The 72,089-nt window shown below is 43.8% G+C and overlaps 1 long non-coding RNA gene across 1 annotated transcript; it reads left to right on the plus strand.

Annotated features, from left to right (window-relative positions):
* Positions 1 to 1,162: 1,162 nt before the first annotated feature.
* LOC130366897 (uncharacterized) lies at positions 1,163 to 38,057 on the plus strand. Its single transcript, XR_008891985.1, has 3 exons — positions 1,163 to 1,289; positions 1,775 to 1,917; positions 37,896 to 38,057. It is a non-coding gene; the product is annotated as an uncharacterized LOC130366897 (long non-coding RNA).
* Positions 38,058 to 72,089: the final 34,032 nt, after the last annotated feature.

Below are 72,089 nucleotides of genomic sequence, written 5' to 3' on the forward strand. Positions count from 1 at the left end.
GGATGTTTAGAAGATGTCAGCATTTCAGTATATTAACTGTGAAATGAGAGTTTGCCATTAAAGGGGACTTTTGCATTTTTTGGTAGGTGGGCGGATGTATAAAATGTCTCACTATAAAATTGACAGACACACATTACATTTATATGGTTTGATATTTAAAATATTAATTACAATTTTTATATGTTATTGAAAAGTTGCAATTTATCTGTTTCATTGAACACTGTGGGCAGCCTGGTGGCTCAGTGGTTAGCACTGATATAATACAGCATTCAGGTACTTTTTGGGCTTGTGCCCATCAACATTTTTGTGGGCTTGTCCCTCACTACAAAAACATACAGATAGGTGAATTGTCATATTATGAAATTGGCCTTAAAGGGGTTCTCCAGTGGCCAATGTGTTTTTTCAGTTTCTACTTACCCTTGCAGGTGAGTTTTCTTGTTATCTCTGGTCTCGTGCTTGCTCTTTGTTTGTTTTTTCCTTTCTTTGCACAAGTGTGTCCATGTAGTGTAGCATCTATTTCCGTTTTGTCTTTGTTTTAGAAACTACAGCTCCCAGCGTGCCTTGTAGCCCACCCAACTTGTTTTGCGTTGTCACCCAGCCCTGCTGGTGGGCATTTTTTTTTCTTTCCCCTTTAGCACTCTCTTTCCCAGCCCTGCTCATTAGTATTCTCATCCCACCCACTGTCAACCCACAGTCCCCACATCAGGGAATGAATCAATCATCAGAGGGGGGAACTGATCTTATGTGACCCCCCCCCCAATGAATTGTCAGCATATGTGACCCACGGGTGCTGCTCTTCTTCCTGCCCCTCCATCCCCCTCTCACCCCCCCCAAAGTGATGTCCCCACAAGGGTTAAACAACATCTGTACTGCTAAATTTTTCATATTCCTGTGCCCGGCGGCAAAAATAAACAAAATTAACTTTGACTCACCTTCCAGCATTCCACTGTTGCTACGGTAACAGCCTCGCGGTCACGGGAAAGTCACAGAGCTGTCAGCCTATCACCAGCCACAGCGATGTCCCACCTCTGCCAGTGATAGGCTGAGCGCACTGTCATGTAAGGAGCCATCCGGCTCTTTAGATGACAGTGCGGTCAGCCTATCACCGACGGAGGCAGGACATCGCTGTGGCTGGTGATAGGCTGAGCGCATTGTCATGTAAGGAGCCGTCTGGCTCCTTACATGACAGTGCGCTTAGCCTATCACCGACAGAGGCGGGACATCGCTGTGGCCGGCTGTGTTCCTGTGACAGCTAGGCCGTTACCATAGCAACGGGGGAATGCTGGAAGGTGAGTCAAAGTTAATTTTGTTTATTTTTTCAGCCAGGCACAGGAATATTGAAAATTTAGCAGTACAGATGTCCTTTAACCCTTGCGGGGACATCCCTTTGGGGGGTTGAGAGGGGGGTGGAAGGGCAGGAAGCAGAGCAGCGCTCGGGGGACAGCGCTGCAGCTGACAATTCATTGGGGGGGGGGAGAGAAGGAGAGTGGCGCCCACAGGTCACATATCATTAGTTCCCTAATGTCCCCACAATGCGCTGCGGCTGACAATTCATTCCCTGATGTGGGGACTGCAGGTGAGAAACTGACAGTGCGCAAGCGGGGGGGGGGGGGGACGACAGAATCATAGTAGCCAATACCCCTGATTCCCCCCGCGAGCGCACGTTCCTCATGGCGGGGAAGGGGCTACGTACATTGTGAGCCAGGTGCAGGGCAGGCTGACAGCGGAAGGAGACATCCATCCTCCCCAACAATTGAATGAATATTCATTACAGGGGTGTAAAAAAGGGGCGAAAGCATGGCAGGAGAAGAAAAAACTGCAACGCCTGCACCACAACAGTGAACAAACATGGCCGCAGGTGTGGACAACAGTCAAAAGCAACCAGAAAAACTACTGAACTTTTGTCACAGAAAAGAGGTCAGTAAAAAACATATATGCTGTGGACAGATGTAGAACATGTGAATTACAAAAGTGCTAAACTTGCTACAAATACGCTAGATAACCATAAAACTGTGGTACCGGAGTACCCTTTAAAGACTGTAAGCCTAGTTGGGGACAGCGACTGATCTCTGTACTGCACATTTTAATTTGTGGGTGCTGTAGATACAACAAGAAATACATTGCATTATATATAACATACTGTAGTTTGTAAGACTGAAAAAAAGAAAACTTCATCGAGTTTAATCCCTTAAGGACGCAGGATTTTTCAGTTTTTGCACTTTTGTTTTTTCCTCCTTACCTTTAAAAAATCATAACCATTTCAATTTTTCACCTAAAAATCCATATTATGGCTTATTTTTTGCATCACCAATTCTACTTTGCAGTGACATTAGTCATTTTACCCAAAAATTCACGGCAAAACGGGAAAAAAAATCATTGTGCGACAAAATCGAAGAAAAAACGCCATTTTGTAAATTTTGGAGGCTTCCGTTTCTACGCAGTGCATATTTCTGTAAAAATGACACCTTATCATTATTCTGTAGGTCCATACGGTTAAAATGGTACCCTACTTATATTGGTTGGACATTGTCGTACTTCGGAAAAAAATCATAACTACATGCAGGAAAATTTATACGTTTAAAAATTTCCTCTTTTGACCCCTATAACTTTTTTATTTTTCCACGTACGCACCGGTATGAGGGCTAATTTTTTGCACCGTGATCTGAAGTTTTTATCGGTATCATTTTTGTTTTGATTGGACTTTTTAATCACTTTTTATTCATTTTTTTTCACCCCCTAAAACCCTACTGTGTTGATTCAGAGAAAGGCAAAACCTATGATGAAAAATTCCTTCCCGACTCCAATAAGGTGATTACAATAAATCCCTGGATCAATGTTCTATCCACATAGATTTAGTATCCATAATCTGTAATATTATATTTATCTACTTTTTGGGGGATATACTTCCTACTGTGGGGACCTACCTACCAATTCTTCTATTTTTAGTCTTCAGTTATAGTAAAGATTTTTTTGACCAGAACCAGAAACAAGCACCAACAAGCACCAAAGAATCAGTATAACAAAGTAATGGAAAATAATGGTAGGCTGCCACAGTAAGACATTGCACTCCTACATCAATAACTATTGACACGTTAAGGTGCTGTAACCGATATCTGAGTTAATAGAACTTACTGAATACGTCCCCTGGTGGCCACAGCCTTTATGTTTTGTAATGAGCTTCTGGGAAGCTATTGATCACAAATTATTATTATTATTATTTTTTTTTTTATTTAAACATTTTTTTATAATTATTTTTAAAATAATTCCTTTTCTTTTTCAATATTTGTAATACTTACTTTATATGTACATTTATGTTCTTCGGTTATACATTCTGTCTCAGAATTATATTTTGTTGACATTTTTTAAATACCAATTTTCATTTTTTCATTCGTTTGAAAATGATTTTTTTTCCATTTCTATATTTATCTTTATTTTTATTTTCATTCCTATTTTTATTTTTATATTTTTTAGTATTATTATGAATGTGGTTATATACATTCTACATCATTCACCTTATTCACCTTTTATCAGTAGTATACCTTATATTCCAATTTTCTAGTTGGTTTAGTGTATTTTACTGCATAACACTTATTTCAACCCAGCTTTTTATTTACCGCTCATTCCATGTGTGTTCCATTTCATTTATTTTCTGTGCTATTGTGCTCCAGGTGAAAACCCTAATGACTTCAGTCCCCAGGTATAAAGAGAACCCCATAAAATGTGTCAGGCTATACCGCTTACTGATTTTATTGAGGAAGGTCCCTATGGAGGGACCGAAACACATCAAAGTATCAGCATACCAAGCTTATGCTATATACCATTTAAATCCCTGGTCCTGCACTACTCTGCCGCAAGGACAAAAAAAAATTCAACATTTTTTTTCCACTGCTACCACAAACCATCGTGATCTCCAACAACGTAATTGTCATCTCCACTATCACTACGGGCATCTCTGCATACATACAGGTCTGCACACTACTAGTGAGTGCAAGAACCAGGAGGCGCGCACGATTACAGGAGAGGAGCGACATCGCCAGAATATTATCATCATTATCGCTCTGTGTGCAGCCCCACGCTTCGGACACTAGGTCGGCACTGGCGACTGTAACATCGCTTGTCCAGCTGCAAGAACCAGGAGATCCACACTGATACAACTAGGTCTGCACTGATAATCTGCACATCGCATACCCGGCTGCAAGAACCAGAAGAACAACAATTGGGTGAGCGGTACGCTGTACCACCTACGTTCTTCATAGACTTATAATACAGACTTGCTATTGTTATACTACTACCTCAGTCATGGAACGTTGCAGGCAATATTGGGATGGACATTTAAACCGGTTCACTATTTTTATTATTCAGCATATTTATTATTCAGCATTTTTATTATTCAGCATTCTATACTATTTATCTAATCATATCCATTTGTACATATTGATTGCCTACTACCAGCAAGGGCCCTGCTGGGGGAAGCATTGTGTAATGTTGACAAATATATCCTTATCTATCTATAATTATCTCAATAAAATATTTGCTCTGTATATTTGCTATGATCTTGAGCACTTGTTACATTTGTTATTTGTGTTTGGTAATGAATTGCTATGCCACAATGGAAGGGTCACATTAGTGGGGACATGATGGACATATATTCAGCCTATATACTGTAGTCACAGTAATGGTAACATAATATGATGTGTGATCATAGTTACTTTAATGAAGATACTCTTGCTTTTGAAGTCCTTTGATGTAAAGGACCTCCAGCCATTAAGTTCTTTCTCTTCTCTGAGACCATAAGTTCCCATTTTATTATTACATAACCGTTCTACAAGGAGCTGAGGACATCCATAAGAAATAGACCGCAGGCGCAAGACAAGGTCATTCTTTTTTTAATTACAAAAGGTCTGCAGAACGTACAATGGCTCTTTTATGTATCAACTTAGCTACTTAAAAGAGATATTCTAGAAGCAGAGTCTGTATAGCAAATGTTTTACAAGTGCTGCAGATTCCCTTAGGACAAGAAGCCCTCTAACTTTTAGTTCTGCATCTTTTATTAAATTATACAGAATCACATGTACAACCAGTCAGGCATGTGTACAATGATATATAATGTGCATGGGTACAATGGCATGCATACAACCAGGCATTCAGTTTACAATATCCTAAAGGAATCTAATGTTATAGACTATAATATTAAATATATTTTATGGGCTATGTCACATTACACACTTGACACATTAAGAAACTGTTACGGAGCTGGATGTGGATCCTCTAACCTGTGTGGTTGATGACTCGGTCCGTATCAGGGAGCGGAGTCTAAGGTGCCGTTGGACTTCACCAGAGCTTGCCACAAGGCAGGATGAATAAAGGAAAGGGAGAGGAGGACAGCGCATCGTTTAATCCTGTGAGTGAATATGGTATAGGTGAGCTTCAAGGTTATAAACTCTCACCTGGTGGGATCAGGTATCAGGCATATCACCCCTAATGCTGGGGTATAGATCAGGGATTGCAGGCCGCAGGAGCTTGACCGAAATGCAAGGGGAAAAAAGAAAAAACTCCAAAGGTGGCGCTATATGGGATAGCGCCACCTTTGGAGTTTTTTCTTTTTTTTCCTTACAAGGCAGGATGGGCTTTCTGCAGCAGGCGACACCCAGGTCACTACCCCCGACACGGCTCGACCACACAGGTAGCTGGGCAAGGCGAGACAACGAAGGATAAGGCTCCCAAGACCCTTCCCAATCTACAAGGAAGAAACATTTTCCTCTGATAAGTTTGAAGTCCAGAACTTCCTTTTTAGAGAAGCAGTTATGGATGACTGGTTTCAAGAGGGAGACGTGAAAAGAATTCAGGATCTGGAGGGAGGGAGGCAGATGAAGAGAGTAAGCCACTGGATTTAGACTTTTTGAAAGGACCCAAATAGCGAGGACCCAGTTTACAGCAAGGTACTTTGAAGTGGATATATTTAGATGACAACAACACTCTGTCTCCAGGAGAGAATTCGAGAGGAGTTCGCCTTTTCTTGTCCGCTTGAGATTTCATACGGGTCGTGGCATATAAGAGGGAGAGACGAGTCTTCTTCCAGATGGAGGTGAAATTATTTACTAGTTCATCTGCCATAGGGACACCGGAGAGAGAAGACAAGGGAAGGGTTGGACGTGGATGAAATCCATAGGCTACATGAAAAGACGAAGTCCCAGTGGATTCAGAATCCCTATGGTTGTAAGAAAACTCGGCCCAGGGAAGTAAATCGGTCGAATTGTCCTAACGAGCCGAAACAAAATGGCGGAGGAAGTCTCCCAAGACTTGGTTCACCATTTCGACTTGTCCATTAGATTGAGGGTGATAAGCAAAAGAAAAATTTTATTTGACTTGGAGACTTGAGCAGAGGACCCTCCAGAATTTTCAGACAAGTTAAACTCCCCGGTCAGACACAATATGGGTAGGCAATCCATGTAAGCGGAAGATGTGGTGGAGAAAAGTTTAGCAAGCTGCGGTGCCGATGGTAATCCCAGCAGAGGTACAAAATTAGCCATTTTAGAGAATCGGTCTTTTACAACCCAAATTACTGTATTGCCGCCAGAGGAAGGAAGGTTGGTAATAAAGTCCATGGCAATATGGGTCCAAAGTCAGGTTGGGAACGAGGGGTCTTGTCCTGTGCACAGACCGAACAGGAAAGGATGAAATCAACGACGTCCTGTTTTAAAGTTGGCCACCAATACTGTTGGGATATGAGTAAGGATTTACAGATATCGGCATGACCGGCCAACAATGAGGAATGACCCCATTTCAAGACTCGAAGTCTGAGACGGGGAGTTATGAAAGTCTTTCCAGGAGGCAGGAGCTGAACAGTTGCTGGTGCTGCAGAAATGAGACGATTAGGAGGTATAATATGTTGAGGATGGAATTCTTGATCTTGTACATCGGAGGATCTAGACAGTGCATCTGCCCAAAGATTCTTCTCTACTGGACAGAAGTGAATAAAAGTCAAATCTGGAGAAGAACAGAGACCAGCGAGCCTGATGAGGGTTGAGACGATGAGCAGTCTGTAAATAGAGCAAGTTCTTGTGATCTGTATAAATAGTAATTGGGTGTACAGAGCCCTCCAAGAGATGATGCCATTCTTCCAAGGCCAACTTTATAGCCAAGAGCTTGCGATCTAGTATGGTATGATTTCTCTCTGCAGAAGAGAAAAAGCGCAAGTTACAGTTCTACCTTTGGAGGACTTTTGCGTCAAATCTGCACCAGCACAAACTGAAGATGCATCCACTTCCATAATAAATGGCTTGCCTGGCTGGGGTCTTGATAACACTGGAGTAGAAGCGAAGGTGGACTTTAATTGTTTGAAAGCTTCTTCAGCTTCAGGAGTCCAGACTTTTGGATTAGCAGACTTCTAGGTAAGCGATACAATGGGAGCTACCAGAGTGGAGTATTGAGGAATGAATTGCCAATAGTAATTGGCAAAGCCGAGGAAGCGCTGAATCGATTTCAGACCAGTAGGTTGTGGCCAGTCCAGAACTGCGGATAACTTGTTGGTATCCATTTGAAGACCTTGACTGGTAACAATATAGCCCAGAAAAGAGAGGCTAGTCTTTTCAAAAGTACATTTCTCCAGTTTAGCATAGAGATGATTTTCACGGAGACGCTGTAACACTTGGTGGAGGTGAGAGCGAGGAGACTGGACATTGGGTGAGTAGATGAGTATGTCATCCAAATAGACAATGACACAGGAGTACAGGAGGTCACGAAAAATATAATTGACGAACCCCTGGAAAACTACTGGAGCATTACAGAGTCCGATTTGCATCACAAGATATTTGAAATGTCCATCACAAGTATTAAATGCAGTCTTCCATTCGTCCCATTCACGTTTATAAATCACGTAGGTCTAGTTTAGAGAAAATCCTGGCACCTCGCAAACGATCAAATAACTCAGAGATTAAAGGAAAGGGGTAGCGGTTCTTTACTGTAATTTTATTCAAGCCTCGGTAGTCAATGCATGGTCGCAATGACCCGTCTTTTTTTTCCACGAAGAAGAACCTGGCTCCGGCAGGGGAAGAGGAATTCCTGATAAATCCCTTCTGAAGGTTCTCCTGGATATAATTAGACATGGCCAGAGTTTCAGGGACTGACAAAGGGTAAATTCTGCCCCTGGGAGGAGTAGTGCTGGGCAGTAAGTCAATAGGACAATCGTAGGGAAGATGTGGAGGCAAAACTTCAGCTTGCTTTTCACTGAAGGCATCAGCAAAGTCCAGGAGGAACGAAGGCAAACTGGACAGAGGGCAACAAGATGATGGTTCCAACTTAGACAAACGAATATATGAATACAGTGGCTGTTGCAATAGGGATCCCAGCAAAGAACTTCTCCAGTTTTCCAATCTATCTGTGGAGCAAAGAGTTGCAACCACGGTAGGCCAAGCAGGAGAGGAGAAGTACAATGAGGTAGTGCATAGAAGGACAAGTTCTCCTTATGCAAGAATCCGACCTGCATTGACAACGGTTCTGTGTGATATAGCATGATACAGTGTAGTTTTTCTCCGTTGACTGTAGAGATGTACAGAGGCTTCAACAGGCAGGACACATGCAGATGATACCTATGTACTAGGGAGGCATCAATAAAGTTTCCCCCTGAGCCAGAGTTCAGAAAGGCAAGAATGGAGATTATCTCTTTGGAGGGTAGAAAAAGCTGGACCATCAAATTTAAGCGTGGACAGGTGATATTCACACCTAGGGAGGCCTCTCCCACAAACCCTAGGTGCGAGCATTTCCCTGTGACTGCGGACGCAGAGGACAATCCTTGAGGAAATGATCTGCACTGGCGCAGTATAGGCATAGATTCTCATTTCGTCAGCGAGTTTTTTCCTGAAGGGTTAGGCGAGACCAATCCACTTGCATAGCCTCCACTTTGGGAGGCAACGTAGAAGTTTGCAGTGGTTGCTGGAAGACAGGTGCCAGAAAAGGAAGGCGCCGAGGTCATGCATGCTCCTTTTCTTGGCATAGTTCCTCATGTTGCTCAGAGAAACGGATATCAATCCAGGAGGCCAAGTGTATAAGTTCATTCAGGTTAGATGGCAATTCCCAGGCAGCGAGGACATCCTTGATGTGAATACATCATCCTCTCTTGAAGGTAGCGCAAAGAGCTTCATTATTCCATGACAACTCCGATGCCAGAGTACGAAATCGTATGGCATACTCGCCCACAGAGGAGTTGCCCTGAGATAGTCTCAGCAATGCCAACTCAGCAGAGGAAGCTTGGACTGGTTCTTCGAAGACACCTCTAAATTCCGACAGGAATGCCTGGAGATAAGTAGTGAGAGCAGTAGTGAGTTGCCCAGGCCAAAGCCCATCCAGTTAAGAGAGTGATGACGAAGGCCACCTTTGCTCGTTCCGTAGGGAACTGTTCCGCCATGAGTCACAAAACCACGACAGGACTTGGGATCCCCCTCATATTTCTCTGGAAGAGACAAGCAGAGTTTTGATCCAGAGACGACTTCAGGAGTGGGAGGCAAAACAGGAGCAGGAGGAGGCTGTGGTGGTTGTTATTGAGCAGTAAGTAACTGCTGCATCATGGCGGACAACTGGCTCAACTGCTGTGCCTGCTCGGCCAACTTCTGTGACTGGAGCACCACGATGGAAGCGAGATCCGGATTATCTGGCAGAGGAACCCCAGCGGGATCCATGGCCGGATTTTGCTGTTATGAAGCTGGATGTGGATCCTCTAACCTCTGTGGCTGATGACTCGGACCATATCGGGGAGCGGAGTCTAAGGTGCCGCTGGTCTTCACCACAGCCCACCGCAAGGCAGGATGGGCTTGCTGCAGCTGACGACACCAAGGTCGCTACCCCCGACACGGCTCTAGCGTAGTAAGACGTGGCAGAAGGTCAAGGCAGGTGGCAGAGGTGCGAAGTCAAATAACATAGCGGGAAGGTCTGGATACACGGATAAGGCCAACAGGCAATATGGAATGCTTAATCTCAGGTTAGGGGCACTGAAGATCATGCAGTGAAGTGGGGGAAGTGCAGCAACTTATAATGTAGTGACAGATGTGACAGTAATTATGGGCATACTGTCCCATTAAATTTCAGAGCTTCGGCGCGCACCCTAGGAGACGGGCATGCGCACGCCGGAGCTGAGACACATAGGAGGAGGCGGCAGCGGAGCATGGTGAGTGACGGGCTGTTATTCGCGTGCGGGTGCGGTTTGTAGAAAAGGCAGTCCATTGGACTAAAGCCACCTACTATAAATTTGCCATTAAAGGGTTACTCCACTGGAAAACATTTTTATCAACTGGTGCCAGAAAGTTACAGATTTGTCAATTACTTCTATTTAAAAATCCTAATCCTTCCAGTACTTATACTGCTGTATACTCCACAGGAAGTTCTTTTCTTTTTGATTTTCCTTTCTGTTGGACTACAGTGTTCTCTGCTGACACCTCTGTCCATTTTAGGAGCTGTCCAGAGTAGGAGCAAATCCCCATAGCAAACCTCTTCTGCTCTGGACAGTTCCTGGGACAGAGGTGTCAGCAGAGAGCACTGTAGTCAAACAGAAAGGAAATTTAAAAAGAAAAGAACTTCCTGTGGAGTATAAAGCAGCTGATAAGTACTGGAAGGATTATGATTTCTAAAAAGAAGTAATTTACAAATCTGTTTAACTTTCTAGGACCAATTGATAAAAAAAAAAGTTTTCCAGGGGAGTATCCCATTAAGCCTTATCATCTATTGGCTACCATGCTTAAAAGGGGATCCCCGCGATCAGGCATTTTATCCCCTATCCTTTGGATAGGGGATAAGATGTCTTAGCGCCGGAGTACCCCTTTAATAAAGCTTCACCCGTTAACTGCGTATATTTATTTTTCAGTTGCTTCCTGGCCTCTGCACCTCTGAGGCATTTACTCGGCTTTTCATTCTTTCTACTCTAAACCTAATTCTGAATTTACTCATCCTGCAGATTTTCTCTTACACCTTCCCTGGCTTTGGAAATGATAAAGGCCTTCAACTGAGTTTCATAGTCATACTTATTTGCTGTTATGACTAAGTTTGGTTTTGTTAGACCTTTTTTTACATGTGTTGCAGTTATTCTACTCTACCCTGGCAGCTTATTTGAAACTCCCCTCTAGTATTCCTACTTCAATTTCTATCTCTAGTGGAACTCACTTTCCCCTGCATTGTTTTTATTGGTAATGGAGCTGCTGGCGACCCTCATAAGAGAACACACGGATATCATCAGAATCATTATTGGCTCCTCCACGAATAAGATCAATCTCTCCGCAGATTACATCCCTACCAAATTTAATCTGCCTGTTGATGGAGTTTTCTGAGCTGTTGGGTTATGGGAAAATGTGGCCAAATCTAAAGCATTATTCTGTAATGCCACAGATTCAGTTTACCAGCTTATAACCAAAAATTTTGGTATTCAAGACGTGTCCTCGGGCCTCCCTTACCTGGACATTAAGTTGACTAAACAACTGTCGGGATCACTTTAGTAAGTGACCCCCATAGACTTTTAATGAGAATGTCTAGTGAAGCGTTATGGAAATTGCTGTGAGCCAGGGCGGGAAGGGAGGTACCATGTATGCTTCTCTCTGCTCAATCTAATAATCAGGTTTTAGCACTGAGATTCAGAGTGATCAAAACTTTTCATATGTCTCTGTGACAGGTACATGTGGTGACCCACGGTGTATGGCGGGACCACAGGGTGTAGCAGTGTAGGTGGTGAGGATGTGGTTGTATGGTGTAGGGTACCGCCAACAACCAACCCAGAAACGGCATATAGTAAATCAGAGTCCAAAACAGGTTTTGATGCAACTTTACTGAAGAAGGCAGTATAACGTTTCTTACACAGGGAACCTCTCAGGCTTGCTTGGACTTGTAGTGATAATAATGATGATGCAGGGCACTGTGCTACTGTTATGACTTTGGTAGGGACAGTAGAGACTTGACTTGTTGACATAGATGAGACTTACAGATTAGATGTGGCTGCAGACTTGTAGACTTTGGCCTAGATATACTGGACTGAACTTGTACAGGACTTGTGCTTGCTTACTGTCCAGGAAGTGAAGGGAGAAGAGAAGAGAGCTAGTGTGGAGACTACAGCCCTTTATATATCAGGGGACTGGACTAAAGCCCATTGGTAGCTGGCTGCCTGTGGTGCCTCTGGAACTCTGGGTATCAGGTGATCACATATCACATGACCATATCACATGACCTTAGGAAGGTCCTATACAGTTTAAATATCCTAATAACCTTTGCAAATAGTTTATATTCACTGTACAATACCTGAAATAAACATACAGAATTAATGTACAATAGAAATTATAATAATAATCTAGGGGGATCCTGCAGGAGAGCCCTGTGGACTTGAGGGACTCTACCTGAGGGGACTTTAAGAACTGTATAGAACCATGTTCTGTACCGGGACACGACATACAATTTAAGCATAATTTTGCAAAAAAATGTATTTACATTCCCTATTCCTAGGATAGGCAGAAATCAAAAATAAGATTTTTTTTTTTTTTTAAAGATAACCCCAACAATGAAACAGTTAGCTATTTGTAATGTATAATCTCTGATATACGATCCACGCTTTGGATACATCGCTCATTTTTTCATTTATTCGTCCAATGATCCATTATGACCCTATGAATCTTGACAATGCACTTCACAGTGTGTCACCCGCTCACCGTTAATCTGCAGCCGGTATAAAGTGTGATTAATGCTTCGTCAGGCTCAGTGCTATCCATTCTGCACGTTGTGCCAATGTTTAAGCTCTGCTTCTGGCCATACAATATCTGGATTGAAACATGAAGCAAATCCTTAATTGTGTGATACTTTATAACTTGAAAATGCGTTTGCCTGTGTTAGAACAATTAAACATTTCACATAGCAGATGTCATCGTATGTTAATCCATGCAGTAGTATCATATTTTTTCTGAAACATTGCATACCCTATAAAGACAAACAGGCTTGTAAAAAGTGTAGAATAAAATAAACTAAACTCACCAGTATAATCCTCGCTGCCTCCAGAACCACCACTCCTATTCTCCCTGCTAAGCTTTGCTTACATGGTTGCAGTAATAATGTAGGCAAATAACCGAAGCCCAGTAGGGAGCCTGTACTGGTGTCAGAGAGGATTAAGCTGGTGAATATACCGTAGCTAGCTTCTTTTTCATTGTAACACAATCCCAAGTGATGGGCACATTTTAAAATAACCAAGTGTTTTTTTATTTTTCAAACTTGGCCTTTTTTTTATTACTATAACCTATTATACCTTTTAAAATAATGTACTATAATTTTTTTATTTTCACATAGACAAAGCTGTATGATGGCTTACATGTACAACACTTTGAGGTACATATAGTTTATTGGTTAACTTTCTTTTTAGGGACTAGGGAAAAAAGTTGCAATTTCCCTATTTATTTTTGCTTTTTTAATACATTGTGGTATAAATAATGTTATCTTTATTCTATGGGGTTTTACTAATATGTTAATAACAAATATATATGAGGTATCCCAGAGCAAGGTCACCTCTCACCTTTACTGGGAGTCTGCCTCCAACTATAGTCCTTCAGGTCCAGACAACAAGCTGCAACCTTTTGGTATGTCCCTCTTCAGGGGTAGTACCAACACAGGTAGAGGCTTTAGGGAAAAGAGCAAAGCTGAAATTTGCTATAGAAAGGTAAGGACTAGGTTCAGGTATTGTTTCGGCTGGCCTGTCCAAAGCAACAGACTAATGTCTGGAGTTTCCCCTTCTGAATGTCCTCAGGTCAGTAACATCTCAGAGTAACCCAAGGAAATGTAGGTGAGGGAGGGAGACGTTGCAAAGGCTAGCAAGTAACACTCCCCCATGGAGTCCCCTCAAGTACACACTCCGATGACTGCCAGTAGAGATGAGCGAAGTTACAGTGATTCGATTCGTCACAAACTTCTCGGCTCGGCAGTTGCTGACTTTAGCCTGCATAAATTAGTTCAGCTTTCAGGTGCTCCGTTGGGCTGGAGACTCTCTCCTAGGATTGTATCCACCTCTTCCAGCCCACCGGAGCACCTGATAGCTGAACTAATTTATGCAGGATAAAGTCAGCAACTGCCGAGCAGGGAAGTTCGTGACAAATCGAATTACTGTAAGTTCACTCATCTCTAACTGCCAGCATAGGAGCGCAGCCCCAAAGGCTAAATTCTAAAGCTCAGTGTATCCTGAAGGCTCTGAGGGACTTGCCAGGTACCCACAGAGGTTACTCATAGCTGTAGTCATAGCAATACTACCGGGACCGCAAGCCTCTGAGCCTGAACATGCAATGAGGGAAAAGTTGATCTAAGTCAATTCAGTCTAATGTCAAGTCAGTCTCAAGTTTCAAGTGTCTAGTCTCACAAGTCAGTCTAAAGTCAAGTCAGATAAAAACCCTCAGATGTAGTCTAAAGTCTCATGTGTCTAATCTCATTCTGCATTCAATCTCATTCTCATTCAAGTGCAGTGTAGTAAAAGGTCAGAACCGCCTCATGCCTCTGAGCCTGCACGTATCAGTAGGGATAGAGAACCAGTCTACTCAGGTGACAACAAGTCAAATATTTCCCCAAAATACCAGCTATCTCTACCATATCTATCAAATTTGAAATTCCCAGTCTGTTATATTGGATCTGCAACATCAGAAAAGAACAAGCTGTTATTCATAAATTCTGGCTTTTGAGGTATTTATTCCCTGGGCTTTAATATGAATAGCTTCTTTATTGAAGTAGTGGTTACTCAGAACTGTAAGTTAACTACAGGGTTGTTACACTACAGCCATCAGACTCTACAACCCTCATCATCAGTCACACATACGAAATACAACCCTAATTCTGGCATCACAAACCTGACAACCTGCCAGCCAAGTATCCATACCAACTGTCTATCTCTCACTCTTGCTTTCAGTAAAACACTTATATCAAGACACTTTAATGTTAATAGCCTCATATACACAGTTTAGAAAGACATTTATTAATATTTGATGTTCTTTATGAAAAATCTATTAACATGAAATGTTAAAAAGTTTTGATGTTATTTAAATATACATATATGTTTATAAATATTTGATTGCCACATAAACATTGCATTACTATTTGCAACTTGGCTGACTTGAATTAGTCAAGCTGATTTGAAAAAGGATTAAGAATTGTTTGACAAATTGTAAGTACCGTATTTATCGGCGTATAACACGCACTTTTTAGGCTAAAATTTTTAGCCTAAAGTCTGTGTGCGTGTTATACGCCGATACACCCCCAGGAAAGGCAGGGGGAGAGAGGCCGTCGCTGCCCGCTTCTCTCCCCCTGCCTTTCCTGGGGTCTAGAGCGCTGCTGTCGGCCCTTTTCACCCCCTGGTTATCGGCGCCGCTGCCCTTTCTGTACCCCTGACTATGGGTGCCGGCGCCGATAGCCAGGGAGAGAGAAGCGGCGCCGACAGCCAGGGGGAGAGAAGGGGCAGCGGCACCCATTGCCGGCGCCGCTGCCCCGTTGCCTCCCCCCATCCCCGGTTGCATAATTACCTGAGTCCGGTCCGCGCTGCTCCAGGCCTCCGTCGTGCGTCCCCGGCGTCATTGCTATGCACGGCGCGGCGCATGACGTCAGAGCGCCGCGCCGTTCAGCGCATAGCAATGACGCCGGGGACGCACGACGGAGGCCTGGAGCAGCGGAGCAGCGCGGACCGGACTCAGGTAATTATGCCACCGGGGATGGGGGGAGGCAACGGGGCAGCGGCGCCGGCAATGGGTGCCGCTGCCCCTTCTCTCCCCCTGGCTGTCGGCGCCGCTTCTCTCTCCCTGGCTATCGGCGCCGGCACCGATAGTCAGGGGGACAGAACGGGCAGCGGCGCCGATAACCAGGGGGTGAAAAGGGCCGACAGCAGCGCTCTAGACCCCAGGAAAGGCAGGGGGAGAGAAGCGGGCAGCGACGGCCTCTCTCCCCCTGCCTTTCCTGGGGGTATATCGGGGTATACACGCGCACACACGCACCCTCAATTTTTCATGGATATTTGGGTAAAAAACTTTTTTTACCCAAATATCCGTGGTAAAATGAGGGTGCGTGTTATAGGCCGGTGCGTGGTATACCCCGATAAATACGGTAAATTCGGTCCTAGATGTTAGGAAATCCTCTTTTCTGCTAATATTTCCATGGATTTAAACTGCGAATTTTTAAAATGGAATAGAATGAATGAATTAAAAGAGAAAATCTTAACTGTACCTGTCATTTGCAAAAACATTTTATATAATCTAGATAATTACGTTATATGTATATATGTAATATACATTGGTTAAAAAAAATGTGTAAATTTTTGGGTGAAAAAATGCTTTCTTGTCCCTGCAGCAAATGCCTGTGTTTAGGCTCCTAGCTTGTCAATCAGCCTGCTGTGTCAGCCTGGATCCCAGACTCAAAGTGCACAGAGCCCTGCTTGTCCACCAACACTTCCTGTATTTTTGTCTGCACAGAGACACACAGGCAATAGCTGCAGGAAAAAAAGACATCCTTTTGTCACTCAAAAATATACACATTTGTGGTAATGGCGGGGTGTATGGCAGGGCAGATGTTGTTGCCCTAGGGACAGATGGTATTAACCCCTTGTGTTAATACGCCAGGGCGTGGTTTAACCTTAACCACCCGAAGGCATACGGCTGAATCCTGGGCTGGGCACAGGGACAATGAAGACACCGACGCCAAGTTACGGAAAACGGTAGCTTTACTGAGGGTAGACAGTTGTTACAGTCTATGCAGTACAGCTAGGGCCCAAGGAGGTGACCAGTGACACAGAGACCTCGCAGGTTTGCTGGGACTTGTAGTAGACAGGAGAATTTAGTGCAGGCCACACTGGATAGACAGAAGACTTGACTTAACTGACAGGACTGTGACTTTAGCTTACTTTGCACTTGACTTGAGGCTGCAGAAGTTGACTTAAGGCCTCCAATGTTCTGTACACACACACTAAGACGACTTGACTACACTGGACCTCAGGAACAAGAGAGAGAAGCTAGCTCCACCCAGGGTTTATATGGGGTAGACATGCAGGGAGCCCACAGGTCACCTTTGGGGTCAGCTGGTCACTAGTACCACCTGAGTAACATTCACATGGTACATTTATTAAAGATACAACACACAATATAATACACAGCATATTAATATGGGGGGGGACAACTGCAGGGGGCCCTGGGGACACAGAGACACTGTCTGACAGGGCAGGAAAGGTACGGGGAAACACCATCCCGAACTGGGCTACCACACATTTTTTAACCGATGTACAGTGGTCCCTCAACATACGAAGGTAATTTGTTCCAAACGACCCATCGTTTGTTGAATCCATCGTATGTTGAGGGATTCGTGCAATGTAAAAGTGCATTAAATACTCACCTGTCCCTGCTGCTCCGGACTGCGTCCTCACCGCTCACGATGGTCTCCCAGGGGCTCCCGATGGGGTCCTGCTGCTCCGGCGTCTTCTTCTGGGTCCTCCGGCGTCTTCCACATCTTCACCGGTGTCCGAGCCTCGCTTTCTGGTGACGTTATTACATTGTTGCGCGGGGACAGCGTGCGCAGCTACGTAATAATGACGCCGGAAAGCGAGGCCCGGACCCCGGAGAGGACCTGGAGCAGCAGGGATAGGTAAGTGAACCTGCTGGGGCACATTACACTGCTATCCGACAGCAGCTTAAGCATTTTGCGCTGCCGGATAGCAGTTAATGCGATGGCCCCGACATATAAAAGCATCATATGTCGATGCTGGCATCGCCATGCGATGGCCTCTGAGAGGCAATCGTATGTCGATTTGATCATGTGTCGGGGCTATCGCATGTCGGGGGGTTACTGTATATTACAAATAATGTTAATATCTTCATTATATAAAAAAGTTTTTGCATATGACAGTTACACTTTAAAAATTACAAAAGTAGTTTGAAAGGGGTACTCCAGTGGAAAACACATTTTTTTTAATCAACTGGTGTCAGAAAGTTAAACAGATATGTAAATAGCTTCTATAAAAAAAATCGTAATCTTTCAAGTACTTATCAGCTGCTGTATGCTCCAGAGGAAGTTCTTTTCTTTTTTAATTTCTTTTCAGTCTGACCACATTGCTCTCTGCTGACACCTCTGTCCATGTCAGGAACTGTCCAGAGTACAAGCAAATCCCCATAGCAAACTTATCCTGCTCTGGAACGGTTCCTGATATGGACAGAGGTGTAAGCAGAGAGCATTGTAGTCAGACGGAAAAGAACTTGAAAAATAAATACAACTTCCTGTGGCACATAGAGCAGCTGATAAGTACTGGAAGGATTAAGATTTTTAAATAGAAGTAATTTACAAATCTCTGGTGGAGAACCTGACAGATGTTGTCCTCCCCCAGAGTACTCTGACTGCTTTGTCTAAAGGTCTGAATTTTGGATTAGTTGAAGGTTTTGATTTTGTCTCCTTTGAAGTCGATTTATTTAGGGCTGTTCGTAAAATTAACCTCAATAAGTTTTTTTCCAGCTCCATAAAAAAACCTCCTGCATTAATTGATTGTAATACACCTTGCCATATAGGCCCTTTGGGCTTTATCCCTGTTAAGGGTTTTGATGCTAATGACATGGAGTTTACGAATATGTTAGTCGACTTGGCATCAGATGATGCCACACAGGTTCGATGTGAAGGGGACTCCCCCCCTTTTTTGGGGGGGGTCCCCTCCACATTCAACCCTCCCTTAGCACCGGGTGGCCCTATTGATTTGTTCATGAAGGCAGTAAAAAATGACATGAAGGCACTCATTTACCCCCATCCACTGAGTAACTTATCTAACGATGAATTTGAAGGTCTGAATTGGTTAGTTAAGAGAGAGGATCTTGTCACCTCAAGAGCAGATAAGGGAGGCAGTATTGTTGTTTGGTCTAAAGTTGATTATAACCAAGAGGCTCAGCGTCAATTGTCTGCGATAGATACCTATGAAAAGTTGTCGGAGAATCCTACGAGCCGTATTAAAGAGAAGTTGAGATCGTTCCTTTGCCACTATGTAGAGGTTGGAGTGTTGGATCTGAAATTAGCGGAACGTCTTATACCTGTGACCCCCAGTGACCCCAATTGGTATTTGTTACCTAAGGTACATAAGTCCCGCACCCACCCCCCTGGACGACCTATTGTTGCGGGGGTGGGTTCGGTGACCGAGTACTTATCTAAATACGTAGATTGGTCCCTTAGACCCCTCCTTACCTCCATTCCAACATATCTTAAAGATACAGGAGACGTATTAAGGTTTATTCACGACTTTAATTGGGAACCCTCTTTCTCGTTGGCATCTATAGATGTAGAGGCGTTGTACACCCGCATTCCCCATATTACGGGTGTGCAAGCCATTCAAAACATTCTGAATAGGACCGACAAGTCACACGGTTTTGTACAATTTATCTGTGATGCCCTCATGTTTATTCTTAACAATAATACTTTTCAATTCGACAATCAATGGTTCCGACAGAAAGTCGGAACCGCAATGGGGAGTCCCACCTCCTGTTCATACGCGAATTTGTTTTTAGCCGCGTTTGAACAGGAGTATGTTTTCAGTACCTCCAATCTTTTTTCAAGGCATATTCGGGCTTTTTGGAGGTATATGGATGATATCCTGGTGGTGTGGGATGGGCCTCCAAGTGTGTTTGAGGATTTTGTAGCCTATCTTAATGTCAATGCTATGAACATGGTATTTACGAGTGTGTTTGGGGGAGAAAGTCTCGAATTCTTGGATCTTAAACTCTATGTGGAGAATAACCAGCTTCTGGCACAAGGCTATAGGAAAGAAGTGGCAAGAAATGCTCTTTTGCACTATAAGAGCTCCCACCCTATTGAAACTAAAAATTCTATTCCGTATAGCCAGCTTTTACGTTTAAAAAGAAATAATAGCAAGCAGTCTGATTATGAGGAACAAGCAGCACACTTACTTACACGCTTTAGACAGCGTCAGTATCCTGATGAAGTTTTAGCACGAGCTTACAGGAGAGCTGCAATTAAAAGCAGAGAAGATTTACTTATTGATTCAAAAAATAAGAAAAAAGATTTTCCGTCCACCACTGAAGAGAATTCAAAATTCACGTTTGCTTTTAAAAACAGCCCTCTGAATCACGTTATCAAATCTGCCATCACTAAGAACTGGTATCTACTAATGGCAGATCCAGACATTGTGAATACAGCACAAAATAGACCCATAGTTACCTTCAGAAAAAACAAGACTATCGCTGATCTACTGAAGGGTCAGAAGTTGAATAGAGAAGCACATCCCAAGGAGACTTGGTTGTCTGGTATAGCCCCGAAAGGGAATAAGAAGTGCGGTTTCTGTCCTCAATGCCCTCACAACATTAATGCGATTTCTATTAAATTAGGGAGTTATGTTTTTGAAATAAAACACCTCATCACCTGCCGGAGCACCTTCGTTGTATATTTTTTATGTTGTAGTTGCCAATTTTTTTATATTGGAAAAACCGAGAGACAACTCCGGGCCCGAGTGCGTGAGCATATGTACTCGGTTCGAAAAGGAGGTGGTTCCCCAAGATTTGTTCAGCATATGCAATCCATACATGGTGGAAATTGCACCACGTTAAAATTTGGAGGTCTCGAAACAATCCCTTGTCACCCTTCTGGAGGAGATAGACGTCGTCTGCTCCTGCGTGCCGAGGCGCGTTGGATACTGCGCCTTGACGCACAGGGACCGTTAGGGTTAAATGATAAATTAGATTTTTCCCCTTTTTTATAAATTTTTGTTTATTCAGGGCAGATTTAGGTCTATTAGTATTGATGTACTTACCTAACTTGCTTTTTGCTTCCTTATGTGGCGTTTTCGGTCCGTTCACTTTTGAATGTAACACGGGGTGAGAGTTCACCTGGAATCATGTGACTCACCAGCTGCACCTTTATAATTCGCACAGCGCGATGACGTTAACGAGGCCGGATGAAGCGCATTCCTATGCGTGAAACCGCCGGCAGTCGCCTCTGAGCGCTCCACAACCCATGTCCTCCGTGTTCGAGTCGTGACCCGAGATGGGAGCAGGATTACCTGGATAGAAGCGGTGAGTGCAGGACACCTTTTTTCTTTATTTACTACAATTTAGTGACTACGGTCTTTATTGTCCTAGCACCTCCGCTGCCAGGGTGGATTTCCAGTCTAGCGGGACGCCGTCTCCATCTCGTGGTCTTAGGAGGCCTAAGGTATCGGTGCCACTGTTGTTTCTTGTTTACTTCTAGTAATTTACAAATCTGTTAAACCTTGTGGTTCCAGTTAACTTAAATGTTTTTTTTCCAGCGGTGTACCCCTTAAATGTTGATGTAAAAAAAAAAATAGAAAATATAAATGTAAAGGCCACACATGCATTAAAATAACAAACTAACTGTACTTCCCTGATCCTGTGCCTGTTCATACTTTAGAAGCAAATGTCACATGACCATCGCAACCAATCAGTGACCTCGATGATCATGCTTTACACTCTTTGCATCACCGCCTTAGCATGGCATCCACTCTTAAAATAAGATCTGAGTTCCAACTGAAGGCTGAGCAGGGACCAGTACAGGACTGGACAACTAAATATAAGTTAGTTTGTTATTTTTATGCATTTGAGGCCTGTTAAATAAAAATCAAAAACCAATAAAAAAAAAAATTTAAACTCTCCCTACCTCCCCATAAACATGAATATCTCTCCATATGAATGTTTTGCACAGCTTAATGCTCATGAGTTTTCTATGAGGAGGGGTAAGATGCAGCAGGCAGCTATGATGCTGGCCTATACTTTCCCCACCTGTCTTCCTGAACTATCAGGTAGATGTCACATAGCGTGTCTGCTCCGGGCACACTACTCAGGGTTAAATGTACAGTTTATTGCACTGTAATATACTGTCTATGCACTTTTATGCTTTCTGGTGTCCTAAGGGGTTAACCTGTCTGTGCAGGAGGATGCTGAGGGGATCACATGTCTGCTTTAGCCAATCAGGGCTGCTATCCTGTTCCCCTAAGTCTGGGTAGACTGGAAAGAGCTAGTTAGTTGTGTGAGCAGCCTAGAGAGGAGAATGAGTGGAGCTCACTTCTAGACCTCTGCTGTGGACCTGTATCTCACCACATGACAGGCCTAAGAAAATCCAGTTGCAGCACTGATCTGTTTCAGAGCAACACCCTTCACAGGATCCCTTTGGCTAGGTCATTTTGTTCAGTTAGAAGGAAGTCTGCAGTGGGGAGAAGAGCCAAGAGGGCCCATGCACCCCATTTGCAAAGAGGATAACAGGAGATAGAGAGCCTCAGGCCACTCTGGTCCATAAGTCTGCAGTCCAAGCCTGGCGGTAAGCCCTGATATAGGATTCCTAAGTGGAGAGCAGAGTCAGTGTTTGTCAGCTTCTAATGGAAGTAATAAAGATCCCAGCACTCTGTGGATGCTTGAAGAAAATCTTTTGTTCATTTAACTCATAAACTGCAAAGACATATAACGCAGCACCCATTCCGGCTTTTCAGAAGCGTTTTTCAACTGCATAGTTACATCACGGGATATGGGCGTATTTTATATGCGCCCGAAAGTACAAGTCAGCTTCTAAGTCTTACAGTATACAAGCTATACAGTCAAGTTCAGATGAGTCTAAAGTAAATCTCTGTCAAGCAAGAAGCACCACCCAATGCTTCTCTTCTTTCTCTTTATCAGTCACTGGAGAGTCAGGAGGCTGCAATACACCTTAAGTGGCTGACCAAACCTGTAAGGGCACCTCTTCTTGCAGATGCATTGATTGTGTAAAGTATCAACAGCCCCACAGCACTTTTTGTGCCTTCTCCATAGATAAGGTTACACCCCCTGGGTTAAGAGCATAAACTTAGTGCCCTCCCAGTCAGGTGACCACCTCCTAGTACTTAGTGGAGACCTCTTGAGTCATGGCCACCAACCAAGGGGCATGAGTTTAGAAAGAAGTTATCTCATTTAACTTATTGTGGAGTCTCAAGTACATAGAAAAAATATTTAGAAATACTAAGGTTAACTTCATCATGTACATTGGTACCTGCTAATTCCATAAAGGTAGACAACGAGCAGGGGAAGTCAGGTTCTCTCATCTAATAGATCATGGCAGCTGGTATTGGTTCTCATAATGGTTGTTTTTTTTTTTTGTTTGTTTTTCTTTTAATCTTTTCTGGCAGTTTGAGAAAAAAAAGTCTTATCTATAATTTTTAAGTCTGCTTTCCTTTCCTGTCAGGCATAGATTGTCAATCATGGGAGAAGTCAGTAGAAATAAATCTGTAAACTGGGATCTTGTAGGCCTATTCTTCTTAAATGCCATTATTGTAGCTAAAATGACATTTTCCTACCTACAGCCACCAAAGATACACCAGTTATTGGTAAAATTATCTGAAAAATATTGCAGTATCTACAGTTAATGCCTTAGTCATTGCTTAAACTACTGTGCTGTGAATAAATCTTCCATTTCTCCCAGAGGTATAGCCTGTCTTTCAATAAGTGCCCTCAGTCGTGAAATATCTGAATAGAATTGTCTGCGTACACAAATCCATCCTTATTATCCCTTTTAAATACATGAAGTTCAACTGTTCTCCCTGTGAAGCTGCGTAAACAGAGAGCCTGGGGACTTGATCAATGCAGAAAACAGCCTGAGACCGCAGCTTTACTAAAGCTACATGACAGCACAATAGTTGTCTCATCCTCCCCTTCTGATCACATCTTCTTCCTCAAACTCAAAGAGTAGATGATGGGATGAAGCATGGAAACAGTATCAACTAGAGATCCCCTTCCTATTAATGTGTGACAAATATCATCAAAGCTTTGTAATCTAAAAAAAGGTAATAGCAAGAAGCTACCATCTCCAGGAATAATGCTAGATTGTAAAGGTTTTTTCATCTTTTATATCTCTATTCTTTAATATTGATCAGTTCAACTTTTTTTTTGCTTTTTATTAGTTGTATATATCCTTCCCCCTCCCTTATGCTCATCCACCACTGACCTAGGGCATATGTTGGTACCACACAGACAGTACATTTAGCTGCTTTAGGGCCATGGAGAAAGAGGACTCATGTAAGACTGACTTCTTCCTTTTTTTGCCATTTGGTGTTGAGAAGCCAAAAATGATTTTCTTTGGAATGACAATTTTGGTAAACAAAGGAGGGGGTAATCGGCAAATCTCCTAAAAAGATGATGGTTCAATTGATCGAGAAGCACAGTCATCTGTCCTAGTTGGTATTTTAATACCCCACACTTCATGAGAAAGCTGGTTTAAAGCATACCAATTCCACTACCATATTCTGCCCACAGTGGTCGATACTCGGACTAGTATGTTGCATAGTAGCACATTAAATGGAGCTATAGAGCTGCAAAGGTCACGGTCCAGACACACCAACTTCTTGTAAACACAGTTCTTTTTTCTGAATGTTTTAACTTCTTCCAGGCTGGAGATTCAATGAACTCCAACAGTTTCAAACAATCTTAGAATTACAAACCTAGTCTGGTCTGCCTTATCCAGGTTGGATGCTCTGTACTCACCCTGATCTTTCCACAATCTCCAGCTGTCAGATCTTTTGCTACACTGGGGTATTTGGCAATTAATATAGCAGGTGGAATACTCGGCACTGCTCGTGCTCCCTCTGTTTATCTAGAGTCCAGGCAATAATACATCGGTAAGACAGGGGTGGTATGAAGACCGGTGTTGCTACTACTTATCCAAGAAGTATACAATGCAATGTGGTGAACCAGGAGAGTAACGGTGACTGGTGTGTTGCAGTGGTAGTGTAGGGTCTGGTGGTATTAACCCTTGAATGTCGTAATGCCAGGGTGCGGTTTCCTCAATAGTAATGTTCCTGCCGCCAACCGTCCCACAAATGGCAGGGAAAGATAACGGAATGTCCACAGCAGATTTCAGGAATAAACTTTACTTGCGGAATTTATGAAACAGTCTTTAACATAACAGTATTTTCAAGAGTGAACCAGTGTACAGGTTCCTCACAGGTTTGCTGGGACTTGGAAGCAATGAGCTTTTATGCAGGCCACTGTGCTACTAATTTAGAAGATTTGAGCTAGTAGTAGCCACACAGGATTTGATAGATGAGCTTTGAGTAACTCACGTTTAGTGACTGCAGTTTCTTAGGCTTTGGCCTAGATGAATTGAATTGATACTGATGAGATGCTTGTGCTGCTTGATAGTCCGGAACTAAGAGACAAGAGAGAGAATTTAGTGGCTAGAGCCCTTTATATAATAAGGGACTGGACTAAGCTCATTGGTCAGCAAACCTGTAAGTTATGAACCCAGTGAACTCTGGGTACATCACATGACCTCTAAGGTCCTTGAACATTCTATAAATCCCAACCGTACATCATGTGTCCACTAAGGTCCTGTACATATATTTTCTATACATTAAATAAATATTAACAGACTTTACATGAGGCAACCAAGGGCAAGTCCTGCAGGAGAGCCCTATATGAAAGGCCCTATATGAAAGGAGGGACTCTAGCTGAGGGGTCTTTAGACAAGGGACAGGACAAGGTCCTGTATCGAGACACCACAAATCCCCTTACTTGATATAAGTAGTCCTCGACGTATGTCCCCTTGGATAGAGGAACGGAATGACCATAGGGCCGGATGTAGTCCTGAGCATTAATACAAATGTCCATATTCAGGCTGTAGGTGAATAACGGTATAGAGTCTTTGTGCATAATGAAATGTCCATACAAGCTCCAAAATTTACATGCAAACAAGTGATAAACAAGATATAACACTATATAAAGATAAATAATACTAGCACTGTTTAACGAACAGGATTATATTATCCTGGGTTCTTTTTTCTTTCCCTTTTTTTTTTTGTTTAACACATAAGACTATGCATTGATGACTATGCATGACATTAAGGATATCTGACTTTTGACTTTCGACTGACAGATTTTTGACTGCTTAATCTCTGACGATGAAGTATGTATAATGACGGTGATGCTTCTACACACTTTAAAAGATCTCACTATTTTTTTCTTTGACCAAATATTTATTATACCACATATTTAATTTCTAGAGTTATACACTGGTTGCGGATTGGGTTGCCTGAGGCTTTCTGCCCAAAGCCTTAGCTGCTAGGGTCTATAGGTATTACACACTTACCCCTAGAACTCTGGTCTAGATAACAATTAACATAATGTTACCTTTCTGGATACGTGTATTTTTGGTTAGCTACAGGAGCACCTTCTGTCTAGGAAGAGCATCCTGAACACGTAAAAGACAAAAGAACATATTGGTGCATAACATTAGCGCATAACAGTGGTACGGACTGAGGTAGAGCATGTTACAGTCCCTAAGTTTTTGTTTTTGTGAGATATAAACATATATATAAATTAAGTTATGCGTACTGGATTCTATGAAAGTACACTAGTGAAGTTTATGTAATGTACTATGTGTACACTGTAGTGAATGAATAAAGTCAGTCTTGATATCTGATGGGAATATTTCCTGTAGGTGTTAGTGAAGGGTGACACTATTTGTTACTCCCAGAGGAGCTGGGTGGGCACTTCTAAGTAAACACTATAACACCTAAAAAAAAAAAAAAAATAGATACTTTGTGTACAGGAAATTGATATTTCTGTACAATAACCTCGGACAATTTGTTTGACATATTATGTCAACAGACACTTTATTTATTAGAATACCAGGGCTACTTGATAGCAGCACAACATTTGATGCATTCAGGTACATTTACCTGCTGTATATGTGAAACATTTAGTGCACAAAAATATATTACTGTGAGCATAGTTACAACAAACAGACACGTAAGGATCAGCAGTCCACCTACGTGAGTCCAAAAACATCACGACTGTACGGGAGCCGGGCATAAACTTACAAGAATCTCCTCAGGCAAGGAGTCTCTCGGCCTGGGGCCGGGCACAAGCTTAGGAAAGTGGATACATTGCTGAACAGGTGAACTTCTTGCCACAGTCCTGCCAGGCACTTCTTCTTGAACAGGTTACCATACGAAGAATCTGTAGAAAATAAAGGTACTGGAGTACCAACAGTTAATGGCAAGCAGAGAAAAAAATGACTTAGAATGAGAACTCCCTTGACTCCCAACCTTGCCTATCAGTGTGTTTCCGGCTCTGAGATATGTAGAGAGGAGCACGAGGTTGGGACTCTCTCATAGGGTTAATAACAGTGTCCCATGAGACATTGGTGAGTCGAGACTGCGACACTGAGGAGTTAACGCTCACCACAAAATTGATAGCATCCGCTGAGGCCACTGGCACTGTCGTTGGTGCTGGTTGGTCCAGCCTCACCTCCTTAAAGGGGTACTCCACTGGAAAACATTTTCTTTTAAATCAACTGGTGCCAGAAAGTTAAACAGATTTGTACATTACTTCTATTAAAAAATCCCAGTCCTTCCAGTACTTATCAGCTGCTGTATAATACACAGGAAGTTCTTTTCTTTTTGAATTTCCTTTCTGTCTGACCACAGTGCTCCCTGCTGACACCTCTGTCCACGTCAGGAACTGTCCAAAGCAGGATAGGTTTCCTATGGGGATTTGCTCCTGCTTTGGACAGTTCCTGACATGGACAGAGGTTTCAGCAAAGAGCCCTGTGGTCAGACAGAAAGGATATTAAAAAAAGAAAAGAACTTACTGTGTATTACACAGCAGCTGATAAGTACTGGAGGGATTAAGATTTTTTAATAGAAGTAATTTACAAATCTGTTTAACTTTCTGGCACCAGTTGATTAAAAAAAAAAATGTTTTCCAGTGGAGTACCCCTTTAAGTGGAGTAGTCCGCGGCAATTCCGTTGGTGCCTGCTGGTCAGGCCACACCTCCGGGCATGGAGTAGGCCTAGGCACATCTGTTGGTGCCCATTGCTTAGGCCTCACCTCCTCAGAGGGAGTAGGCCTGGGCACATATGTTGGTGCCCACTGCTTAGGCCTCACCTCCTCAGAGGGAGTAGGCCTGGGCACATTCTCTGCTAGAGTTGCTGCAGAAAAATAGGACCTCGGCAAATACTTGGGGTCCATGACGGGTGCTTTCTACTCCTCCTCTTCACAGGCTGTTTTAGGCAGCCTCATTGCCCCCATTCCGTAGGGATCTGTGTCCCAATCGTCCGAAGGGAAGTACGTGAAGGGAATTTGTGTCGGGTTTTTTGGTCTTGTCACAGCTGCAGCCCATTCACCCCACCGACTTTTGACTGGCGTGTATTCAACAATCTCCCCTTGCTCCAGGGAGTGATAACTATTGGGCAGATAGTCCTGTTGTATGGCCCTTCTGTTGACTAAGATTCTCCCACCTTGTCGGCAGCCCAGGAGGGTCCTGAAGCCTCTGGCCTTGTCAAACTTGACCACCGTGGCGCGTCTGCGCTCTAAGGGTGCTTCACCCTCTCGTGGGTAGTCCAACATGAGGATATGTAGCGCTTCTAGTTTCTTTGTGTCCCTCTGCTGTTCAATGTGGACTTCATACAGGAGGTGTTTCGGGCCATATCTCTTCCTGTGCTCGGCCTATAGTTTTTCGATCACGTCTGAGATTTCAGCCTCCCTGCGGGTCCATTCTGCCTCTGCTGTGGGGATCGGTGGATGAGTCTTCCCCGGCAGGGGAAGGACGTGGTCCCACATATGCTGAATTAGTGCAGGCTCGTCGCCGAACACCCATTTTGGAAGTGGGGGTGATCGCGGGCGTGCACTGGGCAGAGTTACTTGGGACAAGGGGACCTTTCTCTCTGGGCTGGAAGAGGAAGAAAAGATGGCTTCAGCCGGAGTACTCGTGTCCGATTCTTCAGTCGGAATCGCGGCCCAGGATCTCCATGTGCGGTGGTGAGGAGACAGTCTCACCGGTGATGCCGTTCCGGGTGTCTCGGGTGATGCCCCTTTCTGGGTAGCCAGCCATTCGTCGTCCTCTGGTAGCGGGGGTAGGTTGTAGGCCTCCTCGGCCCCAAGGGACAACTGCTGCAAACGGTCAGCAAGATCTTGAAAAAGTTGCGCTGCGGCCGCGACAACTTTCCTCTGACTCGGCGCCATCTTAGGACTCTCTTCACGTGTTGCGGTGGGCTCCGCCATCTCGGTACACCTCGCTGCCATCTCGAGACTGTAGAGGTCTGGCCACGTGGCTTCTTTTATATGGGGCTCCCACAAGATGGCCACCAGCCGGAAGGACATCATCGGTGCAGCTCTGACTTCCTGTCCCCCGGCAAACACAAGCAGGAAATTACAGTTCCACTTCGGCATTGCAATGTGTACTTGGTATCCACGCCCAGGGGTGGGTCGCAGAACAGCGCGGGACATTTTTGCGTGCTTCTCTTGTAAATTTTTAACCCTTTCAGGTACTTGTTGCAGTGGAGAGCGTAGCATGGCTTCACTGTGAATTTTACACATGGCCACAGAAAGACAATCTTCACCTCCCCCTTACTTTTCTGTTCACCCCAGTTAAGCACAATCTCAACAGCAAAGTCCCATACACTTCTGGGCTTGATTTTAATCGCTACATGCGATAATTCCGAACAGTTCATATAGCACATTTCTGAATAGGGGGAGGACTATGGCCTTTATCAGTTTAGCAAAGTTCTTTAAGGCACACACCCGTATCCTGTTCGTAAGACGGCAAAAGAGTTGTGGTGAACCAGGAGAGTAACAGTGACTGGGGTGTTGCAGTGGTAGTGTAGAGTCTGGTGGTATTAACCCTTGAATGTCGTGACACCAGGGTGAGGTTTCCTCAATAATAATGTTCCTACTGCCAACCGTCCCACAAACGGCAGGGAAAAATAACGGAATGTCCACAGCAGATTTCAGGAATAAACTGAAGAAACTTTACTTGCGGAATTTATGAAACCATAACCTGGTGGTGCACCATACCATCAATTTTTGTGTTCCAACAGTCTTGGAGGGATCTATCCAATGTGGGTTAGTGTCAGACCAATAGCGGGGGTTTTGTTTGTTAACTTCACCATTCAGATAAAAGTTTGCCTCATCACTGAACAAAATCTTCTGCGTAAACTGAGGGTCCTGTTCCAATTTTTTGCCCAATCTGCAGCACCTGAAACTATGGATACTGGAAGCCTGTGCTAGCATTTCTCCTGCGGTGTTGCTATCAGTGTGTGAAGAGTGGCAGAAGAGGGTTGTATTGACAATCCAACACAATGGGCAGCACATTGAACACATTTTAATAAGTGGTCAGAAACTTGTAAATAGCTCATGAAAGAATAAAGTTACATTAAAACCAAGCACATCATTGTTTTTCTTGTGAAATTCCCAATAAGTTTGATGTGTCACATGACCCTCTTCCTATTGAAAAAACAAAAGTTGGATTCAAAATGCCCGACTTCAAAATGGCTGCCATGGTCACCACCCATCTTGAAAAGTTTTCCCCCTCACATATATCTGTTGCTCACTTTTTTTGTCATTCTGTGTTTTGGAGGGGGAATGTCCTCACTCTGCATGACCCATCTTCCTCCCTGAGTCTGCTGTGCAGTGCTGGATCTCTTCATCCAATCATTGCAGGCTACTCTGTAACCCCCTCCTCTCTGCTTTCATGCTTCATACTGGAGTTAGCACAAAGGAGTGCTAGTCCCACTATATCTAACTGAACTTTGTCCATGCCTGTGGACAAAGATGATGCTGCAGCCCGACAGGATTATATTCTGATTGTATGGGGTCTTTTTTTTATAAGCCATTATTTCTATAAAAAGGGAAATACATTTTGTTATGAATTATATTAGAAATGTTAATGTTTTGCCAAGATGTACAACATATAAAAAAATGTGGGAATCTGACAGTGCTCAGGCCTTTCCCTTTCTACATTTAACCACATAAAAGGACCTATACAGTTAAGTACTTTTCTAGTGGTATTTTTTAAGTATATACTGCTCACTAGCCAGGAAGCTTATTTATGATATATTGACTTGTTGGGAATCAGTGACAAAGCCTCCTATGAGAACTATTTTATCATATATGATATATATAGTGTTGGATTAGCCAGCAGTAACAACCAACAGTAAAAAATGATTTTTCTGTGGAGCGCTGTGTTTACATTCCCAGCCGTTGGGGAGTACGCGCTATTAATTGCTCTGCTGTGTGTTTTGCCTTTACATATCTATGCCTGGAGGTCATGTAAAGAACGTTCACACTTCAAAAATGTTTTTCAACACAGTCTTGTACTGGAAAGCTGCCAGCACTATGTCATTTATCAGGAGAGGCTGGACCTTGATGATCAGGCGCAGGACATGAAAGAGTGATAGAGACAGGCCATCCACCACATACAGTCCATAAATAACAAGGCCTGCAATAAAATGCAATGGGCTGATCAGCTGTCATATTCAGACACTCGGTCTTGTAGATGTAGATCCTGGGACCCTGTAAAGCCAGGACACAGTGTGAAGTAGACATGGCATTAAAACATTGTGAGATTGTTTTTAAAGCGAAAAAAGGGGACACGCAACTGTTCATGCATATGAAAGCACTTTTTATGGTTTGAAGTGACACTATCACATTATATTGAGCTGCATCTCCTGCTGAAATGTGCAGTAGCCAGTGGAAGATGCATTGTTAGAATAAGTGGTCAAGAGCTCTACGGGAGCTGCAGTCATACAGCTGCTAAGGCCTCCAGACCTCCTCGTCTGACACTGCATTTCTTCTTGTAGAATATATTATTGTGATAGTGCTGCTTTAAAGGGGTTATCCAGGAAAAAACTTTTTTTTATATAAATCAACTGGCTCCAGAAAGTTAAACAGATTTGTAAATTACTTCTATTAAAAAATCTTAATCCTTTAAGTACTTATGAGCTTCTGAAGTTAAGGTTGTTCTTTTCTGTCTAAGTGCTCTCTGATGACACATGTCTCGGGAACCGCCCAGTTTAGAAGAGGTTTGCTATGGGGATTTGCTTCTAAACTGGGCGGTTCCCAAGACACGTGTCATCAGAGAGCACAGAAAAGAACAATCTTAACTTCAGAAGCTCATAAGAACTGAAAGGATTAAGATTTTTTAATAGAAGTAATTTACAAATCTGTTTAAGTTTCTGGAGCCAGTTGATATATATAAAAAAAGTTTTTTCCTGGATAACCCCTTTAAGTTATTCATACATTTGAGACTTACTTGGTCAAATAAACAAGCAAATTTGAAAAGACAAGTTCATTTTATTTTGTTTATGAAAATATGGATCCTGGAGAACCTCAAAGAATAAAACATTTCTTCTGAAAATAGCACCTAAAATTGTAAAGGAGCCCTGCAATGTCCATGTTTAATTGGTAGCAAAAAAAAAGGTTAAAACAGATGTTGGAGAACAAACAAGAAAATTTAGGAAAGTCCAGCTCACCTGCTTTGAATCGTGCACGGATCCTCACTTAGGCTCGACGTGTTCAACAATGAAGAAAAGACAAAATGATCCAGCACTGAAGAAATTCCAGCTTTATTAGATCCTCTTTAAAACCAGCATGGCAAAACACACTTCATTTGGTCTGAATAATCTTGACGCGTTTCGAGCGCATGCATATGAAGCGTGTTTTGCCATGCTGGTTTTAAAGAGGATCTAATAAAGCTGGAATTTCTTCAGTGCTGGATCATTTTGTCTTTTCTTCATTGTTGGAGAACAAACCCTCTGAATTGCCCAGACATTTTTATTGTAGTTATGGATGTAGTGGATCATGGTTTATAGCAGTGATCAGAACTATGGGGCTGTCACTTTGGAAAAACAAAAAAAGGAGATTAAAAGAAACTGTATAAACTTAGATTAGACAGTATTATTATGAATGCGACAGATGTATAACAGTTGAAATCTCCTGTATCTTTAGAATATACCATGTACTAGTTAAGTTAGTTTTTCACCGAAAATATGCCCCAATATTTTGGCACGTTTGGCATGCCATTTTTAGAAAGGCCATGTTCTCTTCTGGTAAGCCCCAACCTATTGCTGAGTAAGGTGCAAAGTGCAGAAAATACTTTTAAAATATGATAGGTCATATAAACCAGGACAATAGGGACAAAATATTATTTAATATCTATGGTCCTTATACCTTATTCCACAAACACCAACTTTACCTTATGAGCTGATAGACAGATCTGAAAATGTGAGGCACGATTTGACTTGGAAAATAAAATGTTGTTCACATTGTGGGTGGGGGTCACAAGTCTGAGGTGTGTATCCCTTGTTTTTCCTATTCTCTAGAAAACAGAATAGACTTAGGGTCTATTCCCACGGTGGAATTTCTGCTGGTGGAATTTGACCTTAAATGAAAGCCCAATACAAGTCTATGGGATTCCGCATTCCCGTTGACACTTCGTAATTTCTGCTTGCAGAATTTCGCAAGCGGAAATTCAGAAGTGTCAACGGGAAAGCGGAATCCCATAGAAGTGCATTGGACTTTTATATGAGGCGGAATTCCGCCAGCGGAAATTCCGCCATGTGAATAGACCCTTATATGTTGTATTTGTGAGGTGTTTATTGCCTTGGAACTTAGTGAGTGGTGACAAACCCCAAATAATGGCTCTAGATTTATAGCCTATAGTAGCTGTTTATTATTTTTTTTATGTTGTTCATTTTTTCATATAGCCATAGCCCAATCAGGGATAGTTTATGGTCAAAAGATGTTAAAAGTTTCCAAAAGATGGTAAAAACTCTATAAACAACTTTTATTTAGTAATCTTATTTTTTTTCAGTTATGACTTTTTTTTTTATTAATTAACAATAATTTTGCTGTATTGTCTTTTACCAAAATCATAAATGTATCACTACTTTAATAAGATACATACATTTAGTTGTTGAAATGGTGCTCTAAAATGATTAAAATGGTGCGTGTATTTAAAACACAAAATACATTTAACACACACCATGTAATCTGTCAGGATCCGGGCTGGCGGATGGTGAGGACACTGTAGGTGGATCCTCTGTGCCAGAGAGGTGATGGCGTGGGCCGTACCGAGGGAATGGAGTCTAAGGGGTTACTGGTATTCACCAGAGCCCGCTGCAAAGCTGGATGGACTTGCAGCGGGGGTAACCCCCAGGTCGTTCCTTCCAGTAGCGACTCTATGCATCTGGCAGCTGAGATGGCGCGGTACAAAAGGACAGGTGGCAAGGTAAGGTCAGACGTAGCAGAAGGTCAGGACAGGCGGCAAGGTTCGTAGTCAGGGGCAACAGCAAAGGTTCTGGGAACAAGGCAGTAGACACTCAAGAAACGCTTTCAAAATACACTAGGCAACAAGATCTGGCAAGGACAGGAAGGGGAAGTGGGGTTTTATAATGTTTTACAGTGATTGGGCCAGCCACTAATTAATGGTGCACTGGCCCTCTAAATTTAAGAAAGCTGGCGCGCGCGCCCTAGGAGCCCTAGGGCTGGCAGATGGTGAGGACACTGGAGGTGGATCCTCAGCGCAAGAGAGGTGATGGCGTGGGCTGTACCAGGGGAACGGAGTCTAAGGGGTTACTGGTATTCACCAGAGCCCGCCGCAAAGCGGGATGGACTTGCTGCGGCAGGTAACCCCCAGGTCGTTCCACCCGGTAGCGACTCAACCCCTCTGGCGGCTGAGATGGCGCGGTACAAAAGGACAAGGCAAGGCAAGGTCAGACATAGCAGAAGGTCAGGGCAGGCGGCAAGGTTCGTAGTCAGGGGCAACAGCAAAGGTTCTGGAAACACAGGCAATGGACACACAGGGAAACACTTTCTTAAGGCACTAGGCAACAAGATCCGGCAAGGACAGGAAGGGGGAGTGGGTTTTTATGTGTAAAACAGTAATTGGGCCAGGCACCAATTAATGGTGCACTGGCCCTTTAAATTTATGAGAGCCAGCGCACGCGTGCCCTAGAGAGTGGGGCCGCGCACGTCGGGAGAACACAGAAGGCAGAGGGAGGTAAGTGGAACGGGATGCGACCCACGGGCGGACTTGTGCCGCCACACGTATCGCATCCCCGCCGGCGGCACTGTTGCAGGGCTCCAGGTCAGAGGGATAGACCCGGGCGCTGCAGGAGGACATACGCCGTGAGTGCTCGGCGTTACAATATATATATATATATATATATATATATATATATATATATATATGCATATATGTATATGCATAGTCTGTTTTACAAAGGACATTGTAATTTATGTACTAGAGGCTGTCTTTTTGTTCTTACACTGCCACTTCACTCTACCCTTAATGGTTGGGTTGCTGTGTATGTGCTCCCTGTGGTATTCTTCTTTTGTGGTTTTTTGTCTACAGTTTTACGTAAGACAAGTAATGATTGATGTGCAGATTTTACACACTAAAGGTCATCTAAAAATGATTGCCTAAGGCATAAGCAACAGCTTCTATTGTAATACGGTTACCACTTCTAACTTTGAATGGCTTTTTTTATTTTTATAAAAAATATAAATGTACGGGGGATACTTGGGTGCCTGCTGGGCCATAGAATTTTATTTAAAGAGGACCTGTGTCTGATCCTGACCTATTCGATTTAATAAATACTTGTATTCCTCATTGAATAAAAATCTTAGAACATCTTTTCTTATGACTAAATGGCCAACTGGGTGTACTAGCACTACACTAAAACAAACACTAATTAAAATAGACAGGTTAGGAGTATCCACAGATCATCTTTAAAAAGGGTTGCCTATATTTCATTCAGCTTAAAGGGGTACTCTTCCCATAGACATCTTATCCCCTATCCAAAGGATAGTAGATAAGATGTCTGATCATGGGGGTCCTGCCGCTGAGGACCCTGTGATCTCAGTGCTGCACCCGATGTTCTTTTAGAGCCTCAAGTTCAGCGCCGGAGGCTTGTGACGTCACGGCCGCACCCCACTCATGACATCATGGCCACACACCCTCAATGCAAGTCTATGGGAGGAGGCGTGACTACCATCATGCCCCCTCCCATGGACTTGCATTGAGGGGGCATGGCCGTGGCCAATAGCGGACATGACCGTGACATCACGAGCCTCTGCCCCACATCGCCAGTCATCTGGCATTGAGCGAAGCTCGCTCCGTGCACCAGATGTCTTTAAATGGTGAAACTTTTGATGTTTCAGAAGATATTATTGGTGGGGCCTGCTACCTGTGCTTCTGACTATCCACTAAAACAAATGGACCCCAACACTTCTACTTGTGCTAAGCCTCTTAGTATTTTCATTTAGAGACCATCAAATCTTGTAGGTTAAAGGGGTATTCCAGGATTTTTTTTTATTTGACTGTGCTACAGGGGCTGTAAAGTTAGTGTAGTTCATAATATAGTGTCTGTACCTGTGTGTGACGGTTTTCTCACAATTCTTCGGTGATTTTCATCCCAATATTTATTTTTAACAGCATACAAAATGACTGTTGCCTCGTCTGTTTCCCAGGTTGCAATGCGGCCAAGACCTGATTCACTAGTCAGCTGATGACAGGGAGCCTGTCTGCTTCAATGGGTGGAGGGATCAATCTGCAACTAATGCAACAGCTGTAGGCACCATGATTGAAAACCACAGGTCTTTTGATGGATGCAGCTCATTTATGTTTCAATGGGTGGGGTGGCTGATGTGTGGGAGGGAGGAAAATGGAACTGTGGGATTTGTAGTCAAAAAAAGAAAAGTCAAACAGGAAATACAAGTTCACAAAAAGCTAGCCACAGTGTTATGGTAATTTCACAAAATAGCCATTTAGCCCCAAGACAAGCACAGATTCTTCCTAAGCATGTCCATTACTGTCTGCCAGGTACGTACAAAATCACCTTATGGTGAATAACCCCTTTAAATTTTCAATGCTGGGTTTTAGGGTTCCTCCATGTGTAATCCCTAAAGATTGAGCATTGTATATGATAAATACTGCAGCTTATACTGGGCAGGCATCTGCATTTTCTGAAGTGTACTATTCTTCAGCTCCCAGCACCTCTTGCTTCTTTATACCTCTGCTATCTGGAGGAAGAATTGAAGAGGAAAAAGACTGATTGTCCAGAGGCCTAGGCAGGCAGTCATGTGGGGGGCCTGATGCCCACTGCACAATGCAGAGAGTTGGAGAATAGGGGACCCAGGCAACAGAGTAAGGTTGAAAAGCCTACCAACTGACCCTGAGAGAAGATCATTCTGGAGCTGCATCACCTGCACAGATTACACAGGGCGCCAAGAGTCATCCACAGAGCACTAGTTACATCATCGGAGGATTCTACCTCTGGCTCCATTTACATAACTTCATCCTAAATGCTTCAGACTCAAGCTGAATCTTAGTGAAACAACAGATTTGCTTCAAAATGGAATGAACAAACATTGTTAGATTTATCTTACTGTATGTTTTCTAGGTACCATTCTGTAATCTTCCCTTGTGCAATGAACATAGACTACCAAAAAGTATGACATATGTATATATTTTAGGCCCAAAAACAATTATTGATCTTGTGTAGAACAGAGCTGAAAACATCAAATATCTTGAAGAGTTGAGAGCTATGTAAAAATGAAAAATGTGTATATTAAATTAGTATTGGAATTTAACATGGAATATAGGCTTTTACAATATGTATACATACTATTCAATTCTACGTTTAGTTTTGATGTACCATTTTTCTTTTTGAAAAGCTGGACAACATTTCTTTCATCTTTCTAGCTCCAGACTGCAGAGCTTCGGCTTAATTTATTCCCCTGCCTGTGCTAATTCTAAGGATGGATGACTCCGCGCCGCTTCCATCTAAACCTCCTCATTAGGTGCAGAGGCTTCGGGAAGTCAGGTTTTTATCCAAGCAGCTGCACAATGTAAAATAAACCAACTATATCTGTGACCACCACTGATTGAAAGTAGCCCTCTAGGTGTCATTTCAGTAGATGAGTGTTGCTCTGCCACATGTCATGTGTTTGTTTCTTCTGTTGAGGAATACATATCGGAATTCTGATAAAGATACAAAAACCACAAAAAAAAATAAGTTGGATTAAAAAATGTGAAATGATATTGGTCAGAGGCACGTGACAAATGTAGAAGCATTGTGCTGAAAAAAAGCAGCAACATGACATTGTTTTATATCTGCTTAGGACAGCCCTTAGCCTTGGCAAGGAGGCCAGAAGAAGCAGAATACCTGCAAGACCAGCTAGTTGTCGCCCACCCGCACAGCCTCGGCTTTTGTGTTTTTGTTTCCCGATCCCACCTAGGCCAGCTTTATTGTTCTTTGAAGATGATGTAATAAAGTGAAATCTCTACAGGTGAGCGCAGATGTGATTTTCTTACCTCTGATTCTGTTTGGATATCTTTGCTCTATATGCATCTTGCAACCCTGTCCTCTGGATGTTACTCTCCCCTTTTGTGACTACTGTTTTTGCTGTATTAATAACACTGAGTGGTGCCGTCCTACCTCTCCTCAACTGCCTCAACATTATATGTATATTTGTAATATACATTGGTTAAAAAATGTGTATATTTTTGGCCCTGCAGCTATTGCCTGTGTGTGTCTGTGAGGAAACAAAATACAGGAAGTGTGGGTGGACATGCAGGGCTCTGTACACTGAGGACAAGCAGGGCTCTGTACACTGAGGACAAGCAGGGCTCTGTACACTGAGGACAAGCAGGGCTCTGTACACTGAGGACAAGCAGGGCTCTGTGAACTGAGGACAAGCAGGGCTCTGTACACTGAGGACAAGCAGGGCTCTGTACACTGAGGACAAGCAGGGCTGTGTACACTGAGGACAAGCAGGGCTCTGTACACTGAGGACAAGCAGGGCTCTGTACACTGAGGACAAGCAGGTCTATGTACACTGAGGACAAGCAGGGCTCTGTACACTGAGGACAAGCAGGGCTGTGTACACTGAGGACAAGCAGGGCTCTGGGCACTGAGGACAAGCAGGGATCTGTACACTGAGGACAAGCAGGGCTGTGTACACTGAGGACAAGCAGGGCTCTGTACACTGAGGACAAGCAGGGCTCTGTGCAGTGAGGACAAGCAGGGCTGTGTACACTGAGGACAAGCAGGGCTTTGTGCACTAAGGACAAGCAGGGCTCTGTGTAGTGAGGACAAGCAGGGCTCTGTACAGTGAGGACAAGCAGGGATCTGTGCAGTGAGGACAAGCAGGGCTCTGTACACTGAGGCTCTGTGACATGCCCCCGCCTCACACAGCAGGATGATTGACAAGCCAGGAGCCTACACAGAGCCCTGCTTGTCCTGCCCTCACTTCCTGTATTTGGTCTCCTCACAGAGACACACAGGCAATAGCTGCACTAAAAAATATACACATTTTCTAACCAATGTTTACCATATTTCCCGGGATGTAAGATGACTTTTCAACCCTGGAAAAGGTTCCCAAAAGTTGGAGGTCGTCTTATACGCCTGGTGTCGTCTTATATGCCGGGTGCTGCAGTCAGCTTCAGCACCCGCCCCGTTGCACCCCCCCCCCCAGATTAATTTCCCCCGTGCGTACACCCATAGACACAGCAGAGCTGAGCGGAGCACCGCATGGTAAGTAACCTGCGGCACGTCATCTTCAGTGCTCCGTCCTTCAGTCCCGGGACCTACTGCTATGGCCTATAGATCATGACCCCAGACCGGAGGAGCGGTGGTCGGAGCACTGAAGTGGGGCAGTACACAGACATACAGCCTCCAGCCATACACTGTATATGGTTGAAGGCTGTATGTCTGTGGGAGTCACTGCCTACCAAATGTGGGGGGAACTATACTGCCAACCTAATGTGGGGGAACTATACTGCCAACCTAATGTGGGGTGAACTATACTGCCAACCTAATGTGGGGGGAACTATACTGGCAACCTAATGTGGGGGAACTATACTGCCAACCTAATGTGGGGGGAACTATGCTGACAACCTAATGTGGGGGGAACTATGTTGACAACCTAATGTGGGGGAACTATGCTGACAACCTAGTGTGGGGGAACTATGCTGACAACTTAAAGTGGGTAGTAACTAGAGGGATAGTCTTACATGACGAGTATATCCAAAACTCTATATTTTAACTGTAAAAGTTGGGTGTCGTCTTATAGGCCCAGTCATCTTATACACCGGAAAATACGGTACAACAAATATACATATAATGGTATTATCTACAGTATAAAAAAAAGCTTTTCCTAATGACAGGTACACTTTAATACCCTAAAATATAACATAAGCCTACTCACACTTCTTCTGACTTAGAGGAATGTTTCATTGTAGTGATACGGTCTAGTCTGAAAGACTCTGTAATCGCTGTGTTCTGTGATGTATGTGGTGACTTCTAGAATATCATAACATTTTTTTCTTTCTTGTGATGGCTAGCGCTAAATTACTTGGAAATATACTGGTATCTGTATATCTGTGAAATGTAGGATGATGTTATCTATTCTCATGAATTTATCCTGATCTCACGCACAGCAGCCTCTCTCATCTCCCCCCCCCCCCTTCTCAGACCATAATTAAAATGAGCAGGAACTTCATAAGAAATGACTCCCTTAAGCAGCCACAGTCGTTCCTTGACTCAGCAATACATATATTCATTGGAGAGCGAGAAAGTCAAGTCCTTCCCTTCAAATTTGTTCTTTTGATTTATAGCCCTAAAGCACTGCTAGCCATCAGAATCCTTATATGTGCATACCCAATAGGTACTGAACACTATGGGAGGTATTTCTCAATTCTTGTTGTGGAAAGCTATTTGTCTAGATAGTTGTTTTTTTTCTGTGTTTTTGGTGTCTTTGCGTCAAAGTTATCATTATGGCGCACACAAAAAAAAAAAAACTAACATCCAAACAGCTTGATAAATTCCCCCCTATGAGTCAAAGGTGTTTTTTGCATTGACAAGCTGAGAAAATGCTCTTAGGGGGAGATTTATCATTGCCTTCCTGAGATTTTATTGGCTGTAATTTGGGGCAAAATGTTTGCGCACTTAGTTTTTGCGCCAACATTTTGCGCAATTTCAAAACAAACAACTTTGTGAAAAGTGACAGTGAAATGCAATGCTTCATTCTTGACTGTACAGTGGATGAGATTTATTAACTGCATCTTTTTTTAAAAGGCGCAACAATTATGTGTTAAGAAAAAAACTAAATTCATACCACTTCTACATTGCCTTAAAAATTTGACATACTACAGCAAGTTCTAAGGTGATTTTTTATTTGTGCAAAATTTATCAAAGTCCATGCGGCGTTTTGAGAAATTTGCCGCACGTAAGCCAAAAACACAGAAAAAAGCAAAAATGGCTGTAAATGGCTGAATACTCCCCTTAATCTTTTTACTGAAAAAAGTGGGTTGTCATGTTTCATTTTAGCATTAAACAATATAGTTTGAATTCAAACCTATACACCCTGTACCAAATTATTATGCAAATGATATTTTCTCATTTACCTAAATAATTGATGTAAATAACAGTCAGCATAATAATCATGTTATCAACTATTAAGAGTACAATTCAAATTTTATTGAACAAACCTCCTAATGATAACAGTATTTTTTTTTAAACATTAAAAACTTTCAATGCAATGTTCCAAATTATTACGCACAGTAAGTTATAGGTTGTAAAGAACTGAAAATTGTCATTTGTTGTATATTTACTAAAACCAAAAGCCATTTCAATCAAACTTTTAACAACATTTTAACTTTTTAAACATTTTAACAGGTCACATTACATTGTAACATAGGACTCCTTATTTGATAGCAGCTTCACAAGTCTTGCATTCATTGAACTTGTGAGTTTTTGGACAGTTTCTGTTGAATTTGTTTGCAAGATGTCAGAATAGTCTCCCAGAGCTGCTGTTTGGATGTAAACTGCCTCCCACCCTCATAGATCTTTTGCTTGAGGATGCTCCTAAGGTTCTCAATAGGATTGAGGTCAGGGGAGGATGGAGGCCACACCACGACTTTCTCTCCTTTTAACCTCATAGCAGCCATTAAAGCAGAGGTATTCTTTGCAGCATGAGATGGTGCATTGTCATGCATGAAGATGATATTATTACGGAAATCATAGTTCTTTCTGTACCATGGAAGAAAGTGGTTAGTCAGAAACTCCACATACTTTACAAAGGTCATCTTTACACCTTCGGGGACCCTAAAGGGGCCGACCAGCTCTCTTCCCATGATTTCGTCCCAAAACATGACTTCACCACTGCCTTGCTGACATCACAGCCTTGTTGGAATAGGGTGGCTGTCCACCAACCATCCACAGCTCCATCCATCTGAACTATCCAGGGTTGCACGGAACTCATCAGTGAACATGCGCAGCAGTTCCCGGATGCTGATAGTAGCCAGGGACCCGCTGGTAATGGCGGACAACCGTGATCACGCGGATGTCTGCCATTAACCCTTCAGATGCCGTGATCAATACAGATCACAGCATCTGCAGGAAAATGCATGATCGGATCGCCCGCAGTGCTGCCGTGGCAATCTGATCATCTGTAATGGTGGACAGAGGTCCCCTCACCTGCCTGCTCTAGTCTGAGATCGAGCAGACCAGAGCAGAAGATAGCCGATAACACTGATCAGTGCTATGCCCTATGCATAGCACTGAACAGTATTAGCAAAAAAGTGTAAAACATTTTTTTTTTTAAACTAATAATAGAAAAGTATGTGATCATGGGTATCATTTTAATCATATTGACTTACAGAATAAAGAAAACATGTCTATTTTACCGCAAAGTGTACAGCATGAAAACAAAACCTTACAAAATTAGCAAATTGTGGTTTTCCTATCAATTTCCGCATACAAATAGTATTGTTTTGGTTGTGCCATGCATTTTATGGTAAAATGAGTGATGTCATTAAAAAGTACAACTAATCGTGCAAAAAACAAGCCCTCATACTAGTCTGTGGATGAAAATATAAAAGAGCTATGATTTTTAGAAGGCAAGGAGGAAAAAAACAAAAATGTGAAAATAAAATTGTCTGAGTCCTTAAAGGGGTTCTCCGGTGCTTACACATCTTATTCCCTATCCAAAGGACCCGGTGGTCGCCTGTAATCAGACCCGAAGAGAACACGCTCCGGGGACTGATTACAAACGGGGTGCCGCGTGCAAGGTCACGGGCGTCCCCATCGGCGGGACTCCCACGATCAGGCATCTTATCCAACCCCTTTAAGGCCCAAATGGGCTGAGTCCTTAAGGGGTTAATAATGTGGGACACCCCCCCCCCCCTCCCTTTAGTAGTTTTTCCTTAAAGAATAGCTCCCACTATCTTAAAAAAAAATGTTTCTGTCCCTAACTATTGCTAATCTATCCCTAACCCCCTCCCTGCCTTTAAAAAAATGTTTTCTACCTTAGAAATGTCTTTTCTTCTGCTGCCAGCTGTAGCTCTGCCCGGAAGCCGACTTCCGTCCCTCACCTCATCTATGCTGCACTCCGGTCGCGAGGGCGCATAGATGATAGCCAATAGCACAGCAGGCTGCGCCGGGGGGCTCCTCCTCCCTGTTTAGCAGATCATGTTCTACCCAGGGAGGAGGAGTATAGGAGCATCGCCGACCTGCCTTCTAAGATATCCCTGCCGGGGGTGGGGACGGGCTGCGTGCGGGGCAAGTGAGCCAATGCGTGCAGCCCCAGCGTTTACAGCGCTCGCTTACGCCTGTCTGATTGACAGGCTGGAAGCGAGCACAGGCTGACTGAATTAGGACCCATTGCCCGGCCGGCATCGGTCCTAATTCAGTCGTGACCTCACGTCAGGCTGCAGCCGGGCCATTAGGAGGGAGACCCCTAGTGGCCAGTTTTCAAATGTAAAATTAAATATTTTCAACAGAAGATAAATAATGTATATATATTAGAGATATGTTGGAGTAGATAAGTACTACAACATATAAAAAAAAAATATATAAAAAAAAAGGTTGGTGACAGTGCCCATTTAAATTGGGCTCACCTGGCAATCTAATTATCACAGGTGTCAGAGATTGTTTTCAGTGATCAAAAGAGCCCTGAGACACAATGCCATCCATGAGTTAAACTGAAGAACATAATATTTAATCTTTTTGACACTTAGAATTTGCATAATAATTTGGAACAGGGTGTATATTTTCCTCCTGTGGTAATGCTTTACTAGATCCCGATCGGCCTGGTACAGCTGGCCTAGAGTGAAGACTTGTCAATCCATGTGACTGTTGCAGACTAGATAATGATGTGCCTCAAGCCAATATGACACATCATCACTGGAGGCTGGATGTAGAGCAACGTGGACCAGTGGAATTTATTTATTTTTGTTTTATAATTTTTTTTTTACTTTATTTGCAAATTTTGCTGTAGATCTACAGGCAATCCACAATAATAGGTTTCAATTACGAATGTTCATTTTCCATTGAAAGCAATAGAGAAAATCTGTAAGAAATCATTGCTCTGATCCGCAGCTCAAGTTTCCACAGTGTGTAAATGAGATTCGTTTGTGTTTCATATACTCTGATGCTACTGTATTCTGCCGAAGCTTTTCCATCCACAAATCCAGGCAGAAAGTCAGCACTGCCTTCTGTGCACATTGCCTAAAGCAAGAAAAGAGCTGTTCATACAATGTACACTGTAGATTTTTATGCCATCCAAAGTCTTTTATGCTTTTTTGTCAACTTATCATTTGTTTAAGCGCTTTTCCAAACATTTTTTAAATAAAGAAAAATTGAAGTTTCATAAAAATTTCATGTGTGCATACACTTGTGCCTTGTCAGCGGTTCTCTTTTACACATCTTTGTGTGAAAAAACAGACAATGTAGTGTTTATTTTTAAACATTTCTATTTTTAAACATTTCTACTACGTCTTTATCATTCTATAAATTCTGAACTGCTGGAACGTGCAGCATTTAGTGAGTTCTGAGACAACCAAAAAGTTTACTCCAAATAGGTTATTGATGGCGCCTTGTTCCTGCTACATGAATCATTTATGACGGAGAAGTATATTAGGGAACTGCTGGTAAAATATTTATTTATTTACATATGTAATCTGCATGAAAACCTTTATAGAATCATGAAATATTAAGGAAAAATTGGAGCATGAACCGATAACCTCACAACCAAGACTGTACAGGACCAAACATCTACAGTCAATAGGATGACTAAGGGCTGACCCATTCCCTTAAACAAACACCGATCTCGTAGACTGGAACTTGTTTAAAGAGCCTTTACATGGCTCAAGTAATGTGCAGGCAGAACTGAACGAATGATCTCAAGATTGCAGCCCTTTACTTTCATCATTCATCGATCACACACCCGTATACATTGGGGAATGTGTGGCGTACAAACAAGCATTTAGTAGCCTGCCAAAAAAATGCGATCAACCAATGAACAAGTGTTTGCTTGTTCGTCTGCAGATTGCTGAGACTAAGACTCAGGGCAATATTGACCAATAATCGCCCCATGTAAATAGGGCCCTTAGGCTGGCTTATATCCAACAGCTTCTAATCCCTCCATAAACATGAAAGCCTCTTTATTTCAATTTAGAAAGTAAGGAAAATTCACTGTCACCTAATGGGGTCCTTTGGGTCCCCTCAAACACAATCCAGAATGCCCATTCCTTTCCACTAAAGAAAGCAGAAAAAAAGTAATGTTGAGCCACCCTAGTGTCGATTTGATTTGCCTGTTTGGACAACTTACATTTACATAGTCTTTACACTTTTTTAGACTCTCAGTTGGCTATGACAATAAACTCTTACATCATCAAATGACAGACAAGTATCATAAATATAAATAACCATAATAAAATCAGTGTGATATTTTTCTTTGACTTTATTGTCCAATTAAAATATTGTTGATGTAGGTTTGAGAGACACATTTTCTAGTCCTGATGTGAGTGTTGTACAAGTAAGACACTGTTTACATCTGAGTTAAAGGAGATGTCCGGTACAGACTATTCCTATTCCATCCTGCCCGGGCTGCAAAAAAAGAGAAAACAAACTTTCACTTACCTTCCTACATTCCTCCTGAGCTCCGCAACAGCTGATTGGTCGGAAAGGCTGTCTACTTCCTACTTCCCTTAGTCCGGAACGTCACACGGCGCTTCAGCCTTTCACCAGCCGCAGTGATGTGGCGCCTCGGCCGGCGATAGACTGACACGCCATGTGACCTCCTGAGCTAAGGGAAGTAGTAAGTAGACAGCACGGCCGATCTTAGGAAGGTAAGTGAAAGTTTGTTTGTTTTTTATTTTTACTGACTTAAAGGGGTACTCTGCCCAAAGACATGTTATCCCCTATGATCGTAATGCCACAGTTCTGGCCCGGAGATCATAGGGTCTCAGTGGCTGGACCCTCTGTGATAAGACATGTTATCAACTATCCTTTGGACAGGGAACAATATGTCTAGGGGCGAAGTACCCCTTTAAGTCAGTAAAAATAAAAAACAGATAAAAACTTTTTATGTAGCTACTGCACTCATGCTGTGGCCAGGAGAAAAAAAATACAGTCATGGCTGTAAATGTTGGCACCCTGAAATTTTTCTAGAAAATGAAGTATTTCTTACAGAAAAGGATTGCTGTAACACATGTTTTGCTATACACATGTTTATTCCCTTTGTTTGTTTTGGAACTAAACCAAAAAACGGAGGAAAAAAAGCAAATTAGACATAATGTCACACCAAACAGCAAAAAATGGGCTGGACAAAATTATTGGCACCCTTTCAAAATTGTGGAAAGATAAGATTGTTTCAAGCATGTGATGCTCCTTTAAACTCACCTGGGGCAAGTAACAGATGTGGGCAATATAAAAATCACACCTGAAAGCAGATAAAAAGGAGAGAAGTTCACTTAGTCTTTGCTTCGTGTGTCTGTGTGTGCCACACTAAGCATGAACAACAGAAACAGGAGAAGAGAACTGTTTGAGGACTTGAGAACCCAAATTGTAAAAATATAAACAATCTCAAGGTTACAAATCCATCTCCAGAGATCTAGATTTGCCTTTGTCCAGAGTGTGAAACATTATCAAGAAGTTTGCAACCCATGGCACTGTAGCTAATCTCTCTGGGCGTGGACAGAAGAGAAAAATTAGTGACAGTTGTCAATACAGGATAGTCCAGGTGGTGGATAAGCAGCCCCAAACAAGTTCCAAAGATATTCAAGCTGTCCTGCAGGCTCAGGGAGCATCAGTGTCAGCACGAACTATCCATCGACATTTAAATGAAATGAAACGCTATGGCAGGAGACCCAGGAGGACCCCACTGTTGACACAGAGACATAAAAAAGCAAGACTACATTTTGCCAAAATGAACTTGAGTAAGCCAAAATCCTTCTGGGAAAACGTCTTGTGGACAGATGAGACCAAGATAGAGCTTTTTGGTAAAGCACATAATTCTACTGTTTACCGAAAATGGAATGAGGCCTAAAAAGAATACAGTACCTACAGTGAAATATAGTGGAGGTTCAATGATGTTTCGGATTGTCTTGCTGCCTCTGGCACTGAGTGCCTTGAATGTGTGCAAGGCATTATGAAATCTGAGGGTTTGCTTCCAAGATCTTGGGTCTTCCAGCAGGACAATGACCCCAAACATACGTCATAAAGCACCCAGAAATGGATGGCAACAAAGCGCTGGAGAGTTCTGAAGTGGGCAGCAATGAGTCCAGATCTAAATCCCATTGAACACCTGTGGAGAGATCTTAAAATTGCTGTTGGGAAAAGGCGCCCTTCCAAAAAGAGAGACCTGGAGCAGTTTGCAAAGGAAGAGTGGTCCAAAATTCCGGCTGAGAGGTGTAGGAAGCTTATTGATGGTTATAGGAAGCAAATTATTTCAGTTATTATTTCCAAAGGGTGTGCAACCAAATATTAAGTTAAGGGTGCAAATAATTTTGTCCAGACCATTTTTGGAATTTGGTGTAACATTATGTCCAATTTTTTTGCTCCTTTTTTGGTTTAGTTCCAATACACACAAAGGGAATAAATATGTGTATAGCAAAACGTGTTACTGCAATCCTTTTCTGTTAGAAATACTTCATTTTCTTGAAAAAAATCAGAGGTGCCAACATTTACGGCCATGACTATATTTCCCCTGTATTTCTGGGTCAGAATTGCTGTGAATTTTAACTTCAGATTTGCAGCTGCATTATGTTTCACTACTTTCTGTGTATAGGATCCACAGAGAATATCCAATATCCAAATGTGTGGAATCACCCTGATAATGGGGTATTTAGTCTTAGTGCATAGGGCAGCACAAGCTATAAATATGAACTAGATCCTCATTTCCCTTTTGTTATGATTTTCTTTCGTTGTAGCCAATTAATTTTGTTCTTTTTGGAGTAGGATGTTACGTTATTGTTTTGCTGTGTATTACAAACACAATAAAATTAGCATTTGAAAAAAATAAAATAAACATTACACTTACATTTCACAGAATAACATAAACAAGGTTCATATGATGCATTTTCCACTTTTGTTTGGTACCATTTTAGAATGATTTGTAGAAGGACCCTTGGAGTGTAAATAATAAAACTAGACAATGCTGTGTCTATGACCTGTTCTGTATAAACACATTCTGTGTGTTCTCAGTAGTGCTCAAAAATCTTAATTGCTGTTGCTATTTGAGATTCATACTTGTTTGCTAAATGAACCAGATAAGCCTAGACAATGTCACTATGTGCACATTTATATCGTACCTGTCATAGTGCAAAAAAAAGTTATATATTACTTAGTACCTAATCCTGATCATGTATACATCATTTTTATTTGTCTAGGACCTATATATCCCTAACAAATAGCATTTATATGTTGCTCACTTGCTTTTTGTTCTTTCCTTATGGATGGGGCGTGTCCATTGCTCTCCCACACTGTGACGACTCATCTGCTCTGAGTTTGGGAGTAGCCTGGCAGGCTAGACTATCTGTTCCTAGTAAAGCTGGATGCTAATCAACATAGCCAGGGCTGCCATCAGAAATTTTGGGGCCCCTTACACAGCTTGTAGTCTGGACCCCCCCCCTCACGGTGGCACACGCTAGACTTTATCTTAGTATCGGGTTTAGAACCATAAAATAATATCACCACTCCATATTAATTCTGCAGTGACTAAATAATACCACCATACTGTAAAGAAATAAAAGCCACTATACACAGACCAGTATCACTAATAACACCACAATACAAGGGACATATACAGTAATTCTGCCACACCAAGACCACTACCATTACCACTGACTAACACTGCTATATTGTTATTGAATAAAAACCACTATACAAAAGATCATTAACCCCTATATAGAGGTAGATTTTAGCTGTACACAGGTGCTGCAGACCATAAAAGTCATTATAGTTACATAGTCACGGGGGCATCTTCTCTGATCTGAGTCACTCACTTTTCTCTTTCTTCTCCATCTGTCTCGGGTAATCATGAAGATTTCTCCCGATCACAAGTCGTCTTCACCGAATCTGCCAGACAAACATTTTAGGCTCCTCGCTACAGCCTCCTCACCTCTATGCAAACCACCTAAATGTATTACCCTTACTCCCTAGGGCGCGCGCGCGCCGGGTCTCTGCGATTTAAAGGGCCACTGCGCCGCTGATTGGCGCAGTGGTTCTAATTAGTGTGTTCACCTGTGCACTCCCTATGTATACCTCACTTCCCCTGCACTCCCTCGCCGGATCTTGTTGCCATCGTGCCAGTGAAAGCGTTTCCTTGTGTGTTCCTAGCCTGTGTTCCAGACCTCCTGCCGTTGCCCCTGACTACGATCCTTGCTGCCTGCCCCGACCTTCTGCTACGTCCGACCTTGCTTTTGTCTACTCCCTTGTACCGCGCCTATCTTCAGCAGTCAGAGAGGTTGAGCCGTTCCTAGTGGATACGACCTGGTTACTACCGCCGCAGCAAGACCATCCCGCTTTGCGGCGGGCTCTGGTGAACACCAGTAGTGACTTAGAACCGGTCCACTAGCACGGTCCACGCCAATCCCTCTCTGGCACAGAGGATCCACCTCCTGCCAGCCGGCATCGTGACAGTAATGCCCCCTCACATGACCCCCATATAAGTAATTCCCCCTCACTTTGCCCCCCATATAAGTAATGCCCCCTCACATGGCTCCCATACATAATAATGCCCCATCACATGGCCCCCATACATAATAATGCCCCCTCACATGGCCCTCATACATAATAATGCCCCCTCACATGGCCCCAAACATAATAAGGGCAATGTGAGGGGGGCATTACTTATATGGGGGCATTACTTTATATATGGGGGCCATGTGAGGGGGCATTATTATGTATGGGGGCCAGGAAAGGGGGCATTATTATGTATGGGAACCATGTGAGGGGGCATTACTTATATGGGAGCAATGTGAGGGGGCATTACTTATAAGTAATGCCCCCCTCACATGGCCCCCATATATAGTAATGCCCCCTCATATTGCCCCCATATCTAGTAATGCCCCCTTACATTGCCCCCATATATAGTAATGCCCCCTCACATTGCCCCCATATAAGTAATGCCCCCTCACTTTTCCCCCATATAAGTAATGCCCCCTGACATAATAATGCCCCCAACAACAAAAAACACTCACCTCTGCCTCATTCCCCCGCAGCTACAGTTCCTTTTATCTCTGCTTCCTGTGCTGACAGCCTCAGCAGAGCCGCTGTAATTATGTAATTTTTATTTAACTTAATTTGAATTCATTTACATTTTTGGAGTACCCATTCCGGTGAGTATCGAGCTGGCGGTTTGCCTCGAGGCAAGCTACCACATGTTCAAGCCCGTGCCTCTCACTGACCCCCGCCCACCCCCCCCCCCCCCCCCCCTCCCACTGTCTTTCTCTTTTGTGGAACTGCAAATGTTTCATCTAATCAGTTATGGTTCATTGTGATCTGGATTTCATTGGATTCTTGTGGTAATTCCATAGCTACTATATGACCTTGATGACCATAGGGCCTCAGTCTCGAAAAGATGACATCGATTTTTTTTAAATTGAAATGTAAGATTTTGAAATTGAAATGTAAGATTTTGAAATCGAAATCTAAAATTAAACTCCCAAGTTTTAACACCCCAGTCCCCGGCATGTGGTTACAAAGAACCAAATCTAACTAGGAGTCATATGTCACGTGGTGGCACAATGACAGAGCCTGGAGGTGGCATCAGTATGAGGAGACCATATAGTGGCTGAATGACCACCTGGAGTTTATGGCAGAATGAGGAGACCATATAGTGGCTGAATGGCACAGCCTGGAGTTTGTGGCAGCATCAGGAGACCATATAGTGGCTGAATGGCACAGCCTGGAGGTGGTAAAGCATGAGGAGACCATATAGTGGCTGAATGGCGGTGGCTGAAGCATGTGGAGACCATATAGTGGCTGAATGGCGCAGCCTGTAGTTGGCTGAAGCCTGAGGAGACCATATAGTGGCTGAATGGCATAGCCTGGAGGTGGTGAAGCATGAGGAGACCATATAGTGGCTGAATAGCACAGCTTGGAGGTGGCTGAAGCATGAGGAGACCATATAGTGGCTAAATTGCACAGCCTGGAGGTGGCTGAAGCATGAGGAGACCATATAGTGGCTGAATGGCACAGCCTGGAGTTGGCTGAAGTATGAGGAGACCATATAGTGGCTTAATGGCTCAGCCTGGAGGTGGCTGAAGCATGGAGACCATATAGTGGCTGAATGAGACAGACTGGAGGTGGTAGCAGGAGCAGCAGCATCAGGAGTCCTGAAAGTGACCCAGTGACAGAGTGGTGCGGTGGGTGGCAATACCTGTACCCGGTGATGAAGGAGGGTGAAAAAAGGAGAACTTGGCATCAGATGTCTGACTTCGGTGGAAGGATCAGAATAGTAGCTGAGGCAGGTAAGCAGATGAAAACGGTCTTTTTTGTCAAAGTATTGGTTTGCACAAGTAAGTATTGAAGATATGCATTACGTAAAGCGTAACTTTTTTAGGATAAAATATATGGATCCCAATTTTTTTTCAAATCTAACAAAAGGAAATGTGTGCAAAAAACACCATGTGCCACCAATACCACCAAGTATTTATGCGATGATGCAAAGACCTCTAAAAGGTGGAAGGGAACAACGTATGGTCCATTGTAACAGGTGGGGATAAAACTTCCCCTGTAAGACCCTTCTCTCATACTATTAACTCCCTTATTAACAAGTGTTACTCATCCTAAAAAGTGCAGTCCCACACAGGAACCTCTCCCTATTTCCACCTAAAACACTGCCATTTCCCTTTTTTTTTTTTTTATGCCAAGAAGGGAATTAATAGTACGAGAGTAAGGCCTTACAGGGGAAGCTTTTACCTACACCTGTTACAATGGACCTTACATTGTTCCCTTCCACCTTTAAGAGGTCTTTGCATCGCATAAATGCTTTATGGTATTCGTGATACATGGTGTTTTTTGCACACCTTTCGTTTTGTTAACGATTTAAAAAAATATTTGGGGTCCATATATTTTATCCTAAGAAAAGTTAAATGGGCACTGCCACCAACTTTTTTTTGGATATGTTGTAGTACTTATGTACTACAACATATCTCTAATATATATCCATTATTTATTTTTTGTTTAAAATATTTTATTTTACATTTGAAAACCGGCCACTAGACTGAATTAGGACCGATGCTGGCCGGGCAATCGGTCCTAATTCAGTCAGCCTGCGCTCGCTCCCTGCCTGTCGGCATGACCCCCTCATGTCGGCATTTGAACGTCATGTGAATTCACACCGGCGATTTTCGGCTATTCCGGGTCATACGGGTCCCCGGCGACCTGGAAAATAAGGGGGATCAGGGTTGCCTAAGACACCCACGATCCCCCTGAAGGGATAGGAGTGAGGTGGCAGGGGTGCCACCCCTCCTATCCCTGCTATTGATCGTCCAGAAGCAATGATCAATAGCAGATCGGGGGCGGTGGGGTTAATTTTTGGTTTCCGCGTTCTGCCCACTCACAATAGGCCAGGCAGAATGGGGAAACCGACGAGGACCGATGCCGAAGTCCCCTTACCCATCGGCAGCGGCAGTGGGCGGCGGTGATCGGCGGCAGAAGAGGGCGGAAATGCGGCTCCCTAGATCCTACGAAAGCCGGTGAGTTGCCTAGCAACATCTGGAGAGCTACAGTTTGAGGCCACTACATAGTGGTCTCTAAAATGTAGCCCTCCAGATGTTGCAAAACTACAACGCCCAGCATGCCCAGACAGCTGTTTGCTGTGTGGGCATGCTGAGATTTGTAGTTTTGCAACAGCTGGAGGGCTACAGTTTGGAGATCACTGTGCAGTGGTCTCTAAACTGTGGCCCTCTAGATCTTGCAAAACTATAACTCCCAGCATGCCCAGACAGCTGTTTGCTGTCTGGGCATGCTGGGATTTCTAGTTTTGCAACATCTGGAGGGTCACAGTTTGGAGATCACTGTACCCTCCAGATGTTGCAAAACTGCAAATCCCAGCATGCTCAAACAGCAAACAGATGTCTTGGCATGCCGGGAGTTGTAGTTGCGTACCTCCAGCTATTGCATAACTACATCTCCCAGCATGTCGTTCGGCGATCAGTACATGCTGAGAGTTGTAGTTTTGCAACAGCTGGAGGCACACTGATTGGAAAAAAATTAGTTAGGTAACAGAACCTAACTGAAGGTTTTCCAAGCAGTGTGCCTCCAGCTGTTTCAAAAGTACAACTCCCAGCATGCATGGTCTGTCGGTACATGCTGGGAGTTGTAGTTTTGAAACAGCTGGAGGTTTGCCCCACCATGTGAATGTACAGGGTACATTCACAAGGGCGGGTTTACAGTAAGTTTTCTGCTTGAAGTTTGAGCTGCGTCAAATTTTTCGCTGCAGCGCAAACTCCTAGCGGGAAACTCACTGTAAACCTGCCAGTGCTAATGTACCCTAAAAACACTACACTACACTACACTAACACATAATAAAGGGCACAACCCTACATATACACCCCCTTACACTGTCGCCCCCAATAAAAATGAAAAAGTGTAAAAAGGGGGGGGTACCAAATGCCTCTAGACTAATACCATAAAATGGTACATGATGATGAAATTACAGAAAAAATAAATAAGACTGTGCTTCACTTTAAATGATGTACAAATTTAATATAAATTAATATAAAATATTACAAATGAGACATAAAATAAATAATGCAAATCTAATACATAGATGCCTCCTACCACAGGGCCCTTGTGGGGAGGTATGATATTTGAATACAAAGCATATGTTAAAAGATGTTAAAAAATAGCATGTAAATTATGTTCTACCGCTATCCCAATATATTGCAAACCGACATAGTGTACTTTTGTGCGGTACACTCCGTTCTCATGTGATTTAGAACAGTTCACAAAGTGATATAGTTACCAACTCCTAAAGGTAGTTTTGGCTGGACGTCCGAGAGATGGATGTATGGAGGCTGTATCCAGCGCTAGCATGCGCTTACGGTGACGGGCCCAATGCCACAGGCCAAAAAAAAAATCACCGGTCACGGAATAAATGCAGGCTCGATGGCAGATGTAGTGGAGGCTGTGTCCAGCGCTGGCATGCGCTTGCGGTGACGGGCGCGGTTGCCGCAGGCCGAGGAGAAGTCACCGGTCACGGAGTGGCTCCGGAGATGGAAATGTACTCGGAGATGGATGGATCTTACTCCGGAAACAAAGGAAGGAAAGCCTCGTGGAGGATCTCTCGGCGTCTGGTGGAAAGGCGGATGGAATACAGCCAGGTGTGAAAACAGCAGATGATGGAGTTGTATCGGAGGTAAGTGATAGCGGTTTGTGGATTGCGGTGGTCATGCGGTAAATATTTCTTTCTCTAGACGCGTTTCTGGGTACTTTATATATGACCCTTTCCTCAGTAGAGATGAAAAATGAAAAAGTATTGTACGATACGGCAGTGTTTCCAAAACAGAACCTCCAGCTGTTGCAAAACAACAACTCCCAGCATTTTCGGACAGCCACTGACTGTCCAGGCATGCTGGGAGTTTAGCAACAGCTGGAGGCACCCTGTTTGGGAATCACTGGCGTAGAATACCCCTATGTCCATGTCCACCCCTATGCAATCTCTAATTTAGTCCTTAAATGCGCATGGCGCTCTCTCACTTCAGAGCCCTGTCGTATTTCAAGGAGACAGTTTAGGGCCACATATGGGGTATTTCCTTTCTGGGGAGAAATTGCACTGCAAATTTTGTGTTTTTTTCCCCTCCTTTTACCCCTTATGAAAAGGAAAAGTTGGGGGCTACACCAGCCTGCTAGTGTAAAAAAGTACAAATTTTTACACTAACATGCTGGTGTTGCCCCATACTTTTTATTTTCACAAACGGTAAAAGGAAAAAAAGACCCCCAAAATTTGTAACACAATTTCTCCTGAGTACGGAAATACCCCATATGTGAGCATAGAATGCTCTGCGGGCGCACAACAAGGCTCAGGAGTGAGAGTGCACTATGTACATTTGAGGCCTAAATTGGGGATTTGCACAGGGGTGGCTGATTTTACAGCGGTTTTGACATAAACACAAAAAAATTAATACCCACATGTGACCCCATTTTGGAAACTACACACCTCACGGAATGTAAAAAGGAGTATAGTGAGCCTTAACACCCCACAGGTGTTTGAAGAATTTTCATTAAAGTTGGATGGGAAAATGAAAAAAAAAAATAAAATTTCACTAAAATGCTGGTGTTACCCTAAATTTTCACAAGAAAATTTTGGATGTGGATGTAAAGTGCTCTGCTGGCGAACTACAATGCTCAGAAGAGAAGGAGCGCCATTGGGATTTTGGAGAGAAAATTTGTCCAGAATGGAAGGCCACGTGTGTTTACAAAGCCCCCCATAGTGCCAACAATGGACCCACATGTGACCACATTTTGGAAACTATACTCCTCATGTAATGTAATGAGGGGTACAGTGAGCATTTACACCCCACAGGTGTCTGACAGATTTTTGGAACAGTGGTCCGTGAAAATGAAAAATTTAATTTTTCATTTGCACAGCCCACTGTTCCAAAGATCTGTCAAGCGCCAGTGGGGTGTAAATACTCACTGCACCCCTTATTAAATTCTGTGAGGGGTGTAGTTTCCAAAATAGGGTCACATGTGGGAGGGTCCACTGTTCTGGCACCACGGGGGGCTTTGTAAACGCATATGGCCCCTGACTTCCATTCCAAACTATTTTTTTCCCAAAAGCTCAATGGCGCTCCTTCTCTTCTGAGCATTGTAGTTTTCCCGCAAAGCATTTTACGTCCTAACATGGGGTGTTTCCATACTCAGAAGAGATGGGGTTACACATTTTGGGGGTCATTTTGTCCTATTATCTCTTGTAAAAATGTTTAATTTGAGGGAAAACTAGCATTTTAGTGAAAAAAAAATCATTTTCACATCCAACTTTAACGAAAAGTCGTCAAACACCTGTGGGGTGTTAAGGCTCACTGGACCCCTTGTTACATGCCTTGAGGGGTGTAGTTTCCAAAATAGCATGCCATGTGTTTTTTTTTTTTTTTTTTTTTTTTTTTTTGCTGTTCTGGCACCATAAGGGCTTCCAAAATGGGACATGCCCCCCAAAAACCATTTCAGAAAAACTCACTCTCCAAAATCCCACGTCACTCCTTCCCTTTTGAGCCCTCTACTGCGCCCGCCGAACACTTGACATACACATATGAGGTATTTTCCTACTCGAGAGAAATTGGGTTACACATTTTAGGAAGACTTCTCTCCTTTTACCCGTTGTAAAAATTCAATAACTGGGTCTACAAGAACATGCGAGTGTAAAAAATGAAGATTTTGAATTTTCTCCTTCAATTTGCTGCTATTCCTGTGAAACACCTAAAGGGTTAACAAACCTTTTGAATGTAATTTTGAATACTTTGAGGGGTGCAGTTTTTATAATGGGGTCATTTGTGGGGTATTTCTAATAAGAAGGCCCTTCAAATCCACTTTAAAACAGAAATGGTCCCTGAAAAATTTTGATTTAGAAAATTTTGTGAAAAATTGGAAAATTGCCGCTATACTTTGAAGCCCTCTGATGTCTTTCAAAAGTAAAAACATGTCAACTTTATGATGGAAACATAAAGTAGACATATTGTATATGTGAATTAATATATAATTTATTTGGAATATTCATTTTCCTTATAAGCAGAGAGCTTCAAAGTTAGAAAAATGCAAAATTTTAAATTTTTTCATCAAATTGGGACATTTTTCACCAAGAAATGATGCAAGTATCGACAAAATTTTACCACTAACATAATGTAGAATATGTCACGAAAAAACAGTCTCGGAATCAGAATGAAAGGTAAAAGCATCCCAGAGTTATTAATGCTTAAAGTGACAGTGGTCAGATGTGCAAAAAATGGCCGTGTCCTACAGTGAAAATTGGCTGGGTCCTTAAGGGGTTAAAGCCTTACATGATGCTCATTAAAAGCTTTCTTAAGTTGGTCTTTCTTTCAGGTAAATCTTGGAAGTTCAAAAATAAAGGTCTCTCCTCTACAAACTGTATATAGACATTCAGCAGCATACATATAGTGCATTTGGAAAGTGTTCAGACCCTTTTAATCTTTTTCTTATATTTTATGTTGCACCCTTGTGCTAAAATCAACAAAATTCAAGTGTTCCCCCATCATTCTGCACTCAATACCTCATAATAAGATTAATGAAAAATTTCAGTTTTTCAAAAATGAAAAAATAATATTTTTCATGTACATAGGTATTCATACCCTTTACTCAGTACTTAGTTGAAGCACATTTGGCAGTGATTACAGCCTACAGTCTTCTTGGGATGATGCCACAAGGTTTATACACCTGGATTTGGAAATATTCTACCATTCTTCTCTCCAGATCCTTTCAAGCTCTCTCAGGTTAAATGGGGACATCAGTGGAAGCCATTTTCAGGTCTATCTAGAGCTGTTACAGGCTCTGGCTGGGCAACTTACAGAGTTGTCCCTAAGCAACTCCTGTATTGTTTTGCCTGCATGTTTAGGATTTTTGTCCTGTTGGCAGTGGTGTCATTACAGGGGGCAAAGAGGGGGGGCAATTGCCCTCCCCAGGTTATTATATGCCCTCTCTTCTGCTCCATTCCCTCTGCCGAGAACAGGGATCTCTCACTCTTCCCTGCCTGTATTCAATTGTAAGCGCATTCTTAGGACATGCTTACAATTGAGTTATCCATCATGGCGGTGAAGCCACAGGCTTCCAGATACACTTACTCCCCAAAAAAACAAAAAACAAACAAAAGAAAAACAATTTAGCTAATTTTCTTTTTTTTCTATTTTTCTTTTTGAGTAAGATGTTTTATTTATTCTGTAGGTCCAAAAAATTACAATGATACCCAATTTATATAGTAGGCGTGTGAGGGATTGTTCATCAGTATTTTTCACCTTGGCGACCTCACCCATATAGCATTGTGGCTGCTCTACTTCATGGTGGGAATAAGTGTTAACCCTACCCTTGTATCAATAACCAGTAAATATGGCCTCTTGTCTTGGCTGCAGTGGTGTAGACCGATGGGGTTACAAGTAGAGATGAGTGAATCGAAGCAGACGAACCTGAATTCCCTACGAATTTCAAAATATTCCATTCACAACTAATGCAAAGATTCTATCACCCGAATCGCTTCATTAAACTCCATTTACTGCGTTCCAGGCTCCTGGGCATCTAAAATGGCGGATCCACATGTCAGAACAGGGGGCAAGGAATGCTGGGAAGGCAAGGCAGGAAGGGAAGTAGGCGTGATGACCGTGAATCACATGAAGGATGCAGCCTATCAGCAGCCAGTCCCCCCTGTGATGTCACAGCCCTATATATCCGGCAGCCATTTTGCAGCTCGTCATATCATTCATTATACTGCATAGAGATAGGACAGACATCGATGTGTGTGTGTTACACAGAAAAGTTAATTCCAGCAGCTTTTCACATCCTAGTCACATCAGCGTTCTGGTGGATAGAGAGCAGTGTTTTTCACTGAAAAAGATTTTTTCTGCAGCCATTAACCTATGAGTCACTTTCTTCGGCATAGTATTACAGAGAGGTGCACATAGCCTCAACTTCATAAACCTTAGCCGAGGAGGCAGGAAAACTTTTTCAGCGCAATTCTGTGTCTTTGTTCCACAACAAATCATCTGCTGGTTATACTAGTCTGTAGATGGTATAATACCCAGAAGTCAATTCCTAATAGTCTTTGACAGAGTGCAATTTTGTGTTAAGTACACAGCTTATTTTGTGCTGCAGCACTTTTGTGTACTGCTGGTGTTGTGAAAAAATATGTTTTTTTTAAGCGTACTGTACCACATTTTTCTGCCTTCATAAGTGCATACCAAATACGTACATCTAAGTAGGGTACTATTTTGTACCTTTTAATCTGTCAAGGGCCTAGATACTGTGAATGTCCAGGCAAAAGTAATCACTGGCTGATGTTTTACTAAAATACGTTTTTTTAAGCGTACTGTCCCGCATTTTTCTGCCCTCATAAGTGCATAACTGCATACCAACATCTAAGTAGTGTACTATTTTGTAGCTGTTAATCTGTCAAGGGCCTACATACTATGAAAGGATAGCCAAAAGTAATCACTGGCTGGTGTTTTACGCAAATAATTTTTGAAGCGTACAGTAGCGAATTTTTCTGCCCTCATAAGTGCATTCAACATACCTACATCTAAGTAGTGTACTATTTTTACATGTTAATCTGTCAAGGGCCTAGATACTGTGAAAGTCCAGGCAAAAGTTCTCACCGGTTGGTGTTGTACTCAGATTATTTTTTAAGTGTACTGTAGCGCATTTTTCTGTCCTCATAAGTTCATACCACCTACCACAGCACAAAAAAAGCTGTGTACTAAACACAAAATTGCACTCTGTCAAAGACTGAGGGAGTACTATTTTATACCTGTTAACCTATAAGAAAAATGCGGTACAGTACGCTTAAAAAACATACTTTAGTAAAACACCAGCCGGTGATTACTTTTGCCTGGACTTTCACAGTATCTAGGCCCTTGACAGGTTAACAGGTACAAACAGTACACTACTTAGATATACAGTACATATGTGGTATGCAGTTATGCACTTATGAGGGCAGAAAAATGCGGTAAAAGTACGCTTAAAAAAACTTATTTTAGTAAAACATCAGCCAGTGATTATTTTGCCTGGACTTTCACAGTAACTAGACCCTTGACAGGTTAACAGGTACAAAATAGTACACTACTTAGATGTACGTATTTGGTATGCACTTATGAGGGCAGAAAAATGCGGTACAGTACGCTTAAAATAATCATATTTTTTCACAACACGAGCAGTACACAACAGTGCTGCAGCAGAAAAAAGCTGTGTACTAAACACAAAATTGCACTCTGTCAAAGACTGAGTGAGTACTATTTTGTACGTCAAAGACTGACGGCCTAGATACTGTGAAAGGCCAGGCAAAAGTAATCACAGGCTGGTGTTTTACTAAAATACATTTTTGTAAGCATACTGAACTGCATTTTTCTGCCCTCATACCACATGTTACGTTATGCGCTCTGGCTGCTCACGCTGGCCTTGAGTGCATGGTCCTGTTACCTGCTGCCGGCGGGGCTGGGACTCCCGCATGCAAGCCCCAGTCCATCACTCACCTGGTGCTTCTCCTGCCTCTGCCTCTCTGCTCCAGTGCTTGTGTCCCCGTCCCCTAGGGCATACGCATGCCGGAGCTTTAAGATTTAAAGGGCCAGTGCGCTCATTAATGTGATTCACCTGTGGCTCATTTATATATTCCTCCACCCTCCTCACTCCCCTGCCGGATCTTTGTTGCCTTGAGCCTGAGAGAAAGCATTCCTGTTTCTGCCTTGCCGTGTATCTGATCCTTCGCTTGTGACCCGACCTTGCTTCTCTGCCGCCTGCGTATTGACCTCCTACTACGTCCTGACTTTGCAACCGTGCCACCTGCCCTTACCTTCTGCTTTCCAGACTATGAGCTGCCTTATCCCTCCTGTGCCTCGCATCTCCTCAGCCGCCTGTGTGGTCGAGCCGTGCCAGGGGTAGCGACCTGGGTGCCACCTGCCATAGCAAGTCCATCCCGCTTTGCTCCCTGGTACTGTCCGAGTCATCTGCCACACAGGTCCAGCGGACCCATATCCACCTGGGTTCCTGTCTTCTGAAACATAAGTGTTCCAGTGATGATTCATCTCAGCACATTTTTAGCCCTGACCACAAGCACCTGTTTTGTTAAAAAATGTTGTGAATCTTTTACATTCTCTGCTGTGCTCATAGTTGCCTGGGCCTGCAGATAAAGCTGGGGTTTTGCATGAAGGGAGAATATTTACCCCATTCACCAAATTTATTATGGTTTAAACTTGCTAGCAAGTGTAAATGTTTGTTTAAATCCCCACCTCAGAGCTGGCCAAGATTTCAACAAGAGGGTACTGGCGGACCCAGATACACAGGTATTTTTGTAGAGGCATGTGTAAGATGCCAGTCCTGATAATTCCCCTGCCCACAGTATTCTCGGACCCCACTACCTACAAGGTTTTTATGCTGCCGGCAGTTTGGTTAGCATAAAACAGATGACAGGTTTTCTTTCAAACCTCTTAGGATTGGAGACATTTCTATTTGTGCCTGGCATTTGTTCTGGCATATTAGACCTGTGCACTAAAATTAGAGTAAGTTTTCTTTTTCCGTGTACCCACCATGTTCACTTAGATGTTAGCTTCTTATCTATATATTACAGTAATGTAATTTGTTCATTAAAAATGCAGTGTCGTCACTCTTAGATAATATATTATCTAAATGGAAAAGGATGAAACATCTGAATAAACCTTTCTACAGGGTGGGCCATTTATATAGATACACCTTAATAAAATGGGAATGGTTGGTGATGTTAACTTCCTGTTTATGGCACATTAGTATATGTGAGGGGGGAAACTTTTCAAGACGGGTGGTGACCATGGTGGCCATTTTGAAGTCGGTCATTTTGAATCCAGCTTTTGTTTTTTCAATAGGAAGAGGGTCATGTGACACATCAAACTTATTGGGAATTTCACAAGAAAAACAATGATGTGATTGGTTTTAACGTAACTTTATTCTTTCATGAGTTATTTACAAGTTTCTCTTTGTTTACAGCCATTGACATGTCGTCGAGGTTAACACGTGAGGAGCGGATAGAAATTGTGTTGATGTCTGGTGAACGCAGTAACCGGGTCATTGCAGCAAATTTCAATGCAAGACCCCCTACTAGACTACCCATTACCCATGCTGCAGTTAGAAAACTGCTTGCTAAGTTTCGTGAATCTGGTTCAGTGTTGGATTTGCCAAAATGTGGATGCATGAAATCTGTCACTAATGAAGAAACATCAGTGGCTGTCCTAGCTTCATTCAGCAAGAGCCCACAGCGTAGCACTCGCCGCATGTCACTGGAGATTGGCATTAGTCGAACATCCCTTCAGCGGATATTAGCTACTCACAAATGGCACTCTTACAAACTCCAGCTACTGCAGCATCTCAACAAGGATGACCCAGATCGGCCCACTGAATTTGCAGAATGGGCAAAAAAAAATTGGAACAGGACCCTCAGTTTACGCAGAAGATTTTGTTCAGTGATGAGGCAAACTTTTATGTGAATGGGGAAGTTAACAAACAAAACCACCACTATTGGTCTGACACTAACCCACATTGGATAGATCCCTCCAAGACTGTTGGAACACAAAAAATTATGGTATGGTGTGGTATATGGGGTACATAGATAGTGGGGCCATTCTTCATCAATGGAAACCTCAAGGCCACTGGATATGTGAAATTGCTACATGACGATGTGTTTCCCTCTTTATGCACTGAAGCTGGCACGTTCCCTGAGTTTTTCCAGCAAGATGGTGACCACCACATTATGGGTGTCAGGTCCGAGCATTCCTAGATGAACAGTTTCCTGGAAAGTGGATTGGTCGTCGTGGGCCAGTTGAATGGCCCCAAAGGTCTCCCGATCTGACCCCCTTAGACTTTTATCTTTGGGGTCATCTGAAGGCAATTTTCTATGCTGTGAAGATACGAGATGTGCAGCACCTGAAACTACGGATACTGGAAGCCTGTGCTAGCATTTCTCCTGCAGTGTTGCTATCAGTGTGTGAACAGTGGGAGATGAGGGTTGCATTGACAATCCAACACAATGGGCAGCACATTGAACACATTTTATAAGTGGTCAGAAACTTGTAAATAACTCGTAAATAAAGAATAAAGTTACGTTAAAACCAAGCACATCATTGTTTTTCTTGTGAGATTCCCAATAAGTTTGATGTGTCACATGACCCTCTTCCTATTGAAAAAACTAAAATTGGATTCAAAATGGCCAACTTCAAAATGGCCGCCATGGTCACCACCTATCTTGAAAAGTTTCCCCCCCTCACATATACTAATGTGCCACAAACAGGAAGTTAATATCACCAACCATTCCCATTTTATTAAGGTGTATCCATATAAATGGCCCACCCTGTATATGTCCTATTAGTTCATATGGATATTAGAGGATTGGGTCCACCCACTGACACCCCTCTCTGACCCAGAAAGGCAAACTGAATATTGGCTACCGAATTAGCATTCCCCAGACTGTTTTGAATTTCAAGGTAAAATGATCATCTAAATGGGTGCCATAAGATTTCCTCTGCAGGGGGAATAAATGGTCACATATAGCTTTCCTATCGCTATTAGTTGTGACAACCCCTCTAAATGATAACTGTTTTAAAAAGTCCATGTTGCTCGGAGCAACCACTTTCTTGCACCATTCTTATAGATGTGCACCATGTTTTACAGCAACATTAGGATTGTGCTGACAAAATTAATGCATTTTCTGTTGTTTTTCTGCCACAATTATACTCATTATTCCGAGCTTCTCTCTTTTATAATTGCTGTTACCTGCACCAATGTGACCTTTGTATCCTGGTTCTACAATGCGGTATTCTCTGTATAATACGGTATGTAAAAGTAAAACTAGTTACTATGACAACCTATGCCTAGAAACTCCTTGCCTCTCCTGAAAACATGACAGCCAGTTCCGTAAAGTTCTGATAATTGTCCTACATACGTGACACATAAGATGTTAGTAAATAAAGTAGCACCTGAGACAGAATATCAATGCCCTGTAAATTAACATCCCACAATACACTGAAAATGCACAATACAGTAAGTTTCGGTAAAGTCAAAGAGTTTCCTGCATTTTATTAGCCATTTTAATAGTATTGCAGATTGTTTCATGTCATTCTTCATCTTCTTAGCATTATGTATTGTTTGTAAGTAACACCTTTGAAGCAACCTGATTTACTATGACAGCTTCAGCCCTTATATTTTAAATAACCTTGTATCTTGCAAATTTAGAAGAACACTTCATGTAAAATTGACTTTCACTGTCACAATCAGTAATATGGTGTATTCACTGTATCATTGGTTGTGACAGAAGAAGTCAGTCAATCTGTGTCCTCGTCCAGAGAACAATCCCCCTTGAAATATGCCCACCACTAAATAATAAAGGTCAGATAGGCATCTGAATCACCAAAAAAGGCCATCCACGCTGCATATGGTGCAAAATTACTATTATGTACATATGGATAATACTAGAGTAATGCAATTCTTTCCAGGTATAATGAGAATGCATGTTTTAGAGAAACTAGAGAAAAAAAATCTGGAAAAACCAAAACTGCACCCCTTAAACATTTGCCAAGATAGGTGGCATCAAATTGAATGCACAAATCTTTCAATATCCTGTGTAGATATGTGGTATCCCGGTACATTATTGCATACAGTACCTAGTGTAGAAGTCCCCAAAGTCAGAGTAACAACGTTCAGGAAGGGTTCCTCAGGTGGGACAGCCCCTAGTCGCCTCTCCTAAAGTTTATCTTTAATAATAATACAGTAACCCACCGACATGCGATGGCCCCGACGTATAATCAAATCGACATACGATGGCCTCTCAGAGGCCATCGCATGTCGATGTCAGCATTGACATACAATGCTTTTATATGTTGGGGCCATCGCATTAACTGCCATCCGACAGCGCAAAATGCCTAAGCTGCTGTCGGATAGCAGTTTAAGCATCCCGGACAGGTTCACATACCTATCCCCGCTGCTGCGCGTCCACTTCGCCATCCTCCGGCGTCTTCTGCATCTTCTCTGGGGTCTGGGCCTCGCTTTCCAGCGTCGTTATTACATCGTGCACACGCCGTCCTGGTGCACCAACGTAATAACGTCACCAGAAAGCGAGGTCCGGACATCGGAGAATATGCGGAAGAAGCCGGAGGATCCCAAAGAAGACGCTGGAGCAGTGGGACAGCATCGGGAGCCCCTGGGACAGCATGGGAGCGGTGAGGACGCGGTCCGGAGCGGCGGGGACAGGTGAGTATTAAATGCACTTTTTACATTGCACGAATCCCTCAACATACGATGGATTCGACAAATGATGGGTCGTTTGGAATGAATTACCATTGTACGTTGAGGGACCACTGTAAATGTTTATAATTATATATGTGCTATAGTAGTGTATAGTACTTACCTTGTTCAGCGTTGCAGGACCTTTGGTCATGTGACCATGCTAGTAACCTCTATGGTATGTTGTAGGACCTTAGGAGGTCCTTGGGTCATGTGTTACCCACAAATCTCTGTAATGGTGACTGACATCAGTTTGGACCAATTAGCGTTTGTCCAGCCCATGACCAAATATAAGGGAGCTGCGTCCAATTATCGCTCTCTTGAGTTGCTGCTCTCATGGATGCAGGACTAACAGGACGGTGTGCTACGCAACTTTCAAAGACACGCTAGGCCTCAAAATCTACGGCCTCAGCAGAACCAAAAATCGTGAGTTTTATTCTAATTCCCGCTAATGCTAGCCTGAGCCGCAACTAATTCCCCCAAATCCAGTGGAACAGCGCAATAGACTAAAAGACTCTTAATGCTAAAGTCCCAACCATTGTCAATCGCCAAAGGAAGCTGTTGTTATGCTAAGAGACTGTTATGTTAATGAAGTGTACAGAAAATCTTCAGTAAAAGTTAACACTGTTTACAGAAGCTTTCCGTTTGTGGACAATCCATTATTACTACCTACCTCAAACCTATTATCATCTACTTCCCTATCATTCCTGGGAAGGGCGGCGGTAGGAAAAGCTATATTGAGGAGCCCTCACCTTGGTGTCACGAATAGCAAGGGTTAACAAGCAACTTTTAATTACCGCACAGCTAGACTCCCCATACCCTACACCCCCCAGGCTATCACAGATACATTTAAAGGCATACTCCACTGGCCAGCATTTGAAATTTACCGAATGCTGTGTGTGCGCTGCGGGGGTCAGCCACGCCCACTGGTGATGTCACGCCACGCCCCCCCAATGCAAGTCTATGTGGTGACTGTTATGCCCCCTCTCATAGACTTGTATTGAGGGGGCGTGGTGTGACATCACGAGTAGGCGTGTCCGACCCCCGCAGCATGCACACAGCGTTCAGAACTAAATGTTCAGAACGCTGGCCAGTGGAATACCCCTTTAAGGAGATCAATAATAATGTCTCATTAGCAAGTTTAATATAAGATTAAAATGTATCTATAAAAGGCGTATGTGGAAGATTACAGTTGTAGTATAGGGGCAGCTGCAAGTACTAGTACTCCAGATGAAGTCTACAGTATCATCGTAGCTCAAAGGGAAGATGAGAGTAGTAGTATAGGTGTGGTGTCGAACAGAGTAATGTGTGTATTAACCTCTTCATGATGCCAGGGCATGGTTGACCTATACACCACCCAAGGAAGACCAGCTTCACCTGTGCCAGGCATAAGGCAAACAATCACTGCAACACAAGGTTTTGGTTAACTGGCTTGCTTTATTGAGGTAGACAAGGTGTTAAAGTCCATAAAGCTCAGATTAGCACCAAGGAGATGCAGGGTGAACTTAGGGAAGCGTATCTGCTAGCTGGGACTTGTAGTTGTAAGTATATTGACTCATGCAGCCCATGCTTTTTAACAGACTTGTTACGCCGAGCACTCCGGGTCCCCGCTCCTCCCCGGAGCGCTCACGGCGTCTCTCTCCCTGCAGCGCTCCGGTCAGACCCGCTGACCGGGAGCACTGCACTGACATGGCCGTTGGGGATGCGATTCGCACAGCGGGACGCGCCCGCTCGCGAATCGCATCCCAAGTCACTTACCCGTCCCGGCCCCCTGCTGTCATGTGCTGGCACGCGCGGCTCCGCTCTCTAGGGCGCGCGCGCGCCAGCTCTCTGAGACTTAAAGGTCCAGTGCACCAATGATTGGTGCCTGGCCCAATTAGCTTAATTGGCTTCCACCTGCTCCCTGGCTATATCACATCACTTCCCCTGCACTCCCTTGCCGGATCTTGTTGCCTTGTGCCAGTGAAAGCGTTTAGTGTTGTCCAAGCCTGTGTTACCTGATCTCCTGCTATCCATATTGACTACGAACCTTGCCGCCTGCCCCGACCTTCTGCTACGTCTGACCTTGCCTCTGCCTAGTCCTTCTGTCCCACGCCTTCTCAGCAGTCAGCGAGGTTGAGCCGTTGCTAGTGGATACGACCTGGTTGCTACTGCCGCAGCAAGACCATCCCACTTTGCGGCGGGCTCTGGTGAACACCAGTAGCCTCTTAGAACCGGTCCACCAGCACGGTCCACGCCAATCCCTCGCTGACACAGTGGATCCACAACCTGTAAGCCGAATCGTGTCAGTAGATCCGGCCATGGATCCCGCTGAGGTGCCGCTGCCAAGTCTCGCTGACCTTACCACGGTGGTCGCTCAGCAATCGCAGCAAATTTCCCAACAAGGACAGCAGCTGTCGCAGTTGACTGTCACGTTACAGCAACTTCTGCCTCTGCTACAGCAGCAACCATCTCCTCCGCCAGCTCCTGCACCTCCTCCGCAGCGAGTGGCCGCACCTAGCCTCCGCTTGTCCCTGCCGGACAAATTTGATGGGGACTCTAGACTCTGCCGTGGATTTTTGTCTCAATGTTCCCTGCATTTGGAGATGTTATCGGACTTGTTTCCTACAGAACGGTCTAAGGTGGTGTTCGTAGTGAGCCTTCTTTCAGGAAAGGCCTTGTCTTGGGCCACACCGCTCTGGGACCGCAATGATCCTGCCACAGCCACAGTCCAGTCCTTCTTCGCTGAAGTCCGTAGTGTCTTCGAGGAACCAGCCCGAGCTTCTTCTGCCGAGACTGCCCTGCTGAACCTGGTCCAGGGTAATTCTTCAGTGGGCGAGTACGCCATCCAATTTCGTACTCTTGCTTCCGAATTATCTTGGAATAACGAGGCTCTCTGCACGACCTTTAAAAAAGGCCTATCCAGTAGCATCAAGGATGTGCTGGCCGCACGAGAGATTCCTGCCAACCTGCAAGAACTTATCCATTTGGCCATCCGCATTGACATGCGTTTTTCTGAGAGACATCAGGAGCTCAACCAGGAAAAAGACTTAGATCTCTGGGCACCTCTCCCACATTATCCTTTGCAATCTACGCCTGGGCCTCCCGCCGAGGAGGCCATGCAAGTGGATCGGTCTCGCCTGACCCAGGAAGAGAGGAATCGCCGTAGGGAAGAAAATCTTTGTCTGTACTGTGCCAGTACCGAGCATTTCTTGGTGGATTGCCCTATTCGTCCTCCACGTCTGGGAAACGCACGCACCCAGCTCACGTGGGTGTGGCGTCTCTTGGTTCAAAGTCTGCTTCTCCACGTCTCACGGTGCTCGTGCGGATTTCTCCTTCAGCCAACTCCTCCCTCTCAGCCGTGGCCTGCTTGGACTCTGGTGCCTCTGGGAATTTCATTTTGGATTCTTTGGTGAATAAATTCTGCATCCCGGTGACCCGTCTCGTCAAGCCGCTCTACATTTCCGCGGTCAACGGAGTTAGATTGGATTGCACCGTGCGTTACCGCACGAAACCCCTCTTAATGTGCATTGGACCCCATCACGAAAGGATTGAATTTTTCGTCCTTCCCAACTGCACCTCTGAGGTCCTCCTCGGTCTGCCATGGCTCCAGCTTCATTCTCCCACCCTTGACTGGACCACCGGGGAGATCAAGAACTGGGACTCTGCTTGCCACAAGAAATGCCTCTCCCCCCCTCCCAGTCCCGTCAGGCAAGCCTCAGTGCCTCCTCCTACACCTGGTTCCCCCAAGGCTTATCTGGACTGTGCCTTGCCTCCTCATGGCCCCCGTCCTGATGACACCCTGCCCCGTGCCAAGCTTCACCCTCTGCCCTCCCTCCCCATTCCCACTCCTGCTGTACGGCCTGCCTTTGAGAAAACCCTTCAATCACTCCCGGTGTCCTCATCCCATGGGAAGCAGTTGCCGGACAAAGAAAGGGGGAGACCTAAGGGGGGGGGTACTGTTACGCCGAGCGCTCCGGGTCCCCGCTCCTCCCCGGAGCGCTCACGGCGTCTCTCTCCCTGCAGCGCTCCGGTCAGACCCGCTGACCGGGAGCGCTGCACTGACATGGCCGTCGGGGATGCGATTCGCACAGCGGGACGCGCCCGCTCGCGAATCGCATCCCAAGTCACTTACCCGTCCCGGCCCCCTGCTGTCATGTGCTGGCGCGCGCGGCTCCGCTCTCTAGGGCGCGCGCGCGCCAGCTCTCTGAGGCTTAAAGGGCCAGTGCACCAATGATTGGTGCCTGGCCAAATTAGCTTAATTGGCTTCCACCTGCTCCCTGGCTATATCACATCACTTCCCCTCCACTCCCTTGCCGGATCTTGTTGCCTTGTGCCAGTGAAAGCGTTTAGTGTTATCCAAGCCTGTGTTACCTGATCTCCTGCTATCCATATTGACTACGAACCTTGCCACCTTCCCCGACCTTCTGCTACGTCTGACCTTGCCTCTGCCTAGTCCTTCTGTCCCACGCCTTCTCAGCAGTCAGCGAGGTTGAGCCGTTGCTAGTGGATACGACCTGGTTGCTACTGCCGCAGCAAGACCATCGCGCTTTGCGGCGGGCTCTGGTGAACACCAATAGCCTCTTAGAACCAGTCCACCAGCACGGTCCACGCCAATCCCTCGCTGACACAGTGGATCCACAACCTGTAAGCCGAATCGTGACAAGACTGACTTGACTAAATGCTTGGACTGGACTTCAGCAGAATCCCCAATATGTTTAATTCCTACCGTCAGGCTTTAACTTTTACCCACGGTGCAAGGGTTAACTTGAAGCGTGGGCTTAACTAGAAGCGTGGTTGCAGGATTGGGCCTCAGGCCTCCTTCAGGAATGCACTACTGACTCCTCAGACTTCTCTTAGCTGTACCTCAGCTCTGCTCCAAGAGAGTACAAGAGCGAACTGAACCCTGAACTCACTATATAAGGGGACAGTTTAGAGGGACCCCATTGGGTAGATAAGTCACCAGTTCACCTTGCATACTCACCTAACAACAAAGGTCGTTAACAACAATAGATTTCTTTAGGCAACAGTGCATAGAAATACAATATATTAACTCTTATGTAACATGACATTAGTAAGTGCGATATAGAGAGGAGAGGGTACCCATGACAGACATTGAGCAACATCGGCCACACAGGATGGGCAGGAGTACAGAAGAGCACGTGAATTCTGTACTGGGTTACCACATAGGGGCAGCTGAAAGTAGTAGTAGTAGTAGTAGCTTGAGGGCTTTGGTAGAAACTTGAACACCGTCCTGTGGTGAAAGCACCCATTGTACTAGGGGGTCTACACATAAAAGTTTAGTCCTTGAAGCGAGGGCACTCTTTAGTGATGGTGTTTGGCTGCATGTGATCATCTGACACATTACTGCATGTCCTCATTGACGGTGTAGGGTTGCGCAAAATTTTGTTGCTGTGTACAAAATCTGTGCACAAATTGTGAAAAAGTGCTCATGATAATTCGCTATCCACTGCAAAAAAGTATCCACCAACCACCATAACATAGAAAACAAAAGGAAATTCTCTATCGAAAGATGTGCACAAAAAAGATGACAAAAAAAACCACTGCGCAAAATGGGCACAACATAATAGAACGGAAAACCAGTGTTCATACAATGATAAATGTCCCCCATAGTGTGTAAGTCACATCACACTGGTGGGAGCCCACATTCTCCTAATTGACTAGACTCATAATCATGAAATAGGTATTACTTGTACAGGGTTATTTGTCAAACATCATTATTTTTATGCTGGTTGTCATGATAAGACCCTGTTCACACTACTATTCTGTAAATAAAAACCATGAATTGCCAGATTTGTTGTACGATAGACCCTGAAGGACACTAGCAGTGACCAGTTGTACCCACCGGCTCATGATAGGGTTCCTTAGTTTTCACAACAGTGTTCATTGTTTTTACAGGAAAAATAGTGCCACATGTTTTGCTATTCTTCCTAAGAAATATGAGGACATTTCTGGAGGAGGATCCTTCCAGAGCACCCAATTGAAAATACCAGCTTAACCCTTTGGATTGGCACTAATAATATGCCACCTGCACTAGAGCTGTCACGCCGAGCGCTCCAGGTCCCGCTGCTTAACCGGAGCGCTCGCGGCGTGCTTCTGTATGCAGCGCTCCAGTCAGCACCGCTGACCACGAGCGCTGCTTCCATGTTCTCGGAGGGGACGCGATCCGAGGTGCGAGACGTGCCCACTCTCGGATCGCGTCTCGTGTCTCTCAACCACCACGTCCTCCTTTACTGCCCTCCCGGTGCGCGCGGCCCCGCTCTATAGGGCGCGCGCGCCGGCTCTATGAAATTTAAAGGGCCAGTGCACCACTAATTGGTGCCTGGCCCAATCAGTTCAAAACATATAAAAACCCACTTCCCCTTCCTGTCCTTGCCGGATCTTGTTGCCTTGTGCCCTGAGAAAGCGTTTAGTGTGTCCCAAGCCTGTGTACCTTGACCTTCTGCTGTTGCCCCTGACTACGAACCTCGCTGCCTGCCCTGACCTTCTGCTACGTCTGACCACGCCTCTGTCTAGTCCTTGTGTACCGCGCCGGTCTCAGCTGCCAGAGAGGTCGAGTCGCTACTGGGGAACACGACCTGGTAGTTACTGCCGCAGCAAGTCCATCCTGCTTTGCGGCGGGCTCTGTTGAACACCAGTAACTGCTTAGAACCGATTCCCCAGTACGGCCCGCGTCATCGCCTCTCTGGTACAGGGGATCCACCTCCAGTGTCTTCACCAGCCGCTAGTCCGGACCCTGACAGTAGATCCGGCCATGGATCCCGCTGAGGTACCGCTGCCAAGCCTCGCTGATCTCACCTCCGTGGTTGCCCAGCAGTCCCAGCAAATTGGTCAACAAGGACAACAGCTGTCGCAGTTGACCGCCATGATTCAACAGCTCCTGCCTCCACAGCCTCAACCGCCAGCTCCAGCATCTCCTCCTCTCCGAGCTGCTGCTTCTTCTGCTAGAGTCCGCCTGTCTCTCCCAGATAAGTTTGACGGGGACTCTAAAAATTGCCGGGGATTCCTGTCCCAATGGTCCCTCCACTTAGAGATGTTGTCGGACCAATTCCCCACTGAACGGTCT

Source organism: Hyla sarda, chromosome 4 (genome assembly GCF_029499605.1).
Source record: "Hyla sarda isolate aHylSar1 chromosome 4, aHylSar1.hap1, whole genome shotgun sequence".
Lineage (NCBI taxonomy): Eukaryota > Metazoa > Chordata > Amphibia > Anura > Hylidae > Hyla > Hyla sarda.